Source organism: Vigna unguiculata, chromosome 4 (assembly GCF_037176805.1).
Source record: "Vigna unguiculata cultivar grain cowpea cultivar isolate G323 ecotype 2 chromosome 4, ASM3717680v1, whole genome shotgun sequence".
Classification (NCBI taxonomy): Eukaryota; Viridiplantae; Streptophyta; class Magnoliopsida; order Fabales; family Fabaceae; genus Vigna; species Vigna unguiculata.
The window spans coordinates 48,571,114-48,643,202 of NC_140795.1; the positions used below are offsets into that span (position 1 = coordinate 48,571,114).

Here is a 72,089-nt window from a genome sequence, read left to right on the forward strand (position 1 = left end):
TTGATATATTTTTTTTGATTAAGAAAATTAAAATTTAACAAAAAAATATTTTTCTTATTTGGATAAAATATTTCAATTATTATTAAATATAACAATATATAAATATAAATAATTATTGAAAATTAAAAAAATCAAAATTAATTATGTTTTATAGTTGATATCATTTTTAATCAAATCAAAGTTCTTCATTTTTTTTATCTGATAGTTGGTTAAGGATTTTTTTTCCAACTTCTTTCATTAATGTGCACCGGAAATTTTTCTACTTGTTATTAGTAAAAAAAAAATCCTAATTATTATTGGCTGAAAGTTTTTATTTATTTAATATTAAAAAGAAAAACTTAAAATCATTAATAAGAAATAATATTTCAACTGATTATAAAAAACATTGAAAAATAATTAATCACGACAGACATGAATTAAAATAATTACTTCACTAAAAAAAATAATACATAAAAAAATAACTCTAATTAACATCGACTAAGAAGTAAAAATTGTTTAAGTTTTTTCTAATAACTTAAATACCAAAATAACTTCTATTGACATAAAAAAAAATCAAGTCAGTGTTAAGTAAAAAATAATTATTTGAACAATGTCTTGGTTAAATCTATTATATCTAAAACTAAAAATTGAATTAAAACAAAATTACAAAGAATAAAATATTAATTTGAAAATAAGAAAACTTTCAATTCACAGTTTATCTCTTTAAATGACTTAAATTATAAAATTTCAATTTATTTTATAATTCTTTATTAAATAAATTATTTTATTATTACATTTTTCAAAATTTTGAAAACATAAATTACCCTATTAATTTTTTTTATCAAAACATATTATAAAATGTTAGACATTTTTTGTTGATTTTTAATTTCGAGTGATATTTATTTTATTCTTTTGTCAATTTCTTTAATTTCTTTGTGACATCAGCTTATCGTTAGTAATAATGATATTTTGAAAGAATCATTTAAAATGTGTATTTTGTTTTGTTTTTTAAATAATGCTTTATTCTTAAATAACTCGGTGGTTCATGTCACTTAACCATGGTCAAGAATTACAGTTCAAATTCCTAACCATGGTCACACGCCAAACCTAACATTAACCCAACACCCAACCCTTTCACTTCCTCTGTTTTGTATAAATAACCATTTTCATTTCTTCTACTTTCTCCTCTCCTTCCCACCCTCGTTGCGTTTTCGAAGCGACGCGAGCCTAGCGACCCGAATTCGAGTTCAAATCTCAGAGAGAGACACCGTCGTAGTTCGTGGAATCGACGGTTACTTCTCGCTCCTCCTTCGGTATAACACGATTCGACTTGTTTCATTTTTTTTTTCACTTCCAATTTTCTAGGTCAATTTTGTGCTGTTGTATGCAGCATTCCGTAGCTGACCAGATCTGAGTAGGTTGTGTTCGTTTAGGAACTCTGCTTGCGGTTTGATTGAATCTAGGGCTTTGTTTACGGAATCAGATTTATGCTGCATGCGATTGCTTCCGCCAGATTTGATTTTCTCGGATACAATTTTATTTGTACAGCTTCGGAGTTTTACTTTAAGGGTTTGTTTTGGTTTGTGGTGAGAATTCTTAGCTGTAAATGGTATTAGGTGTAGACTAGGGTTTGTTAACTTAATCATTCGATTCTAGATTCGCTGGGATTACGAGATTTAGGTTTTCGGATGAATATTTGAATTGGTTAATAAATGAAAGTTGCTAGTGTGACGGTTAGAGGTTAAAGGAATGGAATCGGTCTTACAGTTTTTATTGAGCAGTTATTATATTTTAATCGTGAGTTATTAATAATTAGTTTTATTATTTATATTTTCTGGATAGGGTAGTACTGAATTGTTATATTGTTTTTGTGGTGTTAGAATTGTATTGCGGGTTTTCCTTGCTATGGCCGCCACAGCAACTGCCTCTTCAATGGGTCCGCGGTATGCCCCACCAGATCCGACACTCCCTAAACCATGGAAGGGACTTGTGGATGGCAAGACGGGGTATCTTTACTTTTGGAATCCCGAGACCAATGTCACCCAGTATGAGAGGCCCTCGAGCTCAGCTGCCCCACCAAAGTCCTCTTCAGTGCCTAGCTCTTCTGTCCAGGTTCAACATGCGTCTCAAGGGTCGCAACGTGGTCGTAGTCCTGATTTCAGTGATAGGTATGATAGAAATGGCAGTGGTGGATCAAATGAAGCTGGATCACGGAATAATCAGGTTTCAACCCATAACTTTATTCTTGCTTTTTGACATTTTATTATGTAGTTTGTTGCTAGTTGCATATAGTTTTCTAGATGGAAGTTGCTAGTTGCATATAGTTTTCTAGATGGAAGTTGCAAGCTGCATATTGTTTTCAACATGACTTGTGCCACAGAAGTTTTTTATGTGTAGTTAGTTATATATAGGTTTATGCAATCTGGTTGTGGTCTTGTAACGGTGACGTTTTAATCAATTTTTTAATTAATTTCAAATCACTAGTTATGATATCCATATGAAGATGACTACAATTGGGGAATGGGACGAATCTAGTATGCGTTGTACTAAAACAATAAATTCATGAATTGAACAATCCTATTCTGTGTTTTTCCTTATTTGAACACGTTTGGGCATTACATTTGTCTAGCAAATGAATAATACATTATGTTGGGTAGAGAGGGAAAAGGAATGTGATGCTGAAAATAAACTCTTTATTTTCTTAGTCATAGTTTATTTGTGGGGCTAATTATTTGTGTCTATTGTCATCTATTAGAGTTCCAAAGGTGGAAGTTACAGTTCCCATAGTGTGCCAACTGGAACGAATGCTGCTGCCAATGCTAGTTATTCTGTCAAAGGTCAGGGGGCATCGGATGCTGCGGCTGTGCTATCTCCCGAGTCTTATCGAAGTCGGCATGAAATAACTGTGACTGTAAGCATATATTTTATAGTTTCATGGCTAATAATTATGTTACATTATTGTTTCATGATTTGTACATTTGTTTATTTTATTATAGTTACTTACCATACACTTTACTTGGGCGACACAAGTTTTTATATCAAATGTTTCTAGATTATGTTTGGAAAATTCCATATAATTGATTGCTATTTGCTACTTTTAGATTTCGTTTCAATTACAGTAAAATTGAGTGTCTTTAATATTTTTTCTAGGGAGACAATGTGCCACCACCTCTTACTTCATTTGGGTCTTCTACTGGCTTTCCACCGGAGGTTTTGAGAGAGGTATCAACTTTTGTTCTCTGTTGTTATTTTCTTATCTATCTTCAATAGTGGCAGTTAGGCGGGTACCCAGCTTCCATAGGTATCTGACCCAATTTTTCCTTGTGCAAGTATCTGATTCCTGAAGCTTCAATTTCTAAGTTTCAGGCTCATAATTTTTTTGCCATCTTTACTTTTTTTTTGTCGTAGGTGCGATATTTGCTCCTGGGGAGGAGCTAATGTCGTACGGTGTGGTGCCCTCTTTTGTGGGGCTAGCATTTAGTTTGGACTTTGGAGCGCCCTTTATGGTGGACCAAGTTTTTGGAAGGGCTTTCCGAATCATCCAAGTTCGTGGCTGGGACTGCTGTTGGTCATGATTCAGTCTGCCACTTGGTCTTGTACGGAAGAAGAGGCCTCCTCATGCGCTACCTTGCATCAGCAAGCATTGGTGGCTTGCATATGAGGGATGATGCTTCTTCCGGCATTAACTCCTCTATAAGTTACAAAGAAAACCAATCTCCTGGATTTTCCTTTTTTTAGGTACAAAATGCTGGTTTCTCAGCCCCAACTCCAATCCAGGCACAGTCATGGCCCATTGCTCTTCAAAGTAGAGATATAGTTGCCATTGCAAAAACAGGCTCAGGGAAAACCTTGGGATATTTAATGCCCGCATTTGTTCACCTCAAGCGCTGTGGTAATAACTCCAAAATGGGCCCCACTGCATTGGTACTTTCACCAACAAGGGAGTTGGCGACACAAATACAAGATGAGGCTGTGAAGTTTGGGAAATCTTCAAGAATTTCTTGTGCAGTAAGTAATTGTTCTCATTTTTATCCCATTATCTTTCTTCTACTTTCAAGCATCAGCATGAAAAACCTCTGAAAATTATTGTTTCACTCAAATTTGAGAGTGTGAAACAAATATTGCTTGTAGTATCCTTTATTGAATTTCCTTTTGTAATAGTTTATCATGCTTTTTTATCATATTCTTCTTAAAATGTGTTATTTCATTCTGTATATTTCATTTAAACAAACATACATGGTAGTTGTGGGATTCATAAACGGGGATAGCACGAATAGTTTTCAGTTATAAAATTTAGGAAATGATATGTTTAAGTAATATCAGTGTATATTTTTTCTGCATGGAGGTGTCAGTTCAATTGTCTAGGTTGATAAAAATGATTTTTTTATTACTTGCGTGATGAGTAGTGTAGGAAATACATTGGTTGTCTGAAACATGTATGACACTATCACGACGATAGCTAAAGAAATAAACCTTCTGCATTTACTGCTATATATTTACTCCTTTTTTTACCAGTGTTTGTATGGAGGAGCACCCAAGGGTCCTCAACTCAGAGACATTGATCGGGGAGCAGATATTGTGGTAGCCACTCCTGGTCGCTTGAATGATATTCTTGAGATGAGAAGAATTAGTCTTCATCAGGTCTCTTACCTGGTGCTAGATGAGGCAGACCGGATGCTGGATATGGGCTTCGAACCTCAAATTAGGAAAATTGTTAATGAGGTGCCTAATCGCAGGCAAACACTCATGTTTACTGCAACTTGGCCAAAGGAGGTTAGGAAAATAGCAGCTGATCTACTGGTCAAACCTGTCCAGGTGAACATTGGCAATGTGGACGAGCTGGTTGCTAACAAGTCCATTACTCAGGTTTGCTTTCTGCCTACTAATACATTTGGGTGCAATGGATTTTTTTCTTGCTTGTATCTTTGATAACCTTTTCATTACATTATATGCTATTTTTATTTTAGACAGTGTATTGATGTTTTAATGATTACTATAGACTGAATTATGTGTTGTCTGGTATGATGTCAGCATGTTGAAGTGTTGCCCCTGATGGAGAAACAGAGACGTCTGGAAAATATTTTAAGGTCACAGGATCAAGGATCAAAGATAATTATTTTCTGTTCTACCAAGAAAATGTGTGATCAACTTGCTCGTACTCTGACACGTCAGTTTGGAGCTGCTGCTATACATGGGGATAAATCCCAGGCTGAGAGGGATCACGTGTTGAGTCAGTTTCGAACTGGGAGGTCACCTGTTCTTGTAGCTACAGATGTTGCTGCCCGGGGACTGGATATCAAGGACATTAGGTTGTTAATTTACTTTTATTATACTTTTTTCTTATTCTGGAGCCAATATAATATGAAAATGTGTTCTTTACCCACTGTAGGGAATTTGTCTAGGAGAAGTGTTCGTATTATTTGACAGTGTCCATAAATATTTTGCAGGGTGGTTGTCAATTACGACTTCCCAACAGGAGTTGAAGACTATGTTCATAGGATTGGAAGGACTGGGAGGGCTGGAGCCACTGGGCTAGCTTACACTTTCTTTGGTGACCAGGATGCAAAATATGCTTCAGATCTCATCAAAGTTTTGGAAGGTGCAAATCAGAAAGTACCTCCAGAACTTCGTGATATGTCATCGCGTGGTGGTAGTGGGATGGGAAGATCCAGACGATGGGGTTCTGGTGGAAGAGGTGGACGCGGTGATTCTGGATACGGTGGAAGGAATAACGACTCAGGATATGGTGGAAGGGGTGACTATGGAGGATACGGTGGAAGAGGTAGTGATTCAAATTATGGATCTAGGGGGACTGCTTCTTCTGGCAGAGGAGGCCGTGGTTTTGACTATGATTCTCAGAGGTTTGTTGTTTTGTTCATTGTTAATGATATTTGATTATGCTAGAATATTTTCTTAATTTTGACAGAGGATTCTTAATACTAATCTACATGTTTTGATGAAATGGTTACAAGTTCGTTATTGTGTGACAGGAATGATCGGGGTCCGAGTCCAGAAAAGGGATCTAAATGGAGTGATCGCTACAAAAGCGTCAACCGTGAACGTAGTCGTAGCCCTGACAGGGCTGCTGCACTACCTCAACATTCGCAAAGCAGCTTTCACAAGTCAATGATGGAACGTGGTGGATGGGGGGGTGATAGTGATCGCAATAAGAGCTCTAACAGAGATCGAAGCCGCAGTCCTAGCCCCTATAGACAGGAAAGGACCGCAGCAGTTCGTGAACGATCCCCAGTTCACAGTTTTCATCGATCGATGATGGGACAAGGTCAATCCTCCCCACCACGGCAGCGTGCACGCAGTCCTCCAAAAGAGTGGGGAGGTGGAGAGGTGGAGGAAGGGATGATTCCAGAGGAAGATGGAATGATAGGTCAAGGTGGTGATTAGGATTTTGGTTATCCTCTGACCATTTACATATATATACAAATATATGTTAATGTTGTTTTGATCCACTACTTACGTCAGTGGAAGGGCATTGTTGATTGGACAGACATGGACAATTTAGGATCTGATAGTAAAATTCATGGCAAATGTATATTTTGAGGGCTTTGTTGAAAGCCTGGAAATGAGGCATAGATGAACCGGATATTCTGCCTTTTTTCTTGTTTTCGTGAAACTCGACTTTGTATCTAGTTGGGTTCTTCGTTCTCATATAGACACATTATTTAGAAACTATAACTAAATTGTTGTATTTTTCCACCTAACCCACTGCCACCAAGGGAATCGACTCATCTTGCTCCCATTTTATTCTCTTGTGCTTTAATTTGTATTGTCCCTCGACTTGTTTTTATAATCATTAAAAGAAAAAGTTGAATGTAGCGTTTGTGTATATGTTTTGACATAATAATAATAATAATAATAATACGATATTAATATTCTTGTTTTATTTTTTATTAGAAAGATAATTTTATTTTAAAATTATTACTTATGATCCAAAATTTTTTTACTATGCGATTTCATTTATGAATTAAAAATGTTGCTTATTGACTTTTCTCAATATTGTAATTCAATCATGAACGTTATAGGTAGGATTGATTGTTTGAGGTTTAGAACACAATTTTCTCTATTTTCTGTCATTTTTTGTATTATACTATATTCTTTTTTTCTTTATAGTTTAGGACATTGATTGTAATATTTAAACATAATTTAAAATATCACTATAGCCTTGAGAAAAATAAACACCGGCTTTTTCATTTAAAATTTCTTTTAGTACATTTCTATAATAAACTTAAAAGTTACTACGATAGGTAGTTTTTAACCATTATCATATAGAAAATAACACATCTCATTGTAATTTTATAACTTCATTATAAAATGAGTAATCATTGTAATTTTATAACTTCATTATAAAATGAGTAATATGGCATCTCACACTCAAAATACTATGTTTGTAATTATAATATTTTGGATATTCCATACAAAATTTAATTTATATATTCATGTATAAAATTGTTGAATGAAATTATCACCCTCGACTTTATTTCTGGTTCTGTCCCACTGGCCTATGATATTGCTGTATGACCTTTATTCAAAATCCTATTTATTTAGTTTAAACTGCAAAATAAATTGGGAGATTAAAAACTCTTCTTTTAGTTTAATTAGTTCACTTATTTAATTAAATACATATAATAATTTGTTATTAATATATTATATTACATTTGTTATAATGGTGTAAGATCTAATCTCAATATCAGTATACTACAAAATAAGATATTTCATATTTAATAATATAAAAGAGATAGTCCAAAATATGTATATAAAATGTTAACATAATTATCTAAAATGTTAAAAATTATATAATTTAGACGTGTCAATTACTTATTCAGGTTTTATTTTAAAATTATTTATGACAAAAAATGCATTTAACCTTGCATGCTCACATTAAATAAGGTGATCATTACAAAATAATAAAACAAAACACACAAAACAAACAAGACACTATGAAGGATAAACTAATTTGTAAAAAGGAAATAACATATATATATTCAATACAAATTTCAATTCAACAATTTAAACACACCACACCAAACAATATTATATATTCATTAACACAAAGACAATTCTAGAGTTAATTATCAAAATACAGACATTGATGTATGATTCTTGGTGGTTTTTGTACTTGTGATGATTTCTATATTTCTGCATAATCATTGTTAATGAGTTTTACCCTAGTACACACAATGTTAGTCCTTTCACTATCTTTGGTCAAGGTAAAACCCTTAGATTATGGCCTCTTGTCATTCTCGTCACATAGTTGTGGTGAAAACAATTTAACTCAGAAAATAGAATTTCACTCTAACAACCCTCCATTTAAACCAAGACAACACCACAACACATTTTTTACAATCCCAAATTGGCTAATTTTTCCATGTCCATTCTATCATAGATAAAAAACCACTACCAACTAGCAATCGACCATTGAAATCAAAATTTCATACAAGATGATATCCTAATCCATTCAATTAAACACATATTTCAATTACAAATCTTGACAAAAAATTACCATACATTAAATACTTCAAATTTTAAACAAGAATTAACATACAACCAACAATTCAAGCAAAGATCAAAGTCAGAATACAAACATTAGTTTCCCTTACCTTTAAAAGAACCCCCAAACAGCTCTAAAAATCTCAGAATGCCTTCTACTTCAATAATGTTCTATCTCAACCTAGAGACAACATAAAAACGATCAGACTGAACCATAAGAACCATTAATTAACAAAGAGTTATATCAAAGACTCTAGGAACACATGCAATCCAAGAAATATCACATGCAAGGCAAAGACATATTGGACATTAAAGGAGGCAAAAAATTTAACTTACTCAAATGGAAGAAATAATCGGTAGACTTGAGGAGTTATTTGCGGTGATCGTAACCTGATCATCTGATAAAAAAGGATGAGATTTGAGTAAGAAAATTGAGAGAAATGATTGAGGTTGTAGGAAAAAACTCTTTTAAGAGAGACAAGAGAAAGAAAGACAAGACAATATGTGACCTTCTAAGATAGCTTGAGTTTTAAAAGAAAAGAAAAAGAGTTTTACAAAATACAATTATATATTTTTTTGTTTTTCTAAAATTTAAATTGATTAAATTATTTAAAAATGAATTTATGTATTATTTAAAGATTATAAACAAGTAAGAACTAATTAAACAAGTAAGAATTAAATTTTATCTTGCTCATGATAAAATTTGCAACTTTAGTTTATCATTTTTTTACAATTTTATTTTCTTAATTTTTTTTAAAATTTTAGTCTACAATTTTTTAAAATAATTTTCATCTATTAATTATAATAATCTGCAACTTTAATAAACTGAATTTAACATGATAGGGTAAAATTGCAATAAAAACTCACAATCTGATCGATGTATATTTTGAAACTTGTTGCTTTTAAACAAAAGTAAAAATTAAAAATAAGTGATGTGATGATTTTGGAAAATGAAAAAGAAAAAAATACCAACCTTTTTTTTTCCTTCCTTTTACCATACATTATGACTTAAGGACTACCAATTTGCTGCTATTCTCCTTGAAGCGATTTTTCGTTGAAGTCGTTTGGTAATAGTTCGCGATTCTCCTTCAAGTGGTTTATGCATTTCTTTCTTTCATTCGATTCTCTATGTGATGTGTTGTTGTTTTTAGGCAAACCCTAATCCACGAAAAAGCTTGGGAGCGACGATTTTCCTTCAATCAGGCTGGTAATTGCTTAAGATTACGCAGAAATTACGAATTTATGTTTGTTTCAGTTCTTGATTTTGAAGAATATGGTTTTGTAATTTGCATATGGGAATATTAGAGGTCGTAGTGTGATCAAGGTTATCAAACTCGATAGTCTATTTAAATTCGTGAGAGCTTCATAGACTCGATTCGTAGACTCGACTCGTAGACTCGTAAGAGTCTACTACACCCCTACTTCGTATGAAAAATTGTATATAATATCATATCAATTTAGAATTTAATCACCACACATTAATGCAAATAGTAATCAGTAGTTCAATAATTGTAAAATAACTTAGTTCAACACACATGATTGTTATATAAGTTCAAATTACAACAAACATATTAATTAATACAAAACACAAAACATAAATAACTTCAACTTTTTGGCTCCAATAGCCTTTTTACTTATAGGTCTAGAAGGTCTAGCAAGTGAAGATGCATTAACATTGAGATCACAAGAATTTGAAGTCGTCCCAATCCCAATCCCACTTCCAGACATTGTAAACCAGTTTCAATCGACTAAAATAAAATTATTTATTTTTCTAAAAAACCATAAATACAATAAATAAAATAAAAAAACAAAACTACATAATATATATATATATATATATATATATATATATATATATATATATATATATATATATAACAATATATAAAAAACATTTCCTCTTTTATATCCACATTTTATAATACCGATTTTACCCTTTCCAATATAATTATTTATTAAATTTTTTAAAATTAATAATTATTTTTACTTATTTTTTATAATTTTTTTTGTTTATCTAGGGTTTCTCTTTTCTATTTATTCACTTCATTTTTAGTAAATATAAATTTATTTTATATATTAACTTAATAACATTATATTATTATCACGTATTAACATACTATCATTCATATATAAAAAATGTATCGCACCTGTGTATGTGCTAGTATTATTAAAGAATATACAAATATAAAATAAAATATGTATTTTATAAAAAAATGCATTAAAAGATATATTTATGTAATAAATAAATTAAAATATTAAAACACGACTTCAACATATAAGATAAACGAACATTTTAAAAGAAATTAAGGCAAATATATATATATATATATATATATATATATATATATATATATATATATATATATATATATATATATATATATATATATATACGCGTAACAGCAGCAAACACGAAAGTCAGAAAAATAAAAAAAATGAAATGGAAAAATAAAAGCAAGATATAATGTTTAGTAAAAGGAGAAAGAGAAGAAGGGAATACATACGCATGAGGGAACAACGAAAGAGGGAAAAGAAAAGGGAGCAGTGACGCCGCTGAACCAGAGACCCGACGGAGCTGCGACGCGAAGCGATCGGAACTGCGACGTGGACGAGCGGAGCTACGGCGTCGAAGGTGATGAAGATCAAACTCGAAATCACGAAATAGGTCAACGTTCGATTAGGGTTTTCCATTTGGGATTTGGGCTTCGATCTCTGCTTACAATTGGATTTTCGATTTGAGTCGTTGGGGTTTTAATTTGGGCTTAAAATCTGAATGCCAACGACATGTTTTTCTGTCATTTCATCCCGTTTTTGAACTCGGTAACTCGTTCTCAAACTCACGAGTCTGGTACGAGTCAACGAGTTAAATCCGAGTTTACTCCGAGTTTGACAAATAACGAGTTTATATGCGAGTTAACTCGTCAACAGTGTCATGACTCGCAGACTCGTACGGGTTTACGAGTCAACCCGCGAGTTCGATAATCTTGAGTGTGATGCTTTAGTCAATGCATAAAATAATCAAGAATAATTGAGCTTAATCATTCAATGAAAGAATCTCAGTTTCTGATTCTGTTCTTCTCTAGCAGTAAACCAAGGAATACATGCCTAAAGCAGATTTTAACTTAGAAGATCAGATTAAACAGCACCTTCCTCCAAAAGTGTTTAGGATTTGTGTGGCATGTGTTTGTTATTTTCTGCTTCAGATTGAATACATGGATCTTAACTGCCCTGCCCTGCTCTGCTCTAACCATTGTGATATCTTCCTTCTGAGATAAACATTACACAATATCCTCCTACATTCATCAAATCAACCCCAGTAAAATGGTACAAAAAGTGCTGTTCTTTTGGTATTCAATATGTATATGAATAGCATCTGCGTGGTTATGTCAATGTGATTCTTCAGAGAAAGTACACCAGTTAAATTTTTAATGGATCGTAATATAAATAAAAATACACTCTTTGTTATATAAATGGTCAACAAACAGTTATATAAATGGTTGGTTGGTCCATTCAAGCTTGGCCCTTCACACCCTCTTTTTCCCACCCACCTTCACATTCCATGCCACTGTTTTAGGAAACATCCTTTGCTCCTTCACATTCTGTCAACCAGAATCCATTCATTTGAATTAGTATGATATATAAATAACATACTAATTAAATTAAATTTTATTCATTCCCAAACATATTCTAAATCCATTCTTAATATCTGTTTTTAACTACAAAATTAAAGAGTGAGGTTAGATCAGTAAGGTTTAGTCAATAAATAAGCGTATTATAACTTATCATTGTGTTCAAAGAGTTATTAGCATTATAAGAAACATGAAAAACCTTGTTTATGGTGAAAGTTGTAATCGTGAATCATTTTGCTTATGGTGCCAATCAAGAGAGTGGATGTTTCAATTTGATTGTCTTTTACACCTCTCCAGAAAATAGTATTAATTAATGTATGGTTATTGAGTTGTATGTATGTCCACAGGGGCAGGGGCAAAGAGTAGGAAGAAATTTTGATAGGAAGAAGAAAGAGGTAATAAATACCTAGAATTAGATGCTATGATCATGTAATATATTAACTTAATATGACTTTTCGTTATTGCAAATTTCAGTTGCAGCTACTAAAACGTAATCTTATCTGCAGCACTCACTGTAGGATGGATATCGATAATGATTTCACATTTTGTCAGGTAACATGCATGAATGCCCATTTTGTTTTATGTTTATTTATTTAGCACGTACACACTTAAGACTTTCTCTTAATGATGGTGCATGAATCTAATGTAATTCATACCATGTGTGTACAGGTCGGTGCACCTGTTGATCTTGAAACCAACAAACTTGCTTCAGATGTTGCTGATATTTCTATTAAAGAAGAATCTTCAAATGCAACTAGTACTAGTCAGGATGGTGGTTTTTTGTGGAAGGGTGGTTTATCCAAGGATTCCAACCCTAGGGAGGCTAGTGTTGGTTCTTTGTCTTTCACTGTTACTAACACAACTTCAAGTCAGCCAAATCAATCCCGTCAATCTACCTCAAAATCCATAACAAGTAAGGATAACAATTTGTCGTCGAAGTTGCCAGAAGAGAAGAATTCTGCAAAGAAGCCAACGGTTCGAGCCAAAGTTCCCTTTGAAAAAGGCTATAGTCAAATGGACTGGCTCAAGCTCACCCGAACTCATCCAGACCTTGCAGGTTCTCATACAGAATTTTTTGTTATCACTTATTTGTTGTTACCTTTAAGAATAAGCGGTGATGCAATTTTTCAACCTGATCTATCTTCTGCTAGGTTTGAAAGGGCAATCAAACAAGAGACTTATTTCTATGGATGAAGTTCGAAAACACAAAACAGAAGGTGACATGTGGACTGTATTAAAAGGTCGTGTTTACAATATATCTCCATATATGAAGTTTCACCCTGGAGGTACAGCTATCAACTCAATTAGCAAGTTCACTTTTAGCTTTTACAGTTCCTATTACTGGTTTCATTAAAACTAAAAATTTCTTAAAAAAAATGATAATATTACCTGAAAGTCATATTGTTACAAAGTAGGAAAATCTTGCAGGTGTTGATATGTTGATGAAGGCAGTAGGAAAAGATTGCACATCATTATTCAGTATCCTTTATTTCTGTCTCTTACTCGCTTATAATTTAATTTTACCATTGGATAAATTTCATTTTCTTTTCATTTAGATGTTGATTTTTACTCCGTGAACTGTTTTCTGTGAATCAATTGCACCGGACATGCTAGATAAAGGCTTCTAACTTGAGAAATATTATGGTTGATGATGAACTAGTGGGTTTCTAACATATTTTACTATATCTTATTCTGTATAAGGATTTGAAGTTACTCGAAGTTTATATTATCTGCATTTTTTAGCTTGCACAACTTCACATCCTAGAAATAAATTTAACTACTTGAGAGCTGTTAGGTGAGAAGAGGCGATTCTTAATTTCCTAAATGCTAAGAATCCCATTTATAAGATATTTGGGCGTTGAGATAGTGATACAAAATAATCCAAGATTTTTGTACCTTTCAATATCATAGCAACATTAGGTTTTTAAATGTTTTTATATATCATACTCAAGTAAGTCTTATATAGGTTTACAAGTAGTTAGTTGCAAGGGGGATTATGTCATTCCAATTATATACTGGTTATTTTTTGTTTTTTTTTGGTTCATGCTCATGCTATGTTTCAAGTAGCTTTGCTGCTACCCTGCCTTGAACATGTTCATCTGTTCCCACAATATACAAAGTTTCTGTTTTCTTAATTCTTGAATCAGATAAATACCATGCTTGGGTTAATGCTGAATTCCTGTTGGAGAAATGCGTTGTGGGTACCTTAGACGAGAGTCAGTGAAGATGATTTCATTATAAGAATGCATAAACATTGAAGACATCCCTGGCTCATTCTACCTCTTCATGGCCCTCTCTATTTACCGATCAGGTGCCATCAAACCAGGATAAATAATTTCTGTAGGTATTATTGGAAAGCCACCTTAATTTTGGTTTAGGGGAACCACAATTAAGAAGACTTTCCAAAAGGTATACATGTTTGTGTTTGAAGATCTCACGGACATAGTTCTAAAAATTTGGATTATTACAATTTTTGTAAACTAGAAATTTGGATTAACAATGTAACATTTCAGTCCTGATTGATTACTCTGTTCATTTATAAGAAAATAAAATCTCAAGGGTAAGGCGATATTCTCTATTTAATGCATTTCCATTTTTTTTTTGGATGATTGCATTTCTAATACTTTTAGATTAAGGAAACTGTGGCATATATATATCACCATTCATGCCAGTGAGTTTCTTTTGGCTTGAAGGTGAGTCACACACACAGTGATAAGCTTTAGATGGGTCATGAAGGTGAGTAACTTTTTTTTTCAGCATCTTACTATGTTAACATAAATATAAGAAAATTATAAAAATGTTAAATATACTTAAAACTTTTCATTGTTCCAAATTTTGATTCTCAAATTCTTGTTTGGATTAAAAAAATTATATTTATTATTTTTAAAGTTTAAAAATAAAAATATATTAAATTTTTATAAAAATTAAATTTCAATTTTGTATCTAAATTTAAAGACCAGATGCTAACTTATTATCAATTCTCAGTTTTGTTTTGCTGTTATATGATGTTTTAGTAAACATCGTATAAAACCTTGTTAAAGAATCTTCTATTGATATCGAAGGATAAACATGTTTTTCATAAATAAATTAAATAGATAAAGGCTTGAAACAATATACTTTTAAAAATGGTTAATTAGATTTTCATTAAATCAAACAAAGCTTCAAAGTATAATGTCTTTCGCAATTAATCAATTAGGGTAAATGACTAAACGATTAAGTCTCTACAAAGAAAAATCAAGTAAAAGAAGCCATTCATATTTAATTGATTAAATTTAAAATCTAATCCATATAAGTGTTTTTGTTAAAATCACTCCTCTCGCATTTAATTGAATAGGTCTAATAGCTAATCGATTAATATGGTAGAAAATGGTTTTTGAAAATGATGTTGAACAAATTAATTGATTAGGCTTTTAATATAATCAGTTAATTTAAGCAATTGCAATCAAATTTTGAAATCAATAATTAGTTTTAAAAGAAAAGAAAGCTTTCTTTAAAGTAATAATTCTTAAAACGTGTAAAAAAAAGGTTTAGAGTGCTGAGATCAAGAACATTTTATAAATCTTTCAAATTTCTTTCAAATCCAAGAAGTTAAGGTTCTTCAAAATTATAGGTGAACATTTAATATAACAATGGTCACAAATTCAAGTAATAGAATTTCTTGTTTTCTTTTGTGTTTTTTTAATATGTAGTTTATACCATTGTACGGTGTGTTTATTAGACAATTGATAATTTCACTCTCTTATATTATTTTTTGCATCTTAAAAAAGTTTTTAAGATGTATTGTGAAAATTTTTAAGTTTAGTTTTTATAAGAGTTTCTTATAAATTGTTTAGTAATTTAAATAAAGTTGTTTGATAAACTAAATGTAAATTCTTAAATAATCCGATCAGTATAATTGTTTTTAATTATTCATCTGTTTCTTTTTTAATAATTTTTGTTAATTCAAACAAGACTCCTACAAAAGAATAATCAAAACTTTCTATCATTCTATTACTAACTTTTAAGATTTTTTTTTTTCACACAGATACCTTGATTTTCTTAAGGGTAAAAAATATTTTGATCCTTTAATTTTTAATAAATTTTGAAATTGATCTATTTCAAAACTTTAAATTAATGTCTTTCACTTTCTAAAATATATGAATTTAGTTATTTTAATCAAATTTATTTAAGAACCAAAATCATATTTAAGCATTTTCTTAAAAGCAACCATTCAACCTTTTAGTTTTCAATCAGCCAACTCCTCGTGCTAACACTACAAACATATTTAACATTTAAACATATAACACGATACAAGATAACAATAATTTCTTTTAAAAAATAAAAACTTAGATCATAAAAATAAGTTGATAAAAAAAAAATAAAGAATAAATTAATTAGAGTAAAAAGAAATTAGTGAAAAAAGTATTTCTCATTTTCTTAATTAACCTCAGGAGAAATAAACGGGGCACCTCTTGTCCTTGAAATTGGTCAAGAGGGAACCGTCGGATCCCACTCCCACATTACAGTTGGCGTGCATCGTGTGGCGCTCGCTCTTCCACGACGAAATCTTGAATCTGATCACAGACGTCAATTCCAAGCGGAACACCACGCTACCGTCAGCCCTATCGCTCTGGAACTCCGACCACCGCTCACTACTAACGGTCAACGAGGCGCCGCTAAGTTCGCCGTCCACCTCCGTCGTGTTCTTGGGCTCTTGATAAAACGGAGAGAGTAACGGCGTGTACCCGATTTTTTGGTCCCGATAAAAAACCGCTCCATCCATGGACTCATAGTTAACCCCGATGTTCTGGTTGGCGTTTCGCGCGGACACCTTGAACGTTACGACGGCGTTTTGGAACCCAGAATTTTGGGCCAGGACGGGCATGTTGAACTCGTGGATGTGAAACCTGGGCCTGTGGGGCCGGAGACTGAGCCAGAGGATGAAGGCGATGAGGCCCAAAATGAAAAGGAGGCCCAAGAAGGTGGCGCAGATCATTTTGGAGACCCGCGTTGTGAGGCTTTCGTGGACCCGATGGACGTAGTAGCGGACCGAGCGGTGCCGGTTCAGTTTCATGGGTTTCGGGTTCGGACCATGGACGTGGTGAACGGGTATGTGGTCGTTGTGGTGCATTTTGGTGTGTGAAACGTTGGAGATTGTTGATGAATGAATGAATAAATGGTGATGATGCTTTTGAGAAATTAACTACGTTGGAGTTTGTGGTTTTGTAGTGAAGTTGCAGAGAGAGAAGAAGAAGAAGAAGGAGAAGGAAAGAAAGGGATTTTAAATTTGGTGCATGGTGGAAGAAAAGAATAAGAACTTTGTGTGTTTCGTTGCATGTTCTCGTAGGTAAGAAAAGAAAACAACATTTTTGTGTGCATGATGACACTGACACTTCAAACTGGAATAGGTAAAGAAAATTTCTGTACGAGGATTTGAAGTTATACATCGTACTTAAGTAAGTCTTATATAGGTTTGTTTTGTATGTACTTCCAAGGAGATTATGTCATTCCTATTATATCATTAGTTATTTCTTAAATAATAATAACATTAACATGAATAATAATAATAATAATAATAATAATAAATACCAATATTTTAAAAGACAATATAGAATAGAAGAAGACATAAAACACTTTTATATTAGCTTCACTATTTATTATGTATTTTTTTCATATAAGCTCTATTTATAAGTATAAGAGAGTAAATAATAACAAAATTAAAAAATATTCATTTATAAATAACATTTATCCATAAAATTAATAATTAGTTAGTTTATTTATTTATTTTTTAAATTATATTAAACATTTCTAAAAATTTTACACATATTTTAAAAAATAAAAATAAAACTAAATATACAATACTTTAAAATAAAAATATTGTATTTTAGAATAAGGAATCTTTCATATATTTGAGCTTTATATCTAGTGCTTATAAACTTTTAGATAAGAAAGTGTAAAGACTTGATTGTCTTGAGTTATATTTCTTGTAATCGAATTTTTTAGTAAATAATATATAATATTGGTGTTCATTTTAGGTTATAATTAGTGGTTGCATATTAGGACTTTGTGCACATATCTTATTTCACGAGTGTCACTTAAATACTTGTCCATGTTTGATAATGACGATCCCACCATGGCACTCATTAGCTAAAACTCGCACCCTTACAATAATTGTCATTTGATTTAAGATGTATTTAAAAATAAACATAATAATACACATACTTCAACCTTATTATTGCCACAATGTATAATATACATTGTCATAGGGATGAGACATAACATTTATTCCAATAAGTTAGTGTACTTTAGTCAACAACATATTTTGCCTCAGTAGTAGTATCTAAAACAATAATCTCTACTTCCATGGTACGTTGTGAAATAACAATTTATTAGCAGATTTCCATGATTTTGCACTCCACCCAAAGTAAAAACATAACCAGTAATAGATTTTGTGTCATCAGAATAAAAAATCTAATTTACATTAATATATTCTTCAATAATCTTAAGACATTTCACATGTCATAACTAGAAGCATCACAAAAGAATGAGAACCATGGGTTGTTGGTCCTGAGCACATTACGACAATGAACCAAGTACATTATCAAAAACCGATAACTAGTACCAACAATTCAACCAAACATTAGGATTAAGGCAAAAATCTCAATTTACTCCCATAATGAAGGTTATTGAGTGATTGAACCACAATTAGGCCTACTAAAAGATAAAAGCCCACAAAGGACATGATAAATATTGGGTTTAGGTAAGGTAGTTAGAACCTTTTAACTAGCATTTATTACAACCTTGTCTCAGGTTTGACAACTCCAACTTTGAGAAACCCAAGAAGACCAAGCAGAATTAGGAAGAACCAAGGAGTTAAAGGTGATACTTGACTTTGTAAGAACATTTTGACACCTACCGCGAGACCGAGTATAAATTGATCTCCATGGTAACCACCTGAAAGATGACAAGTAATAAAAGATAAAAGCCCACAAAGGACGTGATAAATATTGGGTTTAGGTAAGATAGTTAGAACCTTTTAACTAGCATTTATTACAACCTTGTCTTAGACCCATAATTGACTTGAGTGTTAGAGTGCCTTGTGTAGGTACCATCTAAGAACACCTAAAAGATTGACAACTCCAACTTTGAGAAACCCAAGAAGACCAAGCAGAACTAGGAAGAACCAAGGAGTTAAAGGGTGATACTTGACTTTGTAAGAACATTTTGACACCTACTACGAGACCGAGTAAAAATTGATATCCTTGGTAACCACCCGAAAAATGATAAGTAATGACAGACCGATAAAGGAGGAAGAATATGGACAAGTGGAACATAATACTATGATTGTAGAGTTAACAAGAGAGTTCGAAGCTCTAAAAAAGAATAACGTTGAAGTAATTTGAAAACACATGTAGGAAATACAAGATAAAGAACCTTGGTCATTCCCTCTCCACGGACACTTAACATAACCCAACCACATCCATCGACCGAACACAAGAGAATAGCTACGCGACCACCCAAGATATATAGTTAACATCTTCAGATGCAATAAACATGTCTAAGCTCTGATATACTTTGCCCTAGGAATCATGGAGACTTTTCTTCCCAATAATTAGAAGTCCTTTCAACAAATGAGATGGTTCTACTGATCGGGACAAGCACATCAACGTTATTCGGTGAAGCAGCATTGTGGACCTTGTCCCTATCAACACTCTTCGATGACGAAACATTTTTCACAAAACTCTCCCTACTTGAGCACGACTATAAAACAAATAATGACTATGTGTCATCAACATACCTTTTCCCTTCCCGAATCGAAAACTCCTAAAATCAAAAAATATTAATGGTATTCGACATTATTATCTTTACATAACCAAATGACACTTGCAGCTCTGAAGAACAAAATCAGGATAACAAGAGGGGAGGAGTCTGCCACTATATATAAAGGAGCTTGAGCTAACGAAATCCAACGGTCATTAAATCCCAACAATGAATATTTCATGATGCTTCATATCAACCCTAAAAGAACACCACTGGCTTTGTTTTCAAGGAGTTATAACCCTTTGAACACCACTCCACGTGTCACGCACTCTCGGGCAAAGGGGGCCAAGGTATATAGCGAAATCGAGACAATCAAATGGTTAAACCAAATGATGATTTTTTTTTTTGCAAACCCATCATACAACCAATCATTGAATACTCAAGGTCGAGGGCCAATGTACAATACAACATATACTTAAGGATATATCAACCTAAACACAAAACCACAAACCGGGAACCACGAGTTGTCGGTCCCAAGCACATTACCATAGTTAGGTATGGATCACTCAACCAAGTTGTCAAGAACTGAGAACTAGTGTTGATGAGTTAACCAAACATTTGGATTAAGGCAATAATCTCGATTTACTCCTATAATGAAGGTTATTGAGTGATTGGGTCACAATTAGACCTACCAAAAGTAAAGTCCACTAAGGACATTATGAATATAGGGTCCAGGTAAGGTAGTTGGAACCTTTCAATTAACATTTATTATAACCTTGTCTCAAACATGTAACACACACATATCCTTATAGAGAAAATGTCCCTACTCTACCAAGTAAAACAACACACACACACACACGCACACACATACACACACACACACACACACACACACACACTTGCGGCACGCAAAACATAATCTTTATAGAGAAAATGTCCACACACACTTGCGGCACGCGAAACATAATCTTTATAGAGAAAATGTCCACACACACACACATATACTTGCGGCACGCAAAACATAATCTTTATAGAGAAAATGTTCCTACTCTACCAAGTAAAACAAAATAATGTCTTTTTCTCAAGATACAACAACTTGTCATACTGATAGATTGAAACAAAGAATTTATTAATTTTGTGAACACTAATGCTTTAAAAAACAATATAAATTAGAAGAAGACTCAAAACACTTATACGAGTTGTTATGTTTGTTATATTTTCCTCGTTCATATAGTTTGCATTTATAAAAGAAAATAAATAGACCAATACTTTTAAAAAACAATATAAATTAAAAGAAGACTCAAAACAATTATACGAGTTATGTTTGTTATATCTTTTCCTCGTTCACATAGTTTGTATTTATAAAAGAAAATAAATAATAATAAATCTAATTAAAATAAATTAATAAACAATAATAAAATTTATTAAATTAAAAAATATATAATAAAATAAAAATTGTTCATCTATAAATAATATTTATCTACAAAATTAATAATTCATACAATATCAAAAACAATATAATACTTTATGTTTTTTTAAATTATATTAAATATTTTCAACATTATTATCTTTTATGCAACAATCACATAAGATTATATAGTTATCCTATCATGTGACACATTATAAGATTTTTTTTTACAGAAATAAAAAATGTCAAACTATCTTTATCTAAAGAATATAGTTATATTTATTGAATATTACATAAAAACTTATACTCTTCTCTGAGTAAAGTATTTAATAAAATATCTTTACAGTCTCCTGTAAGTATTTGTTATGCATTGGTTACATTTTATTCTACAAGTACACTTAGTACTACATTAGTAGTACATGCACTAATAATATTTTCTCTCACCTTCATTTGTAATTAATAATAATTAAATTTATATTAGTGTAATATTGTGATTATTGCATTGAAATAGCACATTTAAAAAAATATCAAAAAGTTTAAGCACACTTGTATAGACTTTTCTTTCAAAATTGCTGAAAAAATTCAAATTTTCGACAGTTAAAAGGAAGTATAGACATGTATTTTCTCTAATAATTAATGCCTCTTCCACTTTTAAAACTTCAATATTTATTTCATCACTAATTTTAATATAAATAAAGGCATCGTATTTAATGTTATTAAATTTTAATATACAATGACTTCATAATGAATATTGTATTAAATAAGTCAAGAAAAAGTGATATCATTTTAAGGAGTCAGTTACATGAGTCACTGCTGCTGCAAGTATTATATGTATTCTTACTCTTAATCTTCTATTTTATTTTAATAACTATACATATTAACGGATCATAACTGCAAATTAATTATATTTCATATAAAAATAATATTTTGTTCTTAAATGTGTCTTATCAAGTAGTTAAATTATCTCATTTTCTTTATTAATATCTATTATAATATATTGAAGATAATTATCTTTTTTTATTGTTATTAATATATAATAAATGTTACAATAATAATAATAATATAATAAACATATTATATTAATTTTTATGCACATTTTGTTGGAAATTATCCTAAAATTATTTCATATTAAAATAAAATGCACGAGAGAAGTGTGAGTGTTTTCTTATGAGAGATAATTAATATACATCAATGATATATTAATATATGAGTTGTTAGTCTAAAATAAATATTAAAATTGAAAGTTATATATATATATATATATATATATATATATATATATATATATATATATATATATATATATATATATATATATATACTTGATTTACATTGTTACCAAAACCATTATCAAAATCATTATTTGTGGTTTGGAACTTTATTAACAAGTCTCTTAACTTTTCATATAAAGTGATACTTTTCTCAATTTAAAGAGTCTCTCACCTTTACTTTTCTCCAAAAGAATTTTGCTAAAAAAATGTGAAGACGAAAAAAAAATTGTTATATACATACAATGTTAATTTGACTCTTAGAACTATAATTTTTGTAATGAAAGAGTTAGAAAAAGTTAGAATGAAAAAAAAAACGTAAATATAATATATGATATCATAGAAAACCCCTAAAATATATAAAAAAATGCAAACAATAAAAAGTATTAATGGAGAGTTAATGAATTATTTATTACTCTAATATAAAACAAATGGAAAAATAAAATATAACCTTCTCTTCTTCTTAGGAGTAGTAAAATGTAGAATGTCAACAGTCACAGTAACTGTGAAACATAGCCGTAAAAAGCTTTCACAATTTCCTTCACTATTTTTTTTTTTCATTTCTTCTTATACCAACTTATATAATTTAATTTTTGTATCTATCATATTTTAAATTATTTTGATTTAACTTTTATTTTCAAAATTAGGATGGTTCGATATACTTCCCAACAAAATACTATCAAATTACACAATTGTTTTGACTCGATCCAGATCCGTCCGACAACATTGTTGGAAATAACTACTGTATTTTCGAGCAGCGTCATTAGATATAATCACCGTCTTTTTGAGGTATTGTCCGCTTTAAAACATGAAACTTTGTCACGATTTTGTCCTTAAAAATTGTACCAGACGTGGAGAGAGTATTTAAATTGCGCTTGACCTCGATTTTTAAGTGATGTGAGACTTATTGGATGTACAAGAACAACAACGTAATTAAATATAAATTTCATTTTATATGCCGGTTTTATGAAACTAAATTTAGTTTAAAATCCATGTAACTTATCCTTACAAAAACTTTTGAACCTATTGGACACCCACAAAGTCTTAGTTTGAGATGTTCGATCCTTGATGTGATGAAAAAAATGTTAGAAATCATGCATCAGTCAAATAAAAAATCATATTGTAGTAGTGCAAACCTCACTTTATAAATCATTTTTGTACAATTAAGTTAACTTTGTTAAGAAATGAATTTTAAGTCTGACTTTGTTAAGAAATGAATTTTAAATCGAACTATACCTTACATAAGCTTGTAAATTGATATTTGCACCCACTTATATATTATAATTTGACCTTATCTCTAGTCGATGTAGTCGATGTGAGATTTCCAACACACCGATACATATACATCTCGCGCACGTGACTAAACATTAATGATGATCCAACAACGACCCGATAGCGGATGAAACAATAGACTCAACAAATAATAAATTTCGTTATGATAGACTTGGACTTAACTCTGATACCTTCTTAAGAAGTGGACTTTAAACATAATTCAAGTGTACAAAACTGATTTGTAAAGTGAGATTGACACTCACTTATATACTCTAGTTCGACCGTATCTCTAATTGATGTGAAACTTCTAACAACATTTACTCTCTCGATTTGTATTATTTTTAATTTGTTGTTTTAAAATATCAAAAGTACATTTATTAACTTTTCCAACTATTCTTTTATGTGTATTTTCATTTAATAAGGGGTATCATTTATAATTTCTCAACTTTCTCAAAAGCAAAATCAATAATTATAAGATACTCATTCCCCCACACCACATTCAACATATTCTACCTCCTCTCTCTACCTCTCTTTTCCATAACTCACTCAATTGTTGTGAGCTTTTCTACATGGAGTTTGATCCAAGCTTCCAAGGGCAACTACAACACCCATTCCTTTCAACTCATTTCCCTACAAACCCTAACTTGATGCCACAAATCCAACCCATGTTTCCCTCACAAAGCCCTATTCTGATTCCACCATCACCACCACCACCACCCATCATGTTTCACCCCAACAACACTTTCCGCCATATTCAAGATCAAACCTTTGATGCACCTACCCAAAACCCTAACTTTTTGTTGGAGGGTCCTTTAAAACTCACCACAAACCCTTTTTGTGGAATGTTAACACCTTCTTTGGGGTCTTCCCTAGGAGGCTTTGCCAATACTTCCCATCACCACCCTATGATGTTGCCACCACCAAACAACAACAACAATGCTTTGCATGGCCATCATGAAGGCAAAATCATATGGGATTTCTCTCAAAAAACCATGATTCATCCATCTTCACCTCTTTCTCTTCCTAATATCATTCAATACAACTTGGAAAGTAATCAAAAGATAAAGATGAAAAAAGATAGTAATGATCTCATAATCAAAGGGTGGTGGACTCCTCATGAAGACAGGTATAAATAAATAAATATATATATAAATAAATGTGTGTGTATTTAGATTTATTTATGTTTGAAATTTTGTAATCTTTCTTTTACTGTGTTTTTCTTTTCTGTTTTACAATGCCAAAAAAAGTCAATAATTATGGCTAAATTTGGTTTGTTCTCATTAATTATGGGGCCACAAGTTTTTGTGAGATTAAGCACAAGTGTTTGGTAATGAAATTTAATTTTTTAGTGTTTGTTTACTAAAAAGAAAAAGAAATTGTATAGAGGAATAAACTTTGAGTTCATTTAATAGACTTTTTTTTAATGATAAAATATCATGAATTTTTAATTAATTAAAGTTTGTTGTTTTTATAGTAATCTTGTGGAATTGGTGAATGAATTCGGGTTGAAGAAATGGACCCAAATTGCAAAATTTCTACCCGGAAGGATTGGGAAGCAATGTCGAGAAAGATGGTACAACCATCTTCAGCCAAACATTAAGGTTTCTTCTTTTTTCATTTTTGTTTCTCATACACATTTTTTCTGTGAATCATAACATCAAAGTTTAAACTTTAATATATAAAAATAGGACATGTATTATGTAATAAATTATACTAAACATTCAATTAATTGATATTAATTAGTGTCAAAGATTGAAAAATTATGCAACTAAATTAGTTCATTTGATAGTTATTCTCTCTTTCTTCATGGTATATATTCACGGAGAGATCGATGAATGCCATAGAGTTAATTGGATTTTGAATGTATTTTTTTTTTATTCAAATCGTCATGTTACTAATACGAATATATTTATTCATAATACAGAAAAAATGTAATTAAATTTTTTTATATAAAAATGATATTTTATTGAGTTACTTTTGTTAAATGTATTTATAATTTATTGTAGTCTATGTAACCCTAGAACCTAAATTGTTTAGGTGAGATAATATGACTTGAAATTTTTATCAACATTGCTATTTTATTATTACACATTTATTTAAATACATAAGCTAAATTAGATATTTAATATTTAACCCTAGAACCTAAATTGTTTTGTCATTTATATGCATTTGTTTACTATAATTAAATTTAATTTATTTGTAATATTTTCTAACTATCTCATACATCATGTACTTCAATAAAAACAATTAAGGATAAAATATGTAAAGTTCTAAATATTTTTCTCTAAAATATTTTTCCTATTTTAATTCTCTAATTAAATATATAGTGAATTAATTTAATTCTCTATTCTTCCTTCAAGAAAGTGACATCTAAACTATTTACAGGACCAAAAGTAATACATTTAACTTTTAGAGAGGGATCAAAACTAAATTTATGATAGTTTAAGACTAAAATCACATTTTCCCAAATAAATAATATTATATATATATATACATAAAAAATTATTTTAATAATTTCTTTATGATATTTTTATATAAATAGTTCATTTCTTTGTTACTTTTGTTAATTAATATACATGTTTTTTTTTTCTTTTAGTTTCAACTTCGAGTCAAAGTGAATGAGTTTACACATCCAATCAATTAATCAATTCTTGCCGGTTTTCGAAACCATTTAATTACCATTTTTTATTTTCAGTTCTTGATCGTTATTAGTATTTTTATGTAAGAATATGTTTTTTATGTGACTTTTATTCATATGTGATATACTTTGATAGATTGGCCCCAATTTTTTTTTTTTTAAAAAAAAGCCAAATTCATGATAACATTTTTATATAAAACGTTATTTAAATATTTAATTCCTTTGTTGGTTTACGTCATTCACATGTAATGTTTTATTTCTTTTGTAGTTTGATCTTTGAATAAAAGAAAGAATTTGCATAGTATTTTAAAAAATTATTTAACATTATTAAAAAAAATCTTCTCAAAGATTATGCAACACAATTTCATTCCTCATTTCTCAACTAAGCCATATGAATTATTAAATTAATTCACTACAAAAATAAATTACTCACACGTATCTTGGTAGTATCGAACTTACATGTACATGAAGATATACAAATGCACCTCTTGATTTGTTAAAATTATTTAACCCTTTCTAATCTTATATATTTATTCTCTTAATTTTGTTTCCTTAATTTTTTACTTTTATTTTAAAATATTGTTGGATTAAAATTCAAATAACTTCTAATTTTATTCACTGACTTAGAGTTTTAGATCCTTATTCGTCTCTGAATTGATTTAGTGGTAAGTAACAATAAAACTCGATTATTCTATTCATTCTCTACATAATTTAAGTACATGTGTGACATATCTCTTTGTGAATTAACACTCTTTCTTCAGAAGGAATCATGGAGTATGGAAGAAGACATGATTCTGATGAAAGCTCACCAAGAACTTGGAAACAAATGGTCTGAAATTGCAAAAAGATTACCTGGCAGAACCGAGAACAACATCAAAAACCACTGGAATGGTGTAAAGCGTCGCCAAGACTTGAAAAGGAAGAACAAGAACAGTGAGAACCCTAATTATGATGAATCAATGCTCCATGCGTACATCAAAAGGGTTACTGCTACTGAAGAAGCTGCTGCAAGAGTTCACAAGAAATATGAAAGCAAGAATAATAATAAGAAGGTGTTGGAACGTAGTAGTCATGATGAACAATGTTCATATAACATGCTTGGTGGAAATAGTTACTATGCTGCAACAAAGAGTGCATTAATGGCACGAAAATGATGCTAATTAAGGGAAGGCATGTTGTTTATGCCTTCATTTTGATCAGATAAATTGCTTTACTCATTCTATTTTCTTGTAATATTTTCCTGACTGAGCATTAGTTATGCTAAAATTTTTGCTTTACCATGTCTTGTTTTGTGTTTTTATGCGATTACATTTCTAACTAAGTTTTCTAATGAAAAAAAGTTTTTATTGTTGCAATGACATATAAATTGTTTGGTTTATCTATTCAAATTTTGGTATATACGTTGGAAGTCTCACATCGACTAGAGATAAGATCAATTCATAACATATAAGTGGATACAATCTTCATCTTACAAGTTGATTTTGTGGGACTAAATTAGGTTTAAAGTCCACTTCTAACATTGTATTAGAGCCAAGTTAGAACCTACACAGACTAAATCCATCTAACATTGTATTAGAATCAAGTTAGAACCTACACAGACTAAATCAATTTAGCGCAAATTTTGTAGGGGCTTTAGGTTTCATAGAGTTTTTTTAGTAAATAGATTTCTTGAAGTTGTTCTACATTTAATTATTTGGAAAAATCCTTGGTGTCATTTTTAAAGGAAAAACCATCTCATTTATCAATAAAAGTTATCTTTATATTATATATATATATATATAATCTAATTATTTAAAATATTTATAAACATGGGTTTTTCAAATGATAAAAAAGTAACAATTACAAAATTTAAAAAAGAAAAATAAGAGTCTCTTCTTACAACTAAAATTTACATATAGGAATTATCAATTTTATATGTTACTAAAAGTATTCATAAATTTATAATAAACATAATATCTATTTAAATTTTATTTTTGTTAAATATTATCTAATTTGCGTTACAAAAATCTATCAAATTAAAATAAGTTATGGTATTTACAGAAATTTGAACATTGATATATTTTGAATAGTTTCCTTCAAGAACAAAATCGAAGGGAATCTGCCAGATAATACCAAGAGGAAAACAAATTTAAAACTAGAAAAACCAAACAGTAGCAACAATGATAGAACGAAATATTAGTTAATGTAACACAATATTCAAATTGTAAATGTTTATAGTTTGAGTTTGTCTCATACCAAATATCAATAAATAATATTCATTCACCAAATTAAAATAAATAAAAATTAATATATTCATTTGATTGCAAATATAAAACCAAACAAAAATTAAAAAATACTCAAATATTTGATGAAATGAAAAAAAAAATATTTATTCTATTCACAATAAAAAATTATTTAAATAAAATCAAGGCATCAAGTTCGTATATCCCTATACCATGCTGTGATTATAAGAAACTATTTACCAAGGAATTTTAAATATAATGGAGTATTTCAGTAAGAGAAGTTTAGAGGTTCTTAAAGCAACTTTTCTATTGGAGTCTCACATAACATTCTAATAAAATTACTTTAAAAAATTATTAAACTTTTTATAAAATTGTGAATTATTTAAAATTTCTTACAAAGTATTTTATTCAAACGAAATTGAGTGCAAGTTATTCAGATATGGGATTCTAATAAAACCACACATTACATTTTCCAACATATACCAAAAGTTCCTTCTATATAGTTATGTCCTTACGTGCTTTTTTGAGAGAGACGACTTTATTTAAGTTGCTTTTATGACTTATTAATCATACCTTATTTTTGATATATTTTTTAGTGTTTATTAAGGTTTGATATAATGGTTTTTCCAAAATTCATTCTAGATTTAATTTATGATCTAATAAATGGATTGAATTTATAATTTCAGTTTAACTAGATTAATTATATTTGATATTTTTTTCAATTTAATTTAAATTAGATTAAATTTAGATTGAATCCATTTTATAAAATAGATTAAATTCGATGAGATTGATCTAATGTTTAATTAGATATGGACCGGGTCGATCTTCGATAGGCACCGACTTGGACCTTTATGACTGAGGTTAACTTAGGTCAACCTTTGCTTCAGGCAGACTTGGGATGACCTTTGCTTGGGGCTAACTCGGCCCACCTTCGATTAGGATCAACTCGAACCGACCATCGATTGAGGCCAATTTTGTCGACATCCAGTCTAGGTCGACTCTTTGATTCAAGTTGATTCGGATTGACTCAATTGACAATCGGTCTGGGTCGACTCGATCGACCTCTCGAGGCTAACTCAACTAGCACTCTTACCCTGACCAACTCAACGTGAACTTTGGCTCCACTATAAGAAAATCCTTGAATATTGATCATTTATAGTGACAAAAAATAATTAGTTACTATAGTGACCTATTTAAATACCAATTTATAAACTAAAAGTTATTGGTAACTAAAATACTCTAAAAAAATTATAGTTGGCCTCTAAATTGGTAATTAAAATAATTTCTATTATGAATTAGTCTCTATATTGGTCACTAACATTAGCTATCAATGTTTGGGCTACCAAAGGAGTTGGTCTCTAAATTGGTCTTTAATTAGGAAATTAGTTTTTAAATTGATCTTTAAACATGTTTTTGGTCGCTAAAATTGATCATTATTTAAGAGTCTTCTTGTATTGCTTGGGGTGCCTCGATCTGAACTCTGTCTTTGAATAACTCGACTTAACCTTTGACCTGGGATGACTCGGCTAGACCTACGACCTCGGCTAACTCGTCTCGATCTTCAGTTTATGTTGACTTGTCTCAATTTTTGGTCTAGACAAATTCATTTTGACTTTCAGCCTAAGCCGACTCAACTTAACCCTTCAGCCTAAACCGACTCAGCTTGAGCTTCGGCTTAGGGAGACTCGGCTCTTCCTAAATCCATTTGGCTTGATCTTCGTCTTAGCTTGACTTTGCTCGATTTTGAATCTAAGCTAACTCGGTTTGACCTGAACCACTTTGACACATCTTGATTTTTGTTTCAAAATTCAAAAATTGATTCAATATCTAAATATAATCCATTTCCAATTAGGTAAGTTGGATTTAAAATTCAAAAATATAAATTTTAATTTTTATAAATTTGAATTATTATAGACCGTATATATTATCATATTCATCTAATATTTTCTAAAAATGTTTAATCATTCAAGATTAATTAAATCCCAACATAAAAAAAATTATAAAATTCTAATATTTGAGAGTGGACAAATTCTCATATATTAAAGATCATACCTGATTATAGTATACAGAAATGTAAAAAGTAATATTAAATTAATTTTATTTTTTGACTAAAATAAAACACAATCCTTTCTTACCAGCTGAAATCAACTTCTCAAATAATGTTAAAGATTATTTTTAAAAATTGTTTTATTTTTAAATTAAATATATAAGTATTTTGTTCATATATTGTACAAAATTCATATAAAACATCATTTACACCAAATAAGTATTTATCACGTGACAAACGAAATTTTACATTAATTTATAATATAATCTCCATATACAATTAATTTGATAAAAAAAATTTTACGTTACTTTCACAAAATGATATAATTAATTTAGAAATAAATTTTGAAAACAGTTTAAAGAAAAATAATATATATTTAATCCTAGTATTAATTTGCATAAAAAAGACAAAAACATGCAGTTAAAGAGTTTATTAGAGTTTGATTTTAATTGTCCTCTCTTTTAAAACATAAACATTCCTTTTTGTTGGTATGTGCATGCTCAATTAGTTACATTGTTAAGAAAACCATCCTCAAACTTAGTTTCTGATCTGTGCCATACGTTGTTATATATATATATATATATATATATATATATATATATATATATATATATATATATATATATATATATATATATATATATATATATATATATATATATATATATATCAAATTTGTTGATTACTAAATTTTGATAACTTTCTATTACGTAACGTGACATATTTTCACCAGTTCACTAATTTTTTATTTCTATTACGTAACGTGACATATTTTCACCAGTTCACTAATTTTTTATTTTTTTATTTTCAATATTTTAAAATTATTTAGAAAATGACATATCATATTATAAGAAAAAATTATTAAAATTTAGTAATTAAAATATCATTGTTAATATATATATATATATATATATATATATATATATATATATATATTCACTTGTTTCTACGTACGTACAGTTTCACTTGAAGCAGCAAATTCAAATCTTGTTTTTCTCAAAGATTCTGAGTCCATCATCATCATCATGTTCCACCACACTAACACCTTCAACCTTTTTCAATACCCCAACATGAACATCAACATGAACATGAACATGTCTATTTGTAACCCTACTTCTATGATGGAGGCTCATTCCAATTCTGATACTATTAAGAACCTAAATATGAGTCTAAGTTCCACATCGACTAAAAATGAGAAAGTAAAACGGTTAACTGTTACCACACCTTTCGACGGAGGATCATCCCTTGGAGGCTTTGCTAATGATCACTGTCGCCATTCTGTGACGTTGGAACCAAACAAAACAACCATTGATGCTTTGCATGGGTACGAGAAAAACACCGTCATATGTAAATTTTCACAGAAAACCATGTTGGTTCATCCATCTCAAGCTTCATCTTCCAAATCATTACCCTTTTCTCTTTTTAACAAGTGTGAATTATTGATGAGTGAATGTCCCTGGAACAGTAATCAAAATGCAGAGGTGAAAAAGGATACCAACATTGCTAATCATGACATAATCAAAGGGCAATGGACTCCTGAAGAAGATAGGTATGTGACTTTTTTTCTTATTCTTGTTAAAAAAATGATTTGGTTTTTTCTGAAATAAATAAAAAAAATGTTTAGTGACAGATTTATATGTGATTTGAATCCATTTTAGTTTATGAAAAAAAACATTGAAAAATATTTAATTAAAAATAGGAATTTGTGGTTTTTGTAGAGCTCTTGTGGAATTGGTGAATCAATGGGGAACCAAGAAATGGACACAAATTGCAAGATCAATAGAGGGCAGAATTGGGAAGCAATGTCGAGAAAGATGGAATAACCATCTTCAGCCAAACATTAAGGTTTTTCTCATTCGATTCTTATTTCTTATGTGTACTTAATTTTGTGTGTGTCAATATTAACGAAAATTATACTTTAATTTTTATTTTTTTTAACTTTCATTATTTATTTTCTGACGTGATTTAGTGTAGATCATTAATTCTTTTAAAAAAAAAATAGTGATACATTACTCAATAATCTACACTAAATCGTGTCAAAAGGTAAAAAGTGAAAATAAAATATGGAAGTCATAATATCATTATTTCAATATTAATGAGATGAAAGAGTAAAGTTAAACGTAATTTTATAAAAGTATTCTAATATCACTTTTCATACTTTTCATAAGAAATAAGTGTATTTTTTTTAGTCTTATTAGATCTATTTTCTTTTTCCCCTTTCTCATCCTTCCATTTTTTCTTCAATGCCATGTAATAAATAAAACACAAACTTGTTGTCAAAAATATAAAAAAAGTGAAAAATTCAAGCAATTAAAATTTCGTTTATGCAAATTCAAGATGAAAATTATTTTGTAAGAAAATTCATGTAAACATTTTTTTTTTGCATTCTATTTACGCTTATGATAATATAATTGTTTAACTCTTTCATACATACCAATTAATCTTTTGCTGATTTTTCGAACTTGATATTTCTGTCTACTTTTGACAATTTTGTAGTACTAATAGGAACACTGGTCAGGTGAATTTATATTTATTTTTTCTCAAATCATTTTTTTTTTGTAGAAAAATATATTTGAAGACATTTTGTTTTATTACATACAATTGCAATTTATTTTAACATCATACATACTTTTGAGCGATATGAGTATGTTATTTAATTTGAATAATAATAAATTTTAATGATAAAAATAATTATTTTTATGATCAATTTAACTATCAATTTATAATTTAAGAATTATTGATAAGTAAAATATTTATAAAAAATTATAATTAGTCTCTAAAATAACCAAACTAATTTCTATCATGAATTGGTAATTAGTATTAATTACTTTAATTACTCAAGTCAAAAGAATTAGTTTCTCTATTTAAGAAATTGATCTCTAATTTGATGATATCTATACATATTTTTAATCATTAAAATTAGTTATTAATTAAGAATTTTGTTGTATTAATTATATTTAAATGATAGTTTTTGGCATTAATTTTTAATAATGATCGATCATCATATTAATAATGATCAATCATCATATTTATACATGTATATATAAATTAAAAGATGTGATTTGAATTTATGTGTGTGCAGAAGGGATCATGGAGTTTGGAGGAAGACATGATTTTGATCAAAGGGCATCAAGAATTTGGAACAAAATGGTCGAAGATTGCAAAGAGAATGTGTGGTCGGAGTGAGAATGATATAAAGAATCGTTGGAATGCCACCATGCGACGCCAAAACTGCAACAAGAACAACCAAGGTAACTACAAAGGCTCAATGCTCCATGCCTATGTTAAATGGGTCACTGCAACCCAACAATCTGCAAAACTTCTCTCAAACAAAAACAATCAAAATGTGCTTGGATGCAGTTGTGATGAGCTGGCTCTTTTGTTGACCTAGCTTCGGTGTTGAATAAAATAGGTTTAATTAGTCGGATGATAATCAATTTTGTTCGAATATGTTACTTTGCTACTCGTTTTTTAAAAATATGTCAATTAAATTCTAATTTTTGAAAAGATGTCTCAATTAGGTTCCTTCAACAAAAAAAAAATATAAACGATGTTAACGATATTGATATTTAAAATGACTTACAAAATTAAGTATTGATATTTATATTAAAATTTAGTGGTAAAAGTCATAAATAAAGTTAACGACGTTCATATTTGTTTTTTTAGAAGAAATCTAATTGAGACATTTTTAAAAAAATTATGACTTAATTAACTCCTATTTAAAAGCATGTATCAATATGATACGTCTTAACGAAAATAAATATCATTTGACTGATTGAACCTATAATATATAAATGTTGTTGATGAAAACATTTACTGTGTGGTGCAGTGACAAACAATAACCAAGTGGGAATTCAAATTATGAAGTGTGTTTGGTTATATTATGTTAATGTTTGATCAAATTTTGTTCATGGTTATTTTCTTTGGCTGCACATTAGTTATATGCTATTATGTTTTGGAAAACAAAAACGATTGTTTGACAACGATTTAGGATTACAACTTTTTATACCCTCTGAAATATTATAATAATTAAATAATATCACAATTCTATAATGCTATAAGAATTGAAATAAAATGAAAATTTATGGTTTTTTAACACTAAAATCATATAAAAAATTAAATAAAATATGTTACCATATATTTAAATGGATAGTAACTCGGTATAGTTAGTATTAATGTATTAGAAAGGTTGATAGTGAGGATGTGAAGAAATTTGTGTTGTTGGAATTCATGTATGTATAGATGATGGATATGCAAATAAGCATTTGCTTAATTCAAGGGTTAAATGGATAAAATTTGAGATACCAATCTATAAAATAAAAAAATTATTAGTTACTTAAATAAATTTAGAATTATAATTGATTGTTAAATTGGTCATTAATTAATTAGATATCAGTTTAGAAACTAATTAAAAAGATATTGATAGTTAATTTTAGGTGACCAATTTATAAACTAATTTTTTTGCTTGATTACTAGATTTTTGAGACCAATTTATATATTAATTATAATTTTTTATTCAGAAATTATGTTAGTAATCAATAATTTTTTTTTTATAAATTGATATTTAAATTGATCACTATAGTGATTAACAATTATTTGTCATCGATATTGGTTGTTAACCAGGATTTTCTTGTAATGTTTTATTATGTTTATAGCAAATCCACCCGTGATAAATTATCAAGTATAAAAAATAGTCACATTATTTAAAAAAAATGATGAATTTAATTGAACTTGTAAATTAATAATGAAACTAAATTAAGTTAATTAAATTAATAACGAGACAAAAAGAAAATTAATCAAGTCAAACTTTTAATTTTAATTTATAGATAATTTTACAAACTCATATCCACTATGAGTTTAAGAAACTTAAATATATAAATAGGACATAATTTTATTTTTTATAGATCAATCATTTATATTGAGTTAAACTTAATTTTAAAGATGACATGAAGGTTGATAATTATAGTTATAGTTAAATATATTGTTGTTAGATATCTAAATCTTTTCCAACTATAAAATTACCATTATATAATTTTTCATTGATACCTTAAAAGTGGAAACTCATACATTTACAACAAAAAAATAAATAATAACCCTACCAATTTCATCTTATAATATTTAAAAATTGAATAAAAGTAATTAATATTTTAAATTTTATCTTAATATTTTAACATTCGTAATTGTCTCCCTACACTCCAAAAAAAAAAAAATTAATCATGATTTTAACTACGAAATGTAAGAAAAAAACGAGTTCTGGTTTAAATTTTTTAGAGTATGAAGATTCGTAATATTTATACTAACCCAATAAAATTATTTAACCATTTATTTTTATTTCTATTGGGCCTAAGAGGCCCACGCTATCATTTGTCATGGGTCATACTCCTAAACTTAAAACCCAACAAGAATAACCGGTATAGAACCGTTTCAATTTAATCAAAAGTTTCAAAATCAAATCTACCAAAATAGAATTTTTATTTTATTTATTATTCCTATTATTTTGTCCTACTATAAGGTTTTCCGATCAATTTTGTTTTTTCTAAACTATTTATATATTCAACCACGTGTTTATATAGATGAATAAATAATACACTAGTTTGCTAATAACTTTTATATATATGAACAAAATAAACTAACAATTAACAATGTGTAAAGCAGTTTTTACACCTTTTTTGCGTAATCATAAATATATTAATTTTTATAATAACATCCATTCTGAAAATAGTTTAATTAAATTTTAAATATTTATACATTTATGTATTTTTAATTAAATTTCTAATAAAAATTTCATTCTATTAAATGTTTAAAATATTTTTCGTTTTCATATTTGATTTTTTCCTTAACAGAATAAATCATTGTCATCTCCATCTTCTCGTCTTTAATTCATCTAAAATCATTGTTATATCCATCTTTTGTAATTCCTGCTTAACTTGTTTTTTGAGAAAGAAAGAACAAATTAGAATTGGAGGATATAGAAGAACGAAAGAGTAAGTTGATCAATAAATTGGAGTAAAAATAAAAATAAAAACAACAGTCACATTATTTAATTAACAACAAAAATCAAGCAACAAAATATCTAAAAGGAAAAAAATAATTTAAATATTAAGAATTCACTTAGAAATAGACAAAATTTTCTATATTCTTAAACTTTAATTAAACCTTTCAAAATTCATACCCTTTCATACAACATAATTTCTAATACCATACTTAATATCAATAAAATATTAGTGGAAGATCTTAAAACAAATTAGGGTGTCAAAATATTTATATAAATATATAAAATGTTTTGAAAATGTGAAATATATAAAATATATTATAGATATGTTAAATTAAAAAAATAATTTAAATTATATATAAATTTATACAAATATAACAAATTTGGGGAACCTTCCCCTTTTTGTTAACACCAAGTTTTTCTCCTAAATACATATATAAAAAAATAATAATTATTAAGAAATGATTTTTAATTAAAACTAAACCTTTCAAATTTGGTAATTATTACACTCATTTTATATTATAAATGTGACTTTATTAATAATCGATGAAAGATTCTCAACATGCTTTTTATTACACTAAAATATACAAATTACAAACATGAAATTAAACATTAATAATGATAATCTAATAGCAAATAAAACAACAGATCCAAACAAAAAAATTACTAAATTGATTTTATTTTTGATCTAACATTAAATTAGAAAATTTATGATTGATTGAAGATGTGATTTACTGCAGTACACCACATCTATACTATTTATTAAAGTCGTGTATTATTATTTATTAAAGTTTGAGTTCATATCCTCTATTAATTTTATTTATATTATTCTTTACTGAACATTAAAAATACACTATATTGACATTTTAAATATCTTTTCAATATATTTTAAAATATTAAAATTAATAATAATTAGTATATTACAAAAATACAATAAAAGAACAGTTAAACAAAATCTCACAAAGAATCTATTCTTATTAAAATTTAGTCTGAAACAATCAAGATTATTATGATTATCGTGGGGGCCACAATACTTACTTTTTCCCTTTTTCTAAGTGTGTCCTTTTGGAAGGGTTAGTGTTCCCGAACATGCCCTAGAGTACAGAAAAACTCCAACAATAATTTGTGTGGTCACATGCAGACACCACATGCACCACAACATTTGTGGGACACATACCATTATGGAGGCCATTATAGCCTTAGCAAGTGTCTTAACACACGCCCACAACACAACATAACTCACCAAACAACTACCACCACTACCTTCACGTTTTCTAAAAATACTCACATTTCTTATTAGGTTTATTCTAGAGATATACCAAAACACTTAACATCTACTCATAAAATATCAAGGGTTAAATACATTTTTGTCCTTTAACTTTTCGTAAATTTTGAAATTAGTTTATTTCAAAATTTTAGACCAATTTAGTCATTTATCTTTCGAAATACGTAAATTTAGTCATTTTAATCAAATTTTGTTAAATTTATTTGACATTATTTTAAGCGCGTTTCATAATAGTATTTGACTTAACATTAAAACAAAAATGTGTCAAACGGTATAAATAACTCAAATACAATCCCGAGATGTATAGGAAACATTAAATAAACATAATAAAATTTGATTAAAATCAATAAATCCACGTATTTCAAAAATGAATGACTAAATTGATCCAAAGTTTTGAAATGAACGAATTCCAAAATTCGCTAAAAGTTAAGGGACGAAAAACATATTTAACCCAATATCAAAACATCAACTTCTACTCAAAATTTAATATACATATATAATTCTTATTTCATTTATTTTTATTTTATATAAAACATTTTACTCATGCTTAAATATTTTAGGTTAAATAATATATCTTTTTACCAAACTATTATAAAAATTTATGTTTCTTCTTCGAACTAAATTATGAAGTATCTAGTCTTATACTTTATAAAATTCGTATAAAATATTCTTTGCAACATATGATATGTATACTATTTTTCACGTGACTGACAAAGTTTTACAATAAATTATAATATAACATTTACATGTTAAAGTTGGGGAAACATTTTATATTACTTTTACAAGAATTAAATAATTTTGATTTAGAATTAAAATATTATTTTATAATCTAAGAATTAAAAACATATTTTGTGTAAATAGTTTAGACCCTTATATATATATAAATCATTAAAATTGATTAATTTTTTTTAATATTTTTCATTATTTTATAAAGCAGAAACTAATAGTATCAACTTTATAGCATGGTTGTTTATGTTGAAATAAGTTATTTGTGTTTAACTTATTTTTAGCATTAATTGGAGTGAGCTGGTATTGGCATTGTTTGGAATTTGGATTCTTTGGGTTTTTTTTTGTTGTTGTTGTTTTTCTATTGTGTATTTTTATAATATACCGATTAGCATTAATTTTGATGTTTTAAAATATATTAAAAAGATATTTAAAATATCAACACAATGTATTTCTAATATTCAGCAGATGACAATACCAAAAAAAATGAATTTGGATTCCCGGTTGAGTTTTTGTGTGCTGATCCTTTACTCTGTATTTTCATAATATATTGATTACCACTAATTTTAACGTTTTAAAATGTATTAAAAAGATATTTAAAATATTAACACAGTGTATTTTTAATATTCAACAGATGAGAATATCAGAAAATCAGTAAAAAATCTATACTCCATTATTTGTTTGTGGTTAAATGACTCATAAGCTAATAATTCAATCGATCATGCATGCTCCTGAAAAAAAAAATGGATGACCCGATCTATATGTGAGTTCATTTATTTTTGCTTTATTTATTTATTTTTTTATGAAAGCGTCGTTTTTTAATTAATTTTCGTGAATTTGTCTTGTTATGATGCTCTCCTAAAATGGGATATTTTGATTATTTATTGTTTATGGATTTGTCTTGTTATGATATTAAAAAATTCTTTTATATTAGATACATCGTTATCATTTCTAAATTTGGAATATGAATTTATGGTTATAAATATGAGATATCAGGTGTCTTAGCAAGTAGTGATGTATAATTTTTAACTTATATTAGATTAACCGACTCGATTAATACTTATATTATTACAAGAATATGTCTCATAATTTATATACTAATTTATAAAATAAAAAATTAAATTTTATTAAAATAGATATGATTACGAATAAAAAATTATAATTAATTTTTAAATTGATTTCTAAAATTTAATTATCAAAAGAGATTAGTCATTAAACATTTCATTAAACATTAGTTATAAATTTTTGTTATACAAAATGAGTTTTTAAATTAATTTTTAAATTAGTATTTAGTTAATTATATCAATTTAGTAATTAATTATAATTTTTTGTTTATAATAATAATTATTTTAATAATTAATATTTTTTTATTTTATAAATTAGTATATAAATTATTAACAACTTGTTATTATTAAAACTAATAATTAATGAGACATTTTCTTATATTGTGATTGATTCATTAACACATTTAATAAATAGATTCATCTTTATGAAAGTTCGCATTTAATATAAACATGTACGTGACTCAAAACCTTGTTGTTATCTTTCTGAATAATATCTTGTGTTAATATTTTTAAACAATTTTTATATTTTTAATTTACGTTGAAATTGTACACAAAGCTCGCCTCCAAATTCTTGATTATATGGAACGAAAAATGAATATCTATATTTTTGTTATTGCTTTTGAAGAACAATCCCCATCGTAATAATAAATAATTATTTTATTTTATTTATATCTTTTATCTTAACAAATAGTTTGTAAAGTTTATGTAAGGTTAGTATTAAATATCTTCTTTAATAGTGATCGTAAGTCATTTTTGTTTTTCAATATTAGTTTATATTCTTATTGTTATCTTCTTGAATAGTGGGAACAACTAAGAAATGAACAATAACTACTTAAAAAAGTATTAAATAGTGGCTATTATTTGACTACACGAACATGAATAACAAATCAATTAGCAATGCTGAATTTAAATAACATGAAAAGAGTTATTTCGAAAAGCATAATTGAATAAATATGCATTAAGTTATCTCCAAAAGTCATCATTAATTAGGCATGAATAAGTGATCAACCTTAGTCTTAAATTGTTTTGATAATGTTATAGAAAATTCTACGTAAATATTTTGGAACTTAATATTTTAATATTTTATATAAATTTGTTCATAATTCATTAGTACATTATCTTTCTTATTTATCTCCTAAAATTTAATAAAAATTTATTAGTATAAAGAACATCATAATAGTGAGTCTTGAACTCCAAATATAAACTCGAGCTTCTCTCTAATTTTTATCTTTAAAATTGTAAAAATTTGTTCATCTTCATAAAAAAAAAATAATAAGAAATTAAAACTTAAAAAAGTTATTCAACTTCTTACATACATACACACACAATCAATTTTATTGAAGATTCCACCTCTTTAAATATTTGGTCCGGAAAAAAGAACAATTATTTATGTGTGGTTGAAAAGTTAAATATATTAATACCAATAATACATAAACATTAAACTCTCGGTAACACTATGTTAAATATTTAATAATAGAAGTTATAGGGGCACCAATTGAACTCCTGTATTATTATTTACTAAAATTCAGTTTCAATTTATAATAGTGGTACCAAGAAAAGAAAAAAAAAGAAAAAAAAAAATCAATTGTTGTCATGTGTCTACAATATTTACTTTGGAAGGGTTATCGTGCCTCAGTTTGTCTTTTGCACCGGCTTCATCCTCTTTGCCCTCGAGTACAAGAAAACTCCCAATAGAGCTATGGCAGTTCCTGTTCTCACATGCACACCACACGAAAAAAAAAGTCATCACAAATAGTGACGGATCTTCATCAAATATTTTCACAAATAATGACGAATTTTTAACAAATATTTTAGAAATACCAAATTTTAATATAAATATATAAAACTTTTTAGAGATGTCAAATATATAAAATATATTAAAATAAAAAAATAGTTTAAAGTATATATAATTAAAAAGATACATGACCAATGAGACATAAGTCCAACCCACACATGAGAGATTGATACCACTTTTAAATTAAAACGTTAAAAAAATTTAAGATAGTAAATTTATAGGTCTTCATTTTTATATGATGTTCAATTTTTTTATTTTTACTCGACATTAAACTTAGATTCAATATTAAGGTGCGTTCCTAGTCACAAACCTACCAAGTGGTACCCATTTTGGTCCACATGCATGTGTTTTGAATGTTATGGCCATTGGAGACTTACCAAGTGCATTAACAGGAGAGACAGGAGTTTGGAAGAAGATGACGGAAGAAACAATGATAACCACACGCTTCACACTGTTTGCAACTGAGTGTGTCACAGGTGACACCATCTCCAATATCATATATGAAACCTGCCATCAATCGCACTTATTTAGCTCCAACACTTTTGGTGTTTTTAAAATAAAATAATGATATTATGACTCTATTTTTTAATTTTCATCTTTTATTTCCTGACGTGATTTAGTGGAAGTTATTAATTAGTATATCATTAGTTTTTATTTAAAAGAATCAATAACTTACATTCAGTTATGTCAAAAAGTAAATGATGAAAGTAAAAAAATAGGATTCAAATTATAATTTTTTCTTAAAATATTTGTTTCTAAAGTTATTAAACAACACAATATTTGAAAGGCCTTACCTGTTGGTATGCATGGAAGCAGAATGCAGAAAAAATTGATCTCATACATAACTCTCTAACATTCAGCCCTTGGCTTGCCTGCATTGGAAAGAACACAATACTGAATTTTTCTCTTTTTCATTTTCTTATCAGGGAAAAATAAATGGAAGAAGCATATGATTTAAAAAATAAATAAATTGTAGACACATACTGCATATTGCAGGTATGAAGGAGAAAACTTGACACCCTCCACAAGTAAGGCATATGGAACCAACAAGATGAAGGAAATCATTGTTAAAACTCCATAGAGATTGATAATGTCCAAACTTTCCTGTCAAGAACACGCTTCAAATCATGAGCCTCATTTTCAACACAATAATGTGAGAGAGTAATTAGTTTCAAAAAAAAAAAAAAAACTTAAATGGTATTAAGAAATTTAAATGTAGCATTTTTAATATGTGATAAAAACAACAAAGATTTTGCACTATGCAGATCTGGGGAAATTCCATACCTCTTCACTAGTCATCATTTTTTTGCTCAAAACGTTCCTTGATTGATTTGTAATGTTAGCTGCCATAGCAGTGATGAAGCCAATCCTGTTTAGAGACAGAACATGCCAAACACTTGAATCAATACTACACCACCAAAAAATATTGATATATTATACTGTGATCGGTTATAATTCACTCATACTTCAATTTATGTTACGTATCTGTATCCGATACATATTCATATCCAATATTTTAGGATATTCCACTGATACTTATCTAATTTATGAAGCAGTAATACTTCTATAATAAACATACTTTATAATTTTTTTAGTTTGACAACATTTAATACATTTGATTTTAATTTGTATTCACATAATAGTAATAATATATTTATCATAATTTTACGAATTGTGTACATTCTTCGATATTCATATATCACATATTGTATATTATTTTAAAATAAGTGTATCAACATATCATATGTATGTCATATCCGATATGTGTATTGTATCTGTGTATCATAAATGATCGGTACAAGAATTATTCAGCAAAGAATCTGCAACAGTTCTAGTGTGGTGATTACTTACCAATTGAAAGAGACTTCGGTCATTGATGCCAATGCCACTCCTCCAACTATTGGTATAAGGGAAGAAAACACCCATAGAGTAGGCATCTGTTCATTTAAGGGTCAAAATTGAAGGTAAGAACCTCAAAACCATTACATTATTTGAAAAATGCTCAAATACTTATGATTTAGTATGGCTGATGAAAAATATAATTAGATGACAATTTATATGAATAAATAATGTGTATACCCTGATATTATTGTCATATAAAAAATAAAAATAAGTTTATTCACTTCATATAAAAAATAAAAAAATAAAAATGACTTTTTGTAGCGATGATTGATGAATAAGACAAAAAAGAGACAAGTTTCTAAATTTCATTGGAACATGGCAATTCAAAGAAAATATGATGTGGTTAGTATTAAAAGTGTGACCAATATCAATCACTTTCCCTGAAAGCAACAAGATCATGATATTATCCCTTACCATTCACAAATGGGTGGTTAACAAAGAATCTTAACAGATAAGATGCAAGAAAAACCAATAAATAACAGAAAAAACTGCCAAATTAGGGTTGGTTAAGTAGTACCTAGAATGCTACTCAAACCTAACACTGAATCATTTGACAACAGTTGTTGTTTGCCTATGGTAAAATTCAAACTAGTCATTGACTTTGCCATGAGAATGGGTTGATGGGTAGGTCATATATTCAAACACATAATATTGACATGTTTGTTTGTGTTCATTTTTTATAAAGTAAGTGTTTATTTAATAAAATAATTTTTTTTTTTGTTTTTTATATGTCTGTTTAGTCTCCATATTTTTAAATGGAAAATGATTTTTTGACTACTAAATTTTGATAATTTTCTCTTACAACCTTAAGTAGCAGTTTTTAAGTGGTTCACTAGTTTTTCATTTTTTTCATTCTCAATATTTCAAAATCACTTAGAAGATGACACATCATGTTGTAAGAGAAAGTTGTTGAAATTTAATAGATAAAATATCATTGTTATTTCCAAAAATAAGTGGTTTTTCTATTTCTGCTAGGAAAATTACATCTACTTTCTAAAAAAGTGATTATTTTGAAAGCTATTTACTTTAAAAGCACTTGTTAACTGACGTATTATTAATTCACTGCATGAGTACATGAAATCACTATAAACTTGCATAGCTTCAAGGAAGAAAAAAATTTCAAACTTTACTAGAGAAACAGAGTGAAGACTTGAACATTACCTGACCCAAGAAAAGGGCAGAAAGAAGAACGGTAAAGAAAGGCTCCATAGCTTTGATTGTGTGAGTGAAAGATACAGCAACCTTGCAAAGACTAATGTTGGTCAAGACATTCCCTAATGTGTGAGCCAGAGCCAGTGGAAGGAGTGTTGCTAGCTGCAAACACAGATATGATAATAAAATTAATGCTTTGAAACATAGCGATAACAAGTCCAGATTCTTTGTCGGATTTTATTGTGCGATTCTCTGTTGAGCAATAAAAATACACTATATTGGTATTTTAGATATTTTTTATAATCATCGGTGTATTTTGAAAGCTCTAACAGAGAATCGGCACAGAAAAATCCGGAGAATCTTGACCACACAAATTGATGGAGCACCCTTTTCCACCTCCCAAAGTACCTGTGAACCTCTGAGGCTGGGTCTGGGGTGGAGATTGAAAGTCCAGACTAAATTAATCACCAGTGACACAAAGCCAAATTGAAATGCTGTAACTGTTGCTGGAAATGGATAGACTTTTAGAACCTAATACACAATCATCAGTGCATTGCAATTGAGCAAAATCAAGAGTGTAAATAAAATTCAAGAAAGGAAGAAAAAAAAAATTAAAGACACCCTCCTGTGTCTAAAACTTCAAATCTATACATCTATTTGCAAGTCTATGAGCTTGTTAATACTACATATTCTACGTGATAAAACTTTTATCAGGTGCTTTCAAATCATTACGTGTTCATAGTTTGCCAGTTTTTTCATGCCATGTAGTCCAAATTTTATCATAAGAGATCTCTGTATGCAAAAATTTAGTCTTTTTGAAAAATGGTGGATGAAGGTGAAGAACCTGTTTGTTGTAGATGTTGAAGTAGATGTTCAAGAGGTACCAAAGGGCAAGCATGGCCCCAAGCTGAAGGGTCTTAACCAAGCCACTGGTTTTGGCTGGTTCATCACTTCTGGCATCGGAGATGGAAGCAGCAAGGAGCCTGAAAGAGGAAAGTTTGGGAGAGGAAATGAAGAAAGGTGGAGACTTTGTGGCAGTGAGGTGCAGAGGAGAAGATGGGGGCAAGGAGAAGGCATTGAAGGAGTGGTGAAGTTGAGGAAGGAACTTTGGCCTTGGTGTGAAGTTTGGAAGGTGTGGAGTTGAAGGAGAGTGTGATAAAGACACAAGGGTTTGCATTTTTGTTCACAAGAAAATATACAGAAGCTAATTGGGTAGGAGAATGGGGAGACCAAACAGTTGCATGAACTGAAACAGAATTCACCACTTTTGGTGTGCAAATGTTGCTTCTCCAAACTCAGAGCAGAAACACACCAAACGTTACTATATATAGCCAATTGGGTAGCCTCTCAGATCGGAAAATGTATACCTAATTTCACGAAAACGTGTTCAATAGTGGCCACTTCAAATTTAGAATTTTGAGACAAAGATGAATGTAAACTGATTCGGTTTCAGTTTATAAATAATATAAAAGATCTTTTAGTGAATAGACTAAGATGAAAGAAATAACTTGAAGATCTGTTTCTCGTTTGAGAGTTGCTTATCAAGTAACTTCTTATCCAAAAAATAAAAAAACTTATGTAAATTTTAACACAGTAACTTGATCTTATCTTATATCAGATGAAGATATCAGATTGTAATAGATAGTATCTGTTAAATTAACGGTTAAATACGTTTTTTAGTCTCTTCACTTAATTTTAAATTTTAGTACATTTCTAATTTCTAAGTTTCTGATAAATATAGTTTTTCATCTTTCAAAATATGTGAATTTAGTTATTTTAATCAAATTTTGTTAGATTTATTTGAAATTTTTTATACATTTCAAGATTATATTTGAGTTGTTTATACTATTTGACACATTTTTTTACTTTAATATTAAGTCAAATATTATTATGAAATACGTTTGAAATGTTAAATAAACTTAATAAAATTTGATTAAAATAACTAAATTCACGTATTTCGAAAAATAAATGACTAAATTAGTCTAAAGTTTTGAAATTGACTAATTTCAAGATTCATCACAAGTTAAGAGACAAAAACATATTTAACCTTCAGTTAATAATATATTATAATTTTCAGATCAGAGTTTTCAAGTTTCCTCATAGAACATTCTCAGGAATTTTACAGTTTATATAATTCTGATGTTAGGGTTTATGAATGGGACGGCTATTGCAGTTAGTGGACAAAAGTGTACTAATAGAAGTCATATTTTATTGTAGTCAAATTTTGTATTAAGCATGGAAAATGTGAGAGAAAAAGAGTGTCACTTTTTTTTTTAATTATATTATTATGTATAATAGAATCTCATACTTAGAGATATTATATTTATCAGAACACCTTTTTATTGTTATTTTATTGAGTACGAGATTGATACCCAGTCTCTTATACTATTATTTTTATCCGAATTATTGATCAACATGGCTGTCTAAAATAATTTTGGTTAAAAAGAATTTTTTTTATAATGAATCTTTACATCTAGGATTCTTGATTCATATTCTATTAGTATAAGTTTATTATCAGAATCAGAATCTTTTGAGGAGAAATTCAGTATGGAGATTTATTACCAATAAATTCAACCCAGATAGAAAATTGATATTATTTTTGACCCAAAATTTTAAAAAGAAATTTATGTATATTTTAATTTTATAATATGCTTAACTTTATATTTTTATTTAAATTTTGATTTGAATTTTCAACGATTAACATTATTTAATATAATGTTTAGATGGTTAACATTTGAATTATTCTCAAATATCATGATAACCAAATGATGACCAAATTAAGATGAATGATATCTTAAGAAAGAAAAAAAAGAAAATATAAGTACGTAGGGATATAGAATATGTTCATTTTAATTTTATTCTTAAAAAATATTAATTAATTAATTTTATATTTATATATATATATATATATATATATATATATATATATATATATATTAGTGTTTATTAAGGTTTGATATAATGGTTTTTCCAAAATCCATTCTAGATTTAATTATGATCTAATAAATTGATTGAATTTATAATTTAAGTTTAACTAGATTAATTATATTTGAATCTTTTCAATTTAATTTAATTAGATTAAATTTAAATCGAATCCATTTTTGTAAAGTAGATTAAATTTGGTGAGATTGATATAATGTTTAATTAGATATGGACCGGGCCGACTTTTGGTCGGTAGTAATTTGGATCCTTTCGGTCAAAATTAATTTAGGTCAACCTTCACTTTATGTAGACTTGGGATGACTTTTGGTTGGGACAGACTCAACCAACCTTTGATTAGGGTAAACTTGAGTCGATCATCAATTGAGGTCAACTCGATCCACTTTCAACTGGCGTCAACTTGATCGACTTTCGATTGATACGAACTCTATCGACCTTCGATCAGGACCAACTCATTAACATTGAGACCAAATCGACTTAGTCAACCTTCAATTCAGACCAAATAATATTGTAAAGATATAAAAGTATATTTAATTCCCTCAAATGTGTGTAGAACATACTCTACAAACATTATAAAGATTTTAATGACTTGCATTTATTATGATATCTTTTTCTTGATCAAAGATTAAAAGAAATACTTTTAAATATAATCCACAAGCATGAGAAAAATAAAATTAAGATGCATTTCATAAGGCAAATTTTTCTTACTTTCTAGAAAAAAGAAATGAACATTTGTTTTTCCAGAAGAATGTAAGCATTTGTAGCAGAATTTGAATACAAATGAAGTAATCTTTTCATTTTTATGGGAGGGTGACAAAAGGAATAATGGAGAACACAGGTCAAGTAACTCTCTCAATTGAAACATCTTAATCACACTAAATCAATATATTTGGTAATTTAAAAAAAAAATATCAGAATCAATTAAAATCAAAATTCACTTTTGACTTAAAAATTATAAAAAAAAAATCTTAAATTTAAGTTAAACTCGTCTTAATTTTCTAACTGAAATAAAAATTACATTAAATATAATGTTAAAGAAACTTTCTCAGTAGATATTAGTTTCTTTCTTTCTTTATTTTTTTTTCGTGTCTTTAGTTAATTAATTTTCTGTTTTTTCATTAATTTTTTATCTTTTATTTCATATAAAAATATTTTAGACACAATATTCAGGATAACATTCAACTTAAATTTAAATCAGTGGTGTAAATTTATTCTTCAATTATTAACCGCAACTTAACTTGCAGTTAAGGGACAGATCTATTAAAATATTAAGTGTTAATTAAGATAAAATAAGAGTACATTGTGCTTATTTGTGGAAAGATAAAAAATTAAATATCAATAAAATATTGCTTATTCATTACTTTTCGTGTTTTGCTTCAATTTCATAGAACATTACTTCTTAAAAAACTTTTTAGAAAGCTTTTCTCAAAAAATAAACTGAGTCAAAACATATATTCTTTTTTTTTCAGTCCATTTATTGTTAAAGAAAAAATTACTTTCTTGTCTCGAAAATCTCATATTTCATTTCTAAATTCTCATCAACTTCGTATGTTTATTTCAGTAAATTATTGACCCAAAATTAACCCAATGCGAGTAAATAAACAACTTATTTTCTAAGAAATGAAAATTAATACAAAAAAAAAGGTGGGAAGGGATTTATTTTAATAAATAAGAAAATAAAATAAAAAATAAAATAAAACTGGTGTATCATAATGCAAATGCCCACAACCTCATAAATTATTTAATATACTGTTATATCTAGCATGTATATATTATTTCTGTCTATGATTAATTTTGGTTAAAAAATCTAATTAATTTTTTTAATAATTTTTTATTTTATGTTTTTTTAAATGTAGTTTTGCCAGAAAAAAAAATATTTTTCCACAACCTCATAAATTAATTTAATTGCAGAAAATAAAAGAATGCTACAAGTGGACCACTTTTGAGTCACTGTGTTAAAGTTAAGAAAATAAAAACAAAATGTGATATGAGTCTCAAACAGGACCACATTTCCAAAATTGACCTTGTCTCATTTCCAAAATTACAAAAAATATTTGTATTTTAGCTGCTATTGTTTATGTTGGTATTCAGAATACTCAATTATTAATGAATAATAATATAGCCATGTGATACTCCTATTTCCTTTTTATATACTTTTATTATCTTTAGTTTTTTAATTATAAAATTATCATTGTATTTTGTATGCAATAATAGAGAAAACAATAATGAAGATAATCCATTAAAAATAACTTCAAACATGAATATTTCATAATATAGCTACTCTCTTTTTTTTCTCATTCACACAAATATGTAATTCATATGTTTGTTTTAATATTATCGTTATTCAAATTATAGATTACATATTAAATATATAAACAAATAAAATTAAAATTAATATAAAAGATAACTTTTAACTCATGGTATAATTAAAAAAATATGCTCAAGTAAATCCTATTGTAAATCTAGAAAGTTTTTATTTATATCTTATTCTTAATTGTATTTAAAAATTAAAGAAAAACTAGAACAATATATAAAAAAGGAATACAAATTAACATTTTTGTTTTACTCTTAATTATATTTTAAATTACAAAATAAAAATAAATTATTCAAAAGAAGTACCACTTTGTTTTATATAACCACTGTTACTATAATGTTATTTTTCTTCTTAAAATAGACATAAAGTCTCTTTTCTACTACTAATATTTATATACAAAAGAATACATTGTCTTCATATATGTTATATCTTTTATTTAAACTTGTAACGATCAGTACTATTTTTCTTCTAATAATTTTACATTATTGTTTATGATTTTTTTTTAATTATTTAAAATAGTCTTTTATCACACGAAAAAAATATAAAAAATAATTTTAATTATAATTTAATTAGGTGACCAATTTATAAACTAATTTTTTTGCTTGATTACTAGATTTTTGAGACCAATTTATATATTAATTATAATTTTTTATTCAGAAATTATGTTAGTAATCAATAATTTTTTTTTTATAAATTGATATTTAAATTGATCACTATAGTGATTAACAATTATTTGTCATCGATATTGGTTGTTAACCAGGATTTTCTTGTAATGTTTTATTATGTTTATAGCAAATCCACCCGTGGTAAATTATCAAGTATAAAAAATAGTCACATTATTTAAAAAAAATGATGAATTTAATTGAACTTGTAAATTAATAATGAAACTAAATTAAGTTAATTAAATTAATAACGAGACAAAAAGAAAATTAATCAAGTCAAACTTTTAATTTTAATTTATAGATAATTTTACAAACTCATATCCACTATGAGTTTAAGAAACTTAAATATATAAATAGGACATAATTTTATTTTTTATAGATCAATCATTTATATTGAGTTAAACTTAATTTTAAAGATGACATGAAGGTTGATAATTATAGTTATAGTTAAATATATTGTTGTTAGATATCTAAATCTTTTCCAACTATAAAATTACCATTATATAATTTTTCATTGATACCTTAAAAGTGGAAACTCATACATTTACAACAAAAAAATAAATAATAACCCTACCAATTTCATCTTATAATATTTAAAAATTGAATAAAAGTAATTAATATTTTAAATTTTATCTTAATATTTTAACATTCGTAATTGTCTCCCTACACTCCAAAAAAAAAAAAATTAATCATGATTTTAACTACGAAATGTAAGAAAAAAACGAGTTCTGGTTTAAATTTTTTAGAGTATGAAGATTCGTAATATTTATACTAACCCAATAAAATTATTTAACCATTTATTTTTATTTCTATTGGGCCTAAGAGGCCCACGCTATCATTTGTCATGGGTCATACTCCTAAACTTAAAACCCAACAAGAATAACCGGTATAGAACCGTTTCAATTTAATCAAAAGTTTCAAAATCAAATCTACCAAAATAGAATTTTTATTTTATTTATTATTCCTATTATTTTGTCCTACTATAAGGTTTTCCGATCAATTTTGTTTTTTCTAAACTATTTATATATTCAACCACGTGTTTATATAGATGAATAAATAATACACTAGTTTGCTAATAACTTTTATATATATGAACAAAATAAACTAACAATTAACAATGTGTAAAGCAGTTTTTACACCTTTTTTGCGTAATCATAAATATATTAATTTTTATAATAACATCCATTCTGAAAATAGTTTAATTAAATTTTAAATATTTATACATTTATGTATTTTTAATTAAATTTCTAATAAAAATTTCATTCTATTAAATGTTTAAAATATTTTTCGTTTTCATATTTGATTTTTTCCTTAACAGAATAAATCATTGTCATCTCCATCTTCTCGTCTTTAATTCATCTAAAATCATTGTTATATCCATCTTTTGTAATTCCTGCTTAACTTGTTTTTTGAGAAAGAAAGAACAAATTAGAATTGGAGGATATAGAAGAACGAAAGAGTAAGTTGATCAATAAATTGGAGTAAAAATAAAAATAAAAACAACAGTCACATTATTTAATTAACAACAAAAATCAAGCAACAAAATATCTAAAAGGAAAAAAATAATTTAAATATTAAGAATTCACTTAGAAATAGACAAAATTTTCTATATTCTTAAACTTTAATTAAACCTTTCAAAATTCATACCCTTTCATACAACATAATTTCTAATACCATACTTAATATCAATAAAATATTAGTGGAAGATCTTAAAACAAATTAGGGTGTCAAAATATTTATATAAATATATAAAATGTTTTGAAAATGTGAAATATATAAAATATATTATAGATATGTTAAATTAAAAAAATAATTTAAATTATATATAAATTTATACAAATATAACAAATTTGGGGAACCTTCCCCTTTTTGTTAACACCAAGTTTTTCTCCTAAATACATATATAAAAAAATAATAATTATTAAGAAATGATTTTTAATTAAAACTAAACCTTTCAAATTTGGTAATTATTACACTCATTTTATATTATAAATGTGACTTTATTAATAATCGATGAAAGATTCTCAACATGCTTTTTATTACACTAAAATATACAAATTACAAACATGAAATTAAACATTAATAATGATAATCTAATAGCAAATAAAACAACAGATCCAAACAAAAAAATTACTAAATTGATTTTATTTTTGATCTAACATTAAATTAGAAAATTTATGATTGATTGAAGATGTGATTTACTGCAGTACACCACATCTATACTATTTATTAAAGTCGTGTATTATTATTTATTAAAGTTTGAGTTCATATCCTCTATTAATTTTATTTATATTATTCTTTACTGAACATTAAAAATACTGAACATTAAAAATACACTATATTGACATTTTAAATATCTTTTCAATATATTTTAAAATATTAAAATTAATAATAATTAGTATATTACAAAAATACAATAAAAGAACAGTTAAACAAAATCTCACAAAGAATCTATTCTTATTAAAATTTAGTCTGAAACAATCAAGATTATTATGATTATCGTGGGGGCCACAATACTTACTTTTTCCCTTTTTCTAAGTGTGTCCTTTTGGAAGGGTTAGTGTTCCCGAACATGCCCTAGAGTACAGAAAAACTCCAACAATAATTTGTGTGGTCACATGCAGACACCACATGCACCACAACATTTGTGGGACACATACCATTATGGAGGCCATTATAGCCTTAGCAAGTGTCTTAACACACGCCCACAACACAACATAACTCACCAAACAACTACCACCACTACCTTCACGTTTTCTAAAAATACTCACATTTCTTATTAGGTTTATTCTAGAGATATACCAAAACACTTAACATCTACTCATAAAATATCAAGGGTTAAATACATTTTTGTCCTTTAACTTTTCGTAAATTTTGAAATTAGTTTATTTCAAAATTTTAGACCAATTTAGTCATTTATCTTTCGAAATACGTAAATTTAGTCATTTTAATCAAATTTTGTTAAATTTATTTGACATTATTTTAAGCGCGTTTCATAATAGTATTTGACTTAACATTAAAACAAAAATGTGTCAAACGGTATAAATAACTCAAATACAATCCCGAGATGTATAGGAAACATTAAATAAACATAATAAAATTTGATTAAAATCAATAAATCCACGTATTTCAAAAATGAATGACTAAATTGATCCAAAGTTTTGAAATGAACGAATTCCAAAATTCGCTAAAAGTTAAGGGACGAAAAACATATTTAACCCAATATCAAAACATCAACTTCTACTCAAAATTTAATATACATATATAATTCTTATTTCATTTATTTTTATTTTATATAAAACATTTTACTCATGCTTAAATATTTTAGGTTAAATAATATATCTTTTTACCAAACTATTATAAAAATTTATGTTTCTTCTTCGAACTAAATTATGAAGTATCTAGTCTTATACTTTATAAAATTCGTATAAAATATTCTTTGCAACATATGATATGTATACTATTTTTCACGTGACTGACAAAGTTTTACAATAAATTATAATATAACATTTACATGTTAAAGTTGGGGAAACATTTTATATTACTTTTACAAGAATTAAATAATTTTGATTTAGAATTAAAATATTATTTTATAATCTAAGAATTAAAAACATATTTTGTGTAAATAGTTTAGACCCTTATATATATATAAATCATTAAAATTGATTAATTTTTTTTAATATTTTTCATTATTTTATAAAGCAGAAACTAATAGTATCAACTTTATAGCATGGTTGTTTATGTTGAAATAAGTTATTTGTGTTTAACTTATTTTTAGCATTAATTGGAGTGAGCTGGTATTGGCATTGTTTGGAATTTGGATTCTTTGGGTTTTTTTTTGTTGTTGTTGTTTTTCTATTGTGTATTTTTATAATATACCGATTAGCATTAATTTTGATGTTTTAAAATATATTAAAAAGATATTTAAAATATCAACACAATGTATTTCTAATATTCAGCAGATGACAATACCAAAAAAAATGAATTTGGATTCCCGGTTGAGTTTTTGTGTGCTGATCCTTTACTCTGTATTTTCATAATATATTGATTACCACTAATTTTAACGTTTTAAAATGTATTAAAAAGATATTTAAAATATTAACACAGTGTATTTTTAATATTCAACAGATGAGAATATCAGAAAATCAGTAAAAAATCTATACTCCATTATTTGTTTGTGGTTAAATGACTCATAAGCTAATAATTCAATCGATCATGCATGCTCCTGAAAAAAAAAATGGATGACCCGATCTATATGTGAGTTCATTTATTTTTGCTTTATTTATTTATTTTTTTATGAAAGCGTCGTTTTTTAATTAATTTTCGTGAATTTGTCTTGTTATGATGCTCTCCTAAAATGGGATATTTTGATTATTTATTGTTTATGGATTTGTCTTGTTATGATATTAAAAAATTCTTTTATATTAGATACATCGTTATCATTTCTAAATTTGGAATATGAATTTATGGTTATAAATATGAGATATCAGGTGTCTTAGCAAGTAGTGATGTATAATTTTTAACTTATATTAGATTAACCGACTCGATTAATACTTATATTATTACAAGAATATGTCTCATAATTTATATACTAATTTATAAAATAAAAAATTAAATTTTATTAAAATAGATATGATTACGAATAAAAAATTATAATTAATTTTTAAATTGATTTCTAAAATTTAATTATCAAAAGAGATTAGTCATTAAACATTTCATTAAACATTAGTTATAAATTTTTGTTATACAAAATGAGTTTTTAAATTAATTTTTAAATTAGTATTTAGTTAATTATATCAATTTAGTAATTAATTATAATTTTTTGTTTATAATAATAATTATTTTAATAATTAATATTTTTTTATTTTATAAATTAGTATATAAATTATTAACAACTTGTTATTATTAAAACTAATAATTAATGAGACATTTTCTTATATTGTGATTGATTCATTAACACATTTAATAAATAGATTCATCTTTATGAAAGTTCGCATTTAATATAAACATGTACGTGACTCAAAACCTTGTTGTTATCTTTCTGAATAATATCTTGTGTTAATATTTTTAAACAATTTTTATATTTTTAATTTACGTTGAAATTGTACACAAAGCTCGCCTCCAAATTCTTGATTATATGGAACGAAAAATGAATATCTATATTTTTGTTATTGCTTTTGAAGAACAATCCCCATCGTAATAATAAATAATTATTTTATTTTATTTATATCTTTTATCTTAACAAATAGTTTGTAAAGTTTATGTAAGGTTAGTATTAAATATCTTCTTTAATAGTGATCGTAAGTCATTTTTGTTTTTCAATATTAGTTTATATTCTTATTGTTATCTTCTTGAATAGTGGGAACAACTAAGAAATGAACAATAACTACTTAAAAAAGTATTAAATAGTGGCTATTATTTGACTACACGAACATGAATAACAAATCAATTAGCAATGCTGAATTTAAATAACATGAAAAGAGTTATTTCGAAAAGCATAATTGAATAAATATGCATTAAGTTATCTCCAAAAGTCATCATTAATTAGGCATGAATAAGTGATCAACCTTAGTCTTAAATTGTTTTGATAATGTTATAGAAAATTCTACGTAAATATTTTGGAACTTAATATTTTAATATTTTATATAAATTTGTTCATAATTCATTAGTACATTATCTTTCTTATTTATCTCCTAAAATTTAATAAAAATTTATTAGTATAAAGAACATCATAATAGTGAGTCTTGAACTCCAAATATAAACTCGAGCTTCTCTCTAATTTTTATCTTTAAAATTGTAAAAATTTGTTCATCTTCATAAAAAAAAAATAATAAGAAATTAAAACTTAAAAAAGTTATTCAACTTCTTACATACATACACACACAATCAATTTTATTGAAGATTCCACCTCTTTAAATATTTGGTCCGGAAAAAAGAACAATTATTTATGTGTGGTTGAAAAGTTAAATATATTAATACCAATAATACATAAACATTAAACTCTCGGTAACACTATGTTAAATATTTAATAATAGAAGTTATAGGGGCACCAATTGAACTCCTGTATTATTATTTACTAAAATTCAGTTTCAATTTATAATAGTGGTACCAAGAAAAGAAAAAAAAAGAAAAAAAAAAATCAATTGTTGTCATGTGTCTACAATATTTACTTTGGAAGGGTTATCGTGCCTCAGTTTGTCTTTTGCACCGGCTTCATCCTCTTTGCCCTCGAGTACAAGAAAACTCCCAATAGAGCTATGGCAGTTCCTGTTCTCACATGCACACCACACGAAAAAAAAAGTCATCACAAATAGTGACGGATCTTCATCAAATATTTTCACAAATAATGACGAATTTTTAACAAATATTTTAGAAATACCAAATTTTAATATAAATATATAAAACTTTTTAGAGATGTCAAATATATAAAATATATTAAAATAAAAAAATAGTTTAAAGTATATATAATTAAAAAGATACATGACCAATGAGACATAAGTCCAACCCACACATGAGAGATTGATACCACTTTTAAATTAAAACGTTAAAAAAATTTAAGATAGTAAATTTATAGGTCTTCATTTTTATATGATGTTCAATTTTTTTATTTTTACTCGACATTAAACTTAGATTCAATATTAAGGTGCGTTCCTAGTCACAAACCTACCAAGTGGTACCCATTTTGGTCCACATGCATGTGTTTTGAATGTTATGGCCATTGGAGACTTACCAAGTGCATTAACAGGAGAGACAGGAGTTTGGAAGAAGATGACGGAAGAAACAATGATAACCACACGCTTCACACTGTTTGCAACTGAGTGTGTCACAGGTGACACCATCTCCAATATCATATATGAAACCTGCCATCAATCGCACTTATTTAGCTCCAACACTTTTGGTGTTTTTAAAATAAAATAATGATATTATGACTCTATTTTTTAATTTTCATCTTTTATTTCCTGACGTGATTTAGTGGAAGTTATTAATTAGTATATCATTAGTTTTTATTTAAAAGAATCAATAACTTACATTCAGTTATGTCAAAAAGTAAATGATGAAAGTAAAAAAATAGGATTCAAATTATAATTTTTTCTTAAAATATTTGTTTCTAAAGTTATTAAACAACACAATATTTGAAAGGCCTTACCTGTTGGTATGCATGGAAGCAGAATGCAGAAAAAATTGATCTCATACATAACTCTCTAACATTCAGCCCTTGGCTTGCCTGCATTGGAAAGAACACAATACTGAATTTTTCTCTTTTTCATTTTCTTATCAGGGAAAAATAAATGGAAGAAGCATATGATTTAAAAAATAAATAAATTGTAGACACATACTGCATATTGCAGGTATGAAGGAGAAAACTTGACACCCTCCACAAGTAAGGCATATGGAACCAACAAGATGAAGGAAATCATTGTTAAAACTCCATAGAGATTGATAATGTCCAAACTTTCCTGTCAAGAACACGCTTCAAATCATGAGCCTCATTTTCAACACAATAATGTGAGAGAGTAATTAGTTTCAAAAAAAAAAAAAAAACTTAAATGGTATTAAGAAATTTAAATGTAGCATTTTTAATATGTGATAAAAACAACAAAGATTTTGCACTATGCAGATCTGGGGAAATTCCATACCTCTTCACTAGTCATCATTTTTTTGCTCAAAACGTTCCTTGATTGATTTGTAATGTTAGCTGCCATAGCAGTGATGAAGCCAATCCTGTTTAGAGACAGAACATGCCAAACACTTGAATCAATACTACACCACCAAAAAATATTGATATATTATACTGTGATCGGTTATAATTCACTCATACTTCAATTTATGTTACGTATCTGTATCCGATACATATTCATATCCAATATTTTAGGATATTCCACTGATACTTATCTAATTTATGAAGCAGTAATACTTCTATAATAAACATACTTTATAATTTTTTTAGTTTGACAACATTTAATACATTTGATTTTAATTTGTATTCACATAATAGTAATAATATATTTATCATAATTTTACGAATTGTGTACATTCTTCGATATTCATATATCACATATTGTATATTATTTTAAAATAAGTGTATCAACATATCATATGTATGTCATATCCGATATGTGTATTGTATCTGTGTATCATAAATGATCGGTACAAGAATTATTCAGCAAAGAATCTGCAACAGTTCTAGTGTGGTGATTACTTACCAATTGAAAGAGACTTCGGTCATTGATGCCAATGCCACTCCTCCAACTATTGGTATAAGGGAAGAAAACACCCATAGAGTAGGCATCTGTTCATTTAAGGGTCAAAATTGAAGGTAAGAACCTCAAAACCATTACATTATTTGAAAAATGCTCAAATACTTATGATTTAGTATGGCTGATGAAAAATATAATTAGATGACAATTTATATGAATAAATAATGTGTATACCCTGATATTATTGTCATATAAAAAATAAAAATAAGTTTATTCACTTCATATAAAAAATAAAAAAATAAAAATGACTTTTTGTAGCGATGATTGATGAATAAGACAAAAAAGAGACAAGTTTCTAAATTTCATTGGAACATGGCAATTCAAAGAAAATATGATGTGGTTAGTATTAAAAGTGTGACCAATATCAATCACTTTCCCTGAAAGCAACAAGATCATGATATTATCCCTTACCATTCACAAATGGGTGGTTAACAAAGAATCTTAACAGATAAGATGCAAGAAAAACCAATAAATAACAGAAAAAACTGCCAAATTAGGGTTGGTTAAGTAGTACCTAGAATGCTACTCAAACCTAACACTGAATCATTTGACAACAGTTGTTGTTTGCCTATGGTAAAATTCAAACTAGTCATTGACTTTGCCATGAGAATGGGTTGATGGGTAGGTCATATATTCAAACACATAATATTGACATGTTTGTTTGTGTTCATTTTTTATAAAGTAAGTGTTTATTTAATAAAATAATTTTTTTTTTTGTTTTTTATATGTCTGTTTAGTCTCCATATTTTTAAATGGAAAATGATTTTTTGACTACTAAATTTTGATAATTTTCTCTTACAACCTTAAGTAGCAGTTTTTAAGTGGTTCACTAGTTTTTCATTTTTTTCATTCTCAATATTTCAAAATCACTTAGAAGATGACACATCATGTTGTAAGAGAAAGTTGTTGAAATTTAATAGATAAAATATCATTGTTATTTCCAAAAATAAGTGGTTTTTCTATTTCTGCTAGGAAAATTACATCTACTTTCTAAAAAAGTGATTATTTTGAAAGCTATTTACTTTAAAAGCACTTGTTAACTGACGTATTATTAATTCACTGCATGAGTACATGAAATCACTATAAACTTGCATAGCTTCAAGGAAGAAAAAAATTTCAAACTTTACTAGAGAAACAGAGTGAAGACTTGAACATTACCTGACCCAAGAAAAGGGCAGAAAGAAGAACGGTAAAGAAAGGCTCCATAGCTTTGATTGTGTGAGTGAAAGATACAGCAACCTTGCAAAGACTAATGTTGGTCAAGACATTCCCTAATGTGTGAGCCAGAGCCAGTGGAAGGAGTGTTGCTAGCTGCAAACACAGATATGATAATAAAATTAATGCTTTGAAACATAGCGATAACAAGTCCAGATTCTTTGTCGGATTTTATTGTGCGATTCTCTGTTGAGCAATAAAAATACACTATATTGGTATTTTAGATATTTTTTATAATCATCGGTGTATTTTGAAAGCTCTAACAGAGAATCGGCACAGAAAAATCCGGAGAATCTTGACCACACAAATTGATGGAGCACCCTTTTCCACCTCCCAAAGTACCTGTGAACCTCTGAGGCTGGGTCTGGGGTGGAGATTGAAAGTCCAGACTAAATTAATCACCAGTGACACAAAGCCAAATTGAAATGCTGTAACTGTTGCTGGAAATGGATAGACTTTTAGAACCTAATACACAATCATCAGTGCATTGCAATTGAGCAAAATCAAGAGTGTAAATAAAATTCAAGAAAGGAAGAAAAAAAAAATTAAAGACACCCTCCTGTGTCTAAAACTTCAAATCTATACATCTATTTGCAAGTCTATGAGCTTGTTAATACTACATATTCTACGTGATAAAACTTTTATCAGGTGCTTTCAAATCATTACGTGTTCATAGTTTGCCAGTTTTTTCATGCCATGTAGTCCAAATTTTATCATAAGAGATCTCTGTATGCAAAAATTTAGTCTTTTTGAAAAATGGTGGATGAAGGTGAAGAACCTGTTTGTTGTAGATGTTGAAGTAGATGTTCAAGAGGTACCAAAGGGCAAGCATGGCCCCAAGCTGAAGGGTCTTAACCAAGCCACTGGTTTTGGCTGGTTCATCACTTCTGGCATCGGAGATGGAAGCAGCAAGGAGCCTGAAAGAGGAAAGTTTGGGAGAGGAAATGAAGAAAGGTGGAGACTTTGTGGCAGTGAGGTGCAGAGGAGAAGATGGGGGCAAGGAGAAGGCATTGAAGGAGTGGTGAAGTTGAGGAAGGAACTTTGGCCTTGGTGTGAAGTTTGGAAGGTGTGGAGTTGAAGGAGAGTGTGATAAAGACACAAGGGTTTGCATTTTTGTTCACAAGAAAATATACAGAAGCTAATTGGGTAGGAGAATGGGGAGACCAAACAGTTGCATGAACTGAAACAGAATTCACCACTTTTGGTGTGCAAATGTTGCTTCTCCAAACTCAGAGCAGAAACACACCAAACGTTACTATATATAGCCAATTGGGTAGCCTCTCAGATCGGAAAATGTATACCTAATTTCACGAAAACGTGTTCAATAGTGGCCACTTCAAATTTAGAATTTTGAGACAAAGATGAATGTAAACTGATTCGGTTTCAGTTTATAAATAATATAAAAGATCTTTTAGTGAATAGACTAAGATGAAAGAAATAACTTGAAGATCTGTTTCTCGTTTGAGAGTTGCTTATCAAGTAACTTCTTATCCAAAAAATAAAAAAACTTATGTAAATTTTAACACAGTAACTTGATCTTATCTTATATCAGATGAAGATATCAGATTGTAATAGATAGTATCTGTTAAATTAACGGTTAAATACGTTTTTTAGTCTCTTCACTTAATTTTAAATTTTAGTACATTTCTAATTTCTAAGTTTCTGATAAATATAGTTTTTCATCTTTCAAAATATGTGAATTTAGTTATTTTAATCAAATTTTGTTAGATTTATTTGAAATTTTTTATACATTTCAAGATTATATTTGAGTTGTTTATACTATTTGACACATTTTTTTACTTTAATATTAAGTCAAATATTATTATGAAATACGTTTGAAATGTTAAATAAACTTAATAAAATTTGATTAAAATAACTAAATTCACGTATTTCGAAAAATAAATGACTAAATTAGTCTAAAGTTTTGAAATTGACTAATTTCAAGATTCATCACAAGTTAAGAGACAAAAACATATTTAACCTTCAGTTAATAATATATTATAATTTTCAGATCAGAGTTTTCAAGTTTCCTCATAGAACATTCTCAGGAATTTTACAGTTTATATAATTCTGATGTTAGGGTTTATGAATGGGACGGCTATTGCAGTTAGTGGACAAAAGTGTACTAATAGAAGTCATATTTTATTGTAGTCAAATTTTGTATTAAGCATGGAAAATGTGAGAGAAAAAGAGTGTCACTTTTTTTTTTAATTATATTATTATGTATAATAGAATCTCATACTTAGAGATATTATATTTATCAGAACACCTTTTTATTGTTATTTTATTGAGTACGAGATTGATACCCAGTCTCTTATACTATTATTTTTATCCGAATTATTGATCAACATGGCTGTCTAAAATAATTTTGGTTAAAAAGAATTTTTTTTATAATGAATCTTTACATCTAGGATTCTTGATTCATATTCTATTAGTATAAGTTTATTATCAGAATCAGAATCTTTTGAGGAGAAATTCAGTATGGAGATTTATTACCAATAAATTCAACCCAGATAGAAAATTGATATTATTTTTGACCCAAAATTTTAAAAAGAAATTTATGTATATTTTAATTTTATAATATGCTTAACTTTATATTTTTATTTAAATTTTGATTTGAATTTTCAACGATTAACATTATTTAATATAATGTTTAGATGGTTAACATTTGAATTATTCTCAAATATCATGATAACCAAATGATGACCAAATTAAGATGAATGATATCTTAAGAAAGAAAAAAAAGAAAATATAAGTACGTAGGGATATAGAATATGTTCATTTTAATTTTATTCTTAAAAAATATTAATTAATTAATTTTATATTTATATATATATATATATATATATATATATATATATATATATATATTAGTGTTTATTAAGGTTTGATATAATGGTTTTTCCAAAATCCATTCTAGATTTAATTATGATCTAATAAATTGATTGAATTTATAATTTAAGTTTAACTAGATTAATTATATTTGAATCTTTTCAATTTAATTTAATTAGATTAAATTTAAATCGAATCCATTTTTGTAAAGTAGATTAAATTTGGTGAGATTGATATAATGTTTAATTAGATATGGACCGGGCCGACTTTTGGTCGGTAGTAATTTGGATCCTTTCGGTCAAAATTAATTTAGGTCAACCTTCACTTTATGTAGACTTGGGATGACTTTTGGTTGGGACAGACTCAACCAACCTTTGATTAGGGTAAACTTGAGTCGATCATCAATTGAGGTCAACTCGATCCACTTTCAACTGGCGTCAACTTGATCGACTTTCGATTGATACGAACTCTATCGACCTTCGATCAGGACCAACTCATTAACATTGAGACCAAATCGACTTAGTCAACCTTCAATTCAGACCAAATAATATTGTAAAGATATAAAAGTATATTTAATTCCCTCAAATGTGTGTAGAACATACTCTACAAACATTATAAAGATTTTAATGACTTGCATTTATTATGATATCTTTTTCTTGATCAAAGATTAAAAGAAATACTTTTAAATATAATCCACAAGCATGAGAAAAATAAAATTAAGATGCATTTCATAAGGCAAATTTTTCTTACTTTCTAGAAAAAAGAAATGAACATTTGTTTTTCCAGAAGAATGTAAGCATTTGTAGCAGAATTTGAATACAAATGAAGTAATCTTTTCATTTTTATGGGAGGGTGACAAAAGGAATAATGGAGAACACAGGTCAAGTAACTCTCTCAATTGAAACATCTTAATCACACTAAATCAATATATTTGGTAATTTAAAAAAAAAATATCAGAATCAATTAAAATCAAAATTCACTTTTGACTTAAAAATTATAAAAAAAAAATCTTAAATTTAAGTTAAACTCGTCTTAATTTTCTAACTGAAATAAAAATTACATTAAATATAATGTTAAAGAAACTTTCTCAGTAGATATTAGTTTCTTTCTTTCTTTATTTTTTTTTCGTGTCTTTAGTTAATTAATTTTCTGTTTTTTCATTAATTTTTTATCTTTTATTTCATATAAAAATATTTTAGACACAATATTCAGGATAACATTCAACTTAAATTTAAATCAGTGGTGTAAATTTATTCTTCAATTATTAACCGCAACTTAACTTGCAGTTAAGGGACAGATCTATTAAAATATTAAGTGTTAATTAAGATAAAATAAGAGTACATTGTGCTTATTTGTGGAAAGATAAAAAATTAAATATCAATAAAATATTGCTTATTCATTACTTTTCGTGTTTTGCTTCAATTTCATAGAACATTACTTCTTAAAAAACTTTTTAGAAAGCTTTTCTCAAAAAATAAACTGAGTCAAAACATATATTCTTTTTTTTTCAGTCCATTTATTGTTAAAGAAAAAATTACTTTCTTGTCTCGAAAATCTCATATTTCATTTCTAAATTCTCATCAACTTCGTATGTTTATTTCAGTAAATTATTGACCCAAAATTAACCCAATGCGAGTAAATAAACAACTTATTTTCTAAGAAATGAAAATTAATACAAAAAAAAAGGTGGGAAGGGATTTATTTTAATAAATAAGAAAATAAAATAAAAAATAAAATAAAACTGGTGTATCATAATGCAAATGCCCACAACCTCATAAATTATTTAATATACTGTTATATCTAGCATGTATATATTATTTCTGTCTATGATTAATTTTGGTTAAAAAATCTAATTAATTTTTTTAATAATTTTTTATTTTATGTTTTTTTAAATGTAGTTTTGCCAGAAAAAAAAATATTTTTCCACAACCTCATAAATTAATTTAATTGCAGAAAATAAAAGAATGCTACAAGTGGACCACTTTTGAGTCACTGTGTTAAAGTTAAGAAAATAAAAACAAAATGTGATATGAGTCTCAAACAGGACCACATTTCCAAAATTGACCTTGTCTCATTTCCAAAATTACAAAAAATATTTGTATTTTAGCTGCTATTGTTTATGTTGGTATTCAGAATACTCAATTATTAATGAATAATAATATAGCCATGTGATACTCCTATTTCCTTTTTATATACTTTTATTATCTTTAGTTTTTTAATTATAAAATTATCATTGTATTTTGTATGCAATAATAGAGAAAACAATAATGAAGATAATCCATTAAAAATAACTTCAAACATGAATATTTCATAATATAGCTACTCTCTTTTTTTTCTCATTCACACAAATATGTAATTCATATGTTTGTTTTAATATTATCGTTATTCAAATTATAGATTACATATTAAATATATAAACAAATAAAATTAAAATTAATATAAAAGATAACTTTTAACTCATGGTATAATTAAAAAAATATGCTCAAGTAAATCCTATTGTAAATCTAGAAAGTTTTTATTTATATCTTATTCTTAATTGTATTTAAAAATTAAAGAAAAACTAGAACAATATATAAAAAAGGAATACAAATTAACATTTTTGTTTTACTCTTAATTATATTTTAAATTACAAAATAAAAATAAATTATTCAAAAGAAGTACCACTTTGTTTTATATAACCACTGTTACTATAATGTTATTTTTCTTCTTAAAATAGACATAAAGTCTCTTTTCTACTACTAATATTTATATACAAAAGAATACATTGTCTTCATATATGTTATATCTTTTATTTAAACTTGTAACGATCAGTACTATTTTTCTTCTAATAATTTTACATTATTGTTTATGATTTTTTTTTAATTATTTAAAATAGTCTTTTATCACACGAAAAAAATATAAAAAATAATTTTAATTATAATTTAATTAGGTGACCAATTTATAAACTAATTTTTTTGCTTGATTACTAGATTTTTGAGACCAATTTATATATTAATTATAATTTTTTATTCAGAAATTATGTTAGTAATCAATAATTTTTTTTTTATAAATTGATATTTAAATTGATCACTATAGTGATTAACAATTATTTGTCATCGATATTGGTTGTTAACCAGGATTTTCTTGTAATGTTTTATTATGTTTATAGCAAATCCACCCGTGGTAAATTATCAAGTATAAAAAATAGTCACATTATTTAAAAAAAATGATGAATTTAATTGAACTTGTAAATTAATAATGAAACTAAATTAAGTTAATTAAATTAATAACGAGACAAAAAGAAAATTAATCAAGTCAAACTTTTAATTTTAATTTATAGATAATTTTACAAACTCATATCCACTATGAGTTTAAGAAACTTAAATATATAAATAGGACATAATTTTATTTTTTATAGATCAATCATTTATATTGAGTTAAACTTAATTTTAAAGATGACATGAAGGTTGATAATTATAGTTATAGTTAAATATATTGTTGTTAGATATCTAAATCTTTTCCAACTATAAAATTACCATTATATAATTTTTCATTGATACCTTAAAAGTGGAAACTCATACATTTACAACAAAAAAATAAATAATAACCCTACCAATTTCATCTTATAATATTTAAAAATTGAATAAAAGTAATTAATATTTTAAATTTTATCTTAATATTTTAACATTCGTAATTGTCTCCCTACACTCCAAAAAAAAAAAAATTAATCATGATTTTAACTACGAAATGTAAGAAAAAAACGAGTTCTGGTTTAAATTTTTTAGAGTATGAAGATTCGTAATATTTATACTAACCCAATAAAATTATTTAACCATTTATTTTTATTTCTATTGGGCCTAAGAGGCCCACGCTATCATTTGTCATGGGTCATACTCCTAAACTTAAAACCCAACAAGAATAACCGGTATAGAACCGTTTCAATTTAATCAAAAGTTTCAAAATCAAATCTACCAAAATAGAATTTTTATTTTATTTATTATTCCTATTATTTTGTCCTACTATAAGGTTTTCCGATCAATTTTGTTTTTTCTAAACTATTTATATATTCAACCACGTGTTTATATAGATGAATAAATAATACACTAGTTTGCTAATAACTTTTATATATATGAACAAAATAAACTAACAATTAACAATGTGTAAAGCAGTTTTTACACCTTTTTTGCGTAATCATAAATATATTAATTTTTATAATAACATCCATTCTGAAAATAGTTTAATTAAATTTTAAATATTTATACATTTATGTATTTTTAATTAAATTTCTAATAAAAATTTCATTCTATTAAATGTTTAAAATATTTTTCGTTTTCATATTTGATTTTTTCCTTAACAGAATAAATCATTGTCATCTCCATCTTCTCGTCTTTAATTCATCTAAAATCATTGTTATATCCATCTTTTGTAATTCCTGCTTAACTTGTTTTTTGAGAAAGAAAGAACAAATTAGAATTGGAGGATATAGAAGAACGAAAGAGTAAGTTGATCAATAAATTGGAGTAAAAATAAAAATAAAAACAACAGTCACATTATTTAATTAACAACAAAAATCAAGCAACAAAATATCTAAAAGGAAAAAAATAATTTAAATATTAAGAATTCACTTAGAAATAGACAAAATTTTCTATATTCTTAAACTTTAATTAAACCTTTCAAAATTCATACCCTTTCATACAACATAATTTCTAATACCATACTTAATATCAATAAAATATTAGTGGAAGATCTTAAAACAAATTAGGGTGTCAAAATATTTATATAAATATATAAAATGTTTTGAAAATGTGAAATATATAAAATATATTATAGATATGTTAAATTAAAAAAATAATTTAAATTATATATAAATTTATACAAATATAACAAATTTGGGGAACCTTCCCCTTTTTGTTAACACCAAGTTTTTCTCCTAAATACATATATAAAAAAATAATAATTATTAAGAAATGATTTTTAATTAAAACTAAACCTTTCAAATTTGGTAATTATTACACTCATTTTATATTATAAATGTGACTTTATTAATAATCGATGAAAGATTCTCAACATGCTTTTTATTACACTAAAATATACAAATTACAAACATGAAATTAAACATTAATAATGATAATCTAATAGCAAATAAAACAACAGATCCAAACAAAAAAATTACTAAATTGATTTTATTTTTGATCTAACATTAAATTAGAAAATTTATGATTGATTGAAGATGTGATTTACTGCAGTACACCACATCTATACTATTTATTAAAGTCGTGTATTATTATTTATTAAAGTTTGAGTTCATATCCTCTATTAATTTTATTTATATTATTCTTTACTGAACATTAAAAATACTGAACATTAAAAATACACTATATTGACATTTTAAATATCTTTTCAATATATTTTAAAATATTAAAATTAATAATAATTAGTATATTACAAAAATACAATAAAAGAACAGTTAAACAAAATCTCACAAAGAATCTATTCTTATTAAAATTTAGTCTGAAACAATCAAGATTATTATGATTATCGTGGGGGCCACAATACTTACTTTTTCCCTTTTTCTAAGTGTGTCCTTTTGGAAGGGTTAGTGTTCCCGAACATGCCCTAGAGTACAGAAAAACTCCAACAATAATTTGTGTGGTCACATGCAGACACCACATGCACCACAACATTTGTGGGACACATACCATTATGGAGGCCATTATAGCCTTAGCAAGTGTCTTAACACACGCCCACAACACAACATAACTCACCAAACAACTACCACCACTACCTTCACGTTTTCTAAAAATACTCACATTTCTTATTAGGTTTATTCTAGAGATATACCAAAACACTTAACATCTACTCATAAAATATCAAGGGTTAAATACATTTTTGTCCTTTAACTTTTCGTAAATTTTGAAATTAGTTTATTTCAAAATTTTAGACCAATTTAGTCATTTATCTTTCGAAATACGTAAATTTAGTCATTTTAATCAAATTTTGTTAAATTTATTTGACATTATTTTAAGCGCGTTTCATAATAGTATTTGACTTAACATTAAAACAAAAATGTGTCAAACGGTATAAATAACTCAAATACAATCCCGAGATGTATAGGAAACATTAAATAAACATAATAAAATTTGATTAAAATCAATAAATCCACGTATTTCAAAAATGAATGACTAAATTGATCCAAAGTTTTGAAATGAACGAATTCCAAAATTCGCTAAAAGTTAAGGGACGAAAAACATATTTAACCCAATATCAAAACATCAACTTCTACTCAAAATTTAATATACATATATAATTCTTATTTCATTTATTTTTATTTTATATAAAACATTTTACTCATGCTTAAATATTTTAGGTTAAATAATATATCTTTTTACCAAACTATTATAAAAATTTATGTTTCTTCTTCGAACTAAATTATGAAGTATCTAGTCTTATACTTTATAAAATTCGTATAAAATATTCTTTGCAACATATGATATGTATACTATTTTTCACGTGACTGACAAAGTTTTACAATAAATTATAATATAACATTTACATGTTAAAGTTGGGGAAACATTTTATATTACTTTTACAAGAATTAAATAATTTTGATTTAGAATTAAAATATTATTTTATAATCTAAGAATTAAAAACATATTTTGTGTAAATAGTTTAGACCCTTATATATATATAAATCATTAAAATTGATTAATTTTTTTTAATATTTTTCATTATTTTATAAAGCAGAAACTAATAGTATCAACTTTATAGCATGGTTGTTTATGTTGAAATAAGTTATTTGTGTTTAACTTATTTTTAGCATTAATTGGAGTGAGCTGGTATTGGCATTGTTTGGAATTTGGATTCTTTGGGTTTTTTTTTGTTGTTGTTGTTTTTCTATTGTGTATTTTTATAATATACCGATTAGCATTAATTTTGATGTTTTAAAATATATTAAAAAGATATTTAAAATATCAACACAATGTATTTCTAATATTCAGCAGATGACAATACCAAAAAAAATGAATTTGGATTCCCGGTTGAGTTTTTGTGTGCTGATCCTTTACTCTGTATTTTCATAATATATTGATTACCACTAATTTTAACGTTTTAAAATGTATTAAAAAGATATTTAAAATATTAACACAGTGTATTTTTAATATTCAACAGATGAGAATATCAGAAAATCAGTAAAAAATCTATACTCCATTATTTGTTTGTGGTTAAATGACTCATAAGCTAATAATTCAATCGATCATGCATGCTCCTGAAAAAAAAAATGGATGACCCGATCTATATGTGAGTTCATTTATTTTTGCTTTATTTATTTATTTTTTTATGAAAGCGTCGTTTTTTAATTAATTTTCGTGAATTTGTCTTGTTATGATGCTCTCCTAAAATGGGATATTTTGATTATTTATTGTTTATGGATTTGTCTTGTTATGATATTAAAAAATTCTTTTATATTAGATACATCGTTATCATTTCTAAATTTGGAATATGAATTTATGGTTATAAATATGAGATATCAGGTGTCTTAGCAAGTAGTGATGTATAATTTTTAACTTATATTAGATTAACCGACTCGATTAATACTTATATTATTACAAGAATATGTCTCATAATTTATATACTAATTTATAAAATAAAAAATTAAATTTTATTAAAATAGATATGATTACGAATAAAAAATTATAATTAATTTTTAAATTGATTTCTAAAATTTAATTATCAAAAGAGATTAGTCATTAAACATTTCATTAAACATTAGTTATAAATTTTTGTTATACAAAATGAGTTTTTAAATTAATTTTTAAATTAGTATTTAGTTAATTATATCAATTTAGTAATTAATTATAATTTTTTGTTTATAATAATAATTATTTTAATAATTAATATTTTTTTATTTTATAAATTAGTATATAAATTATTAACAACTTGTTATTATTAAAACTAATAATTAATGAGACATTTTCTTATATTGTGATTGATTCATTAACACATTTAATAAATAGATTCATCTTTATGAAAGTTCGCATTTAATATAAACATGTACGTGACTCAAAACCTTGTTGTTATCTTTCTGAATAATATCTTGTGTTAATATTTTTAAACAATTTTTATATTTTTAATTTACGTTGAAATTGTACACAAAGCTCGCCTCCAAATTCTTGATTATATGGAACGAAAAATGAATATCTATATTTTTGTTATTGCTTTTGAAGAACAATCCCCATCGTAATAATAAATAATTATTTTATTTTATTTATATCTTTTATCTTAACAAATAGTTTGTAAAGTTTATGTAAGGTTAGTATTAAATATCTTCTTTAATAGTGATCGTAAGTCATTTTTGTTTTTCAATATTAGTTTATATTCTTATTGTTATCTTCTTGAATAGTGGGAACAACTAAGAAATGAACAATAACTACTTAAAAAAGTATTAAATAGTGGCTATTATTTGACTACACGAACATGAATAACAAATCAATTAGCAATGCTGAATTTAAATAACATGAAAAGAGTTATTTCGAAAAGCATAATTGAATAAATATGCATTAAGTTATCTCCAAAAGTCATCATTAATTAGGCATGAATAAGTGATCAACCTTAGTCTTAAATTGTTTTGATAATGTTATAGAAAATTCTACGTAAATATTTTGGAACTTAATATTTTAATATTTTATATAAATTTGTTCATAATTCATTAGTACATTATCTTTCTTATTTATCTCCTAAAATTTAATAAAAATTTATTAGTATAAAGAACATCATAATAGTGAGTCTTGAACTCCAAATATAAACTCGAGCTTCTCTCTAATTTTTATCTTTAAAATTGTAAAAATTTGTTCATCTTCATAAAAAAAAAATAATAAGAAATTAAAACTTAAAAAAGTTATTCAACTTCTTACATACATACACACACAATCAATTTTATTGAAGATTCCACCTCTTTAAATATTTGGTCCGGAAAAAAGAACAATTATTTATGTGTGGTTGAAAAGTTAAATATATTAATACCAATAATACATAAACATTAAACTCTCGGTAACACTATGTTAAATATTTAATAATAGAAGTTATAGGGGCACCAATTGAACTCCTGTATTATTATTTACTAAAATTCAGTTTCAATTTATAATAGTGGTACCAAGAAAAGAAAAAAAAAGAAAAAAAAAAATCAATTGTTGTCATGTGTCTACAATATTTACTTTGGAAGGGTTATCGTGCCTCAGTTTGTCTTTTGCACCGGCTTCATCCTCTTTGC

At 27.0% G+C, this 72,089-nt stretch overlaps 8 protein-coding genes across 15 annotated transcripts in view; 4 read left to right on the forward strand and 4 right to left on the reverse strand.

Moving 5' to 3' along the window:
• Positions 1–1,122: 1,122 nt before the first annotated feature.
• On the forward strand, positions 1,123–6,736 carry LOC114181511 (DEAD box RNA helicase family protein). The gene is made up of 9 exons (XM_028067983.2): positions 1,123–1,292; positions 1,860–2,202; positions 2,735–2,890; positions 3,130–3,201; positions 3,718–3,987; positions 4,495–4,845; positions 5,011–5,288; positions 5,427–5,840; positions 5,970–6,736. Exons 2-9 carry the CDS (start codon positions 1,885–1,887, stop codon positions 6,379–6,381), a joined length of 2,271 nt encoding a protein of 756 aa, XP_027923784.2. The 5' UTR covers positions 1,123–1,292; positions 1,860–1,884; the 3' UTR covers positions 6,382–6,736.
• Positions 6,737–10,926: 4,190 nt separating this feature from the next.
• Positions 10,927–14,696, forward strand: RLF (reduced lateral root formation). Of its 8 annotated transcripts, none has more exons than XM_028068699.2 (7): positions 10,927–11,149; positions 12,461–12,508; positions 12,620–12,665; positions 12,783–13,170; positions 13,265–13,399; positions 13,542–13,592; positions 14,261–14,696. In XM_028068699.2, exons 3-7 carry the CDS (start codon positions 12,633–12,635, stop codon positions 14,335–14,337), a joined length of 684 nt encoding a protein of 227 aa, XP_027924500.2. In that variant the 5' UTR covers positions 10,927–11,149; positions 12,461–12,508; positions 12,620–12,632; the 3' UTR covers positions 14,338–14,696. The 8 variants fall into 8 exon arrangements, with proteins under 8 accessions (XP_027924500.2, XP_027924503.2, XP_027924504.2 ...); XM_028068698.2 differs by having other exon boundaries at positions 10,928–11,116; XM_028068697.2 differs by having other exon boundaries at positions 10,930–11,149; positions 12,588–12,665.
• Positions 14,697–16,360: 1,664 nt separating this feature from the next.
• LOC114182544 (NDR1/HIN1-like protein 26) lies at positions 16,361–17,373 on the reverse strand. The gene has a single exon (XM_028069436.2). The coding sequence runs from the start codon at positions 17,221–17,223 to the stop codon at positions 16,540–16,542; it is 684 nt and encodes a 227-aa protein (XP_027925237.2). The 5' UTR covers positions 17,224–17,373; the 3' UTR covers positions 16,361–16,539.
• Positions 17,374–24,370: 6,997 nt separating this feature from the next.
• On the forward strand, positions 24,371–27,676 carry LOC146887361 (transcription factor MYB115-like). The gene is made up of 3 exons (XM_085672148.1): positions 24,371–24,927; positions 25,276–25,402; positions 27,201–27,676. Exons 1-3 carry the CDS (start codon positions 24,371–24,373, stop codon positions 27,591–27,593), a joined length of 1,077 nt encoding a protein of 358 aa, XP_085528274.1. The 3' UTR covers positions 27,594–27,676.
• Positions 27,677–31,679: 4,003 nt separating this feature from the next.
• LOC114180363 (uncharacterized) lies at positions 31,680–34,234 on the forward strand. Its single transcript, XM_028066666.2, has 3 exons — positions 31,680–32,257; positions 32,427–32,553; positions 33,791–34,234. Exons 1-3 carry the CDS (start codon positions 31,734–31,736, stop codon positions 34,097–34,099), a joined length of 960 nt encoding a protein of 319 aa, XP_027922467.2. The 5' UTR covers positions 31,680–31,733; the 3' UTR covers positions 34,100–34,234.
• Positions 34,235–41,255: 7,021 nt separating this feature from the next.
• LOC146887362 (phosphoenolpyruvate/phosphate translocator 2, chloroplastic-like) lies at positions 41,256–45,978 on the reverse strand. Its single transcript, XM_085672775.1, has 9 exons — positions 45,469–45,978; positions 45,033–45,155; positions 44,634–44,786; positions 43,422–43,507; positions 42,855–42,939; positions 42,555–42,674; positions 42,365–42,442; positions 41,948–42,077; positions 41,256–41,484 (listed from the first exon to the last, which is right to left on the reverse strand). The coding sequence occupies exons 1-9, from the start codon at positions 45,799–45,801 to the stop codon at positions 41,408–41,410; spliced, it is 1,185 nt and encodes a 394-aa protein (XP_085528901.1). The 5' UTR covers positions 45,802–45,978; the 3' UTR covers positions 41,256–41,407.
• A 10,600-nt stretch (positions 45,979–56,578) lies between these two features.
• LOC114181505 (phosphoenolpyruvate/phosphate translocator 2, chloroplastic-like) lies at positions 56,579–61,301 on the reverse strand. Its single transcript, XM_028067979.2, has 9 exons — positions 60,792–61,301; positions 60,356–60,478; positions 59,957–60,109; positions 58,745–58,830; positions 58,178–58,262; positions 57,878–57,997; positions 57,688–57,765; positions 57,271–57,400; positions 56,579–56,807 (listed from the first exon to the last, which is right to left on the reverse strand). The coding sequence occupies exons 1-9, from the start codon at positions 61,122–61,124 to the stop codon at positions 56,731–56,733; spliced, it is 1,185 nt and encodes a 394-aa protein (XP_027923780.1). The 5' UTR covers positions 61,125–61,301; the 3' UTR covers positions 56,579–56,730.
• Positions 61,302–71,901: 10,600 nt separating this feature from the next.
• LOC146887363 (phosphoenolpyruvate/phosphate translocator 2, chloroplastic-like) overlaps positions 71,902–72,089 on the reverse strand; it is a 4,722-nt gene continuing 4,534 nt past the window's right edge. The window contains exon 9 of the mRNA XM_085672778.1: positions 71,902–72,089. This exon is cut by the window's right edge and continues 41 nt beyond it. Within this exon, the coding sequence (XP_085528904.1) occupies positions 72,054–72,089 (36 nt within the window). The 3' untranslated portion in view covers positions 71,902–72,053.

Coding starts and splice junctions, on each gene's coding strand:
- LOC114181505 (XM_028067979.2), bottom strand. CDS start 61,124: ATGCAAACCCTTGTGTCTTTATCACACTCTCCTTCAACTCCACACCTT. Junction 60,479..60,791: donor TCAACATCTACAACAAACAG/GTTCTTCACCTT, acceptor ATTGTGTATTAG/GTTCTAAAAGTCTATCCATT. Junction 57,766..57,877: donor CTTCATACCTGCAATATGCA/GTATGTGTCTAC, acceptor TTTCCAATGCAG/GCAAGCCAAGGGCTGAATGT.
- RLF (XM_028068699.2), top strand. CDS start 12,633: ATGGATATCGATAATGATTTCACATTTTGTCAG. Junction 12,666..12,782: donor ATGATTTCACATTTTGTCAG/GTAACATGCATG, acceptor ATGTGTGTACAG/GTCGGTGCACCTGTTGATCT. Junction 13,593..14,260: donor AGATTGCACATCATTATTCA/GTATCCTTTATT, acceptor TTCTTGAATCAG/ATAAATACCATGCTTGGGTT.
- LOC114182544 (XM_028069436.2), bottom strand. CDS start 17,223: ATGCACCACAACGACCACATACCCGTTCACCACGTCCATGGTCCGAAC.
- LOC146887362 (XM_085672775.1), bottom strand. CDS start 45,801: ATGCAAACCCTTGTGTCTTTATCACACTCTCCTTCAACTCCACACCTT. Junction 42,675..42,854: donor AAATGATGACTAGTGAAGAG/GTATGGAATTTC, acceptor TGTTCTTGACAG/GAAAGTTTGGACATTATCAA. Junction 41,485..41,947: donor CTCTCCTGTTAATGCACTTG/GTAAGTCTCCAA, acceptor ATGTGAGAACAG/GAACTGCCATAGCTCTATTG.
- LOC146887361 (XM_085672148.1), top strand. CDS start 24,371: ATGGAGTTTGATCCAAGCTTCCAAGGGCAACTACAACACCCATTCCTT. Junction 24,928..25,275: donor TGGACTCCTCATGAAGACAG/GTATAAATAAAT, acceptor TTGTTTTTATAG/TAATCTTGTGGAATTGGTGA. Junction 25,403..27,200: donor ATCTTCAGCCAAACATTAAG/GTTTCTTCTTTT, acceptor CTCTTTCTTCAG/AAGGAATCATGGAGTATGGA.
- LOC114180363 (XM_028066666.2), top strand. CDS start 31,734: ATGTTCCACCACACTAACACCTTCAACCTTTTTCAATACCCCAACATG. Junction 32,258..32,426: donor TGGACTCCTGAAGAAGATAG/GTATGTGACTTT, acceptor TGGTTTTTGTAG/AGCTCTTGTGGAATTGGTGA. Junction 32,554..33,790: donor ATCTTCAGCCAAACATTAAG/GTTTTTCTCATT, acceptor ATGTGTGTGCAG/AAGGGATCATGGAGTTTGGA.
- LOC114181511 (XM_028067983.2), top strand. CDS start 1,885: ATGGCCGCCACAGCAACTGCCTCTTCAATGGGTCCGCGGTATGCCCCA. Junction 3,202..3,717: donor CACCGGAGGTTTTGAGAGAG/GTATCAACTTTT, acceptor TCCTTTTTTTAG/GTACAAAATGCTGGTTTCTC. Junction 4,846..5,010: donor CTAACAAGTCCATTACTCAG/GTTTGCTTTCTG, acceptor GTATGATGTCAG/CATGTTGAAGTGTTGCCCCT.